The sequence below is a fragment of the Juglans microcarpa x Juglans regia genome, chromosome 3D (genome assembly GCF_004785595.1).
Source record: "Juglans microcarpa x Juglans regia isolate MS1-56 chromosome 3D, Jm3101_v1.0, whole genome shotgun sequence".
Lineage (NCBI taxonomy): Eukaryota > Viridiplantae > Streptophyta > Magnoliopsida > Fagales > Juglandaceae > Juglans > Juglans microcarpa x Juglans regia.
In genome coordinates, this window is record NC_054598.1 from 12,097,417 (window position 1) to 12,159,413 (window position 61,997).

The 61,997-nt window shown below is 34.8% G+C and overlaps 6 protein-coding genes across 6 annotated transcripts; 3 read left to right on the forward strand and 3 right to left on the reverse strand.

The window, feature by feature from the left end:
• Window positions 1-4,438: 4,438 nt before the first annotated feature.
• LOC121255761 (HVA22-like protein c) lies at window positions 4,439-7,474 on the forward strand. Its single transcript, XM_041156256.1, has 5 exons — window positions 4,439-4,661; window positions 4,775-4,801; window positions 4,918-5,040; window positions 5,134-5,377; window positions 7,296-7,474. The coding sequence occupies exons 1-5, from the start codon at window positions 4,606-4,608 to the stop codon at window positions 7,365-7,367; spliced, it is 522 nt and encodes a 173-aa protein (XP_041012190.1). The 5' UTR covers window positions 4,439-4,605; the 3' UTR covers window positions 7,368-7,474.
• Window positions 7,475-9,031: 1,557 nt separating this feature from the next.
• On the forward strand, window positions 9,032-21,998 carry LOC121256613 (PH, RCC1 and FYVE domains-containing protein 1-like). Its single transcript, XM_041157454.1, has 9 exons — window positions 9,032-9,827; window positions 10,453-10,539; window positions 11,453-11,542; window positions 11,989-12,069; window positions 12,255-12,419; window positions 12,565-14,643; window positions 17,850-17,996; window positions 19,430-19,722; window positions 21,555-21,998. Exons 1-9 carry the CDS (start codon window positions 9,780-9,782, stop codon window positions 21,709-21,711), a joined length of 3,147 nt encoding a protein of 1,048 aa, XP_041013388.1. The 5' UTR covers window positions 9,032-9,779; the 3' UTR covers window positions 21,712-21,998.
• Window positions 21,999-23,707: 1,709 nt separating this feature from the next.
• LOC121254029 (pentatricopeptide repeat-containing protein At1g26900, mitochondrial) lies at window positions 23,708-26,288 on the reverse strand. Its single transcript, XM_041153992.1, has one exon. The coding sequence runs from the start codon at window positions 25,746-25,748 to the stop codon at window positions 23,919-23,921; it is 1,830 nt and encodes a 609-aa protein (XP_041009926.1). The 5' UTR covers window positions 25,749-26,288; the 3' UTR covers window positions 23,708-23,918.
• A 153-nt stretch (window positions 26,289-26,441) lies between these two features.
• On the reverse strand, window positions 26,442-29,578 carry LOC121254030 (protein GAMETE CELL DEFECTIVE 1, mitochondrial). Its single transcript, XM_041153993.1, has 3 exons — window positions 28,858-29,578; window positions 27,932-28,121; window positions 26,442-26,862 (listed from the first exon to the last, which is right to left on the reverse strand). The coding sequence occupies exons 1-3, from the start codon at window positions 29,403-29,405 to the stop codon at window positions 26,656-26,658; spliced, it is 945 nt and encodes a 314-aa protein (XP_041009927.1). The 5' UTR covers window positions 29,406-29,578; the 3' UTR covers window positions 26,442-26,655.
• A 1,261-nt stretch (window positions 29,579-30,839) lies between these two features.
• Window positions 30,840-34,082, forward strand: LOC121254031 (40S ribosomal protein S9-2-like). The gene is made up of 3 exons (XM_041153994.1): window positions 30,840-30,999; window positions 31,265-31,646; window positions 33,660-34,082. The coding sequence occupies exons 1-3, from the start codon at window positions 30,972-30,974 to the stop codon at window positions 33,841-33,843; spliced, it is 594 nt and encodes a 197-aa protein (XP_041009928.1). The 5' UTR covers window positions 30,840-30,971; the 3' UTR covers window positions 33,844-34,082.
• Window positions 34,083-50,726: 16,644 nt separating this feature from the next.
• On the reverse strand, window positions 50,727-51,700 carry LOC121254032. The gene has a single exon (XM_041153995.1). It carries the CDS (start codon window positions 51,509-51,511, stop codon window positions 50,963-50,965), a length of 549 nt encoding a protein of 182 aa, XP_041009929.1. The 5' UTR covers window positions 51,512-51,700; the 3' UTR covers window positions 50,727-50,962.
• Window positions 51,701-61,997: the final 10,297 nt, after the last annotated feature.

Below are 61,997 nucleotides of genomic sequence, written 5' to 3' on the forward strand. Positions count from 1 at the left end.
TAGTCAAAGGAAGCCATGAAGATGAAAACATTGACTTATACAGAATTGTAAAAAATATCATAGCGTTAAAGTACGTGGGGGGATATATATGGTCTAGTTGTTTAAATGTAATTGGTGGGATGTCTCAAATCCTAGGTTGAGAATGCGAAACGATGATTATTTTGTGAGTGTCAATACATCTCGCACATGGTGTAAGGACGATCATTTCGTTCTCGCTTGCCAAGAGAATCAAGTTTTTTATTTAGATGATCCAAAATACAGAAACCCATGGTGGGTAATGGAGAAGTTTGCACTAAGAAATGTATATGATTACATTCCAAAGGCAGACGAACCACGTGAAGAAGTTGATAGTCCAGCAAATGAAGAAGCATATCAAGAAAATGAAGTAGACATCAATCTATTTGTTGATCTAAGTCAATATGATATGGTCCTGTTGCGCAGAGAAGATGTTTAACCTGAAGTAATTGAGGGTGAAATATCATAAGAAGATGAATCAATTGAAGTGTCCAGTGAGGATGAGGGCGACTGGTCCAGCAAAACGGATAGTGCATGAATTTCAAACATGAATTTTTGTAAGTAATATTAACATATAATATCTATAACGTTTGTTTGAATAATAATTTGTTATAATTTCAAATAGATATGTCTCCCAAATGCAAAGCAACACTTGCGTCATCTCCATTTATTACTGACTCCCCGTGTGGTTCCCCTGTCATGAATAGTGAGCCAACATCATCAGTCCCAGAACAAGGTATTTTATCAAATTAAAAATCATATTTTATGTTCAATTTAGGTAATATATCTATAAAATAAATAAATTAATTAAAAAGTTATGTTTTAATTACTGTATATATAGCTGTTGTAAGCAAGCGCCAAGGTAGATGCACTACGAGGGGTGTCTGCATAGAGAAAGTAAGAAAAGTTGGTAAAATCAAGGTTGATATTCCTGATGATCACATCGGTGGCTCCGGAGATTTGGCAGCATGGCTTGCTTCTTATGTTGGTACACTTACTCACACGTATGCACCGATTGCTACATTCTCTTAATCTAAAGTTTCTCAAGATGTGAAATATCACATAAAAAATCGTTATTTGATAATAAGTTACATCTCAAACAACTAAGTATATAATATATTACTTTTAAGTTATTTTGTATTTATACTAATTGTTTATAATTTTTTAAAGTATGAGTTTGAGCTTAATTTTGGTCGAAGAGAGGATTGATTAACGGTTGAGGAATTGATGTTGAATGCATTTCGGAGGTACAAAAGTTGATGCCATGCACATTATAAGAAGTTCAGTACTACAATAGAGCCGCGCCAAAATCCATTCCAAACAATTCCACCAAATGAATGAGAGAAAGTTTGTGATATGTTTGAAGATCCTGCTTATTAGGCAATATCGTTGCTATTTTTTTTTAATAGTATATCACAATTGTATTAAACATATAGACTAATATTCTTTTTAGCAACAGAGTACTATGAACAAAGCAAATAGATCAAATTTAAAGATAAATCATCATACAGGTTCTCGATCTTTTCAGCGTTTGTCTAACAAAATGGTAAGTTATTTTAGTGCTCGTTAAATATTAACATATAATACACATTTTCTGATTTAAATTTTAATATAGATTTTCGTTTTGCAGAAAAGGAAGTCCTATTGACTATGATTTGACCTAATTGTATGCTAAAACACATAAAAATCGTGATGGTGTTTGAGCTAGTCCCGAAACAGAGGTAAATTATGTAAGTTTAAGTTTTTTTAATTCCATTGTCACATAATATTTTTGTTATTTATACTAACTTTAATATTTTTGTTTTGTTAGGACAAGATGATATCTCTTAAGTAAACTGTTGTGGATCTATCTGATGCATCATCTGTCAACGATGCTTAGATCATTTCTCAAGTTCTTGGATCACGTTCTAGATATTTAAGGGGCTTAGGACGTTGCGTCAAACCATCATCATCATCATCATCATCCTATTCTCGAGTCAGATCGAATGACGACAAGACTAAGTAATTGGAGAAAGTAGCACTTGAGATAGAACGATTGAGGTCTAAAGAAAAAGAGTTGTTGACCCAATTAGATCAAGCAGCAGATTTGGAGGCGAGATTAGAAGAGATAATGCAGTTGAATAACCAAAAAATATTTGAACAATTCTAGTCAAAGATGTCTCAAAAATCTATCCCACCACCATAGTCTTCAAATTTATCTTTTCTTTCATTGCATTTATATTATGATGTTCCAAAACATTTGAACGATTAATGTTTGAATTACAAATTGTGTAATATTAGTAGGATATTTTTAATTAAATTCTGATCTGTATGATTAATACAGTTCGAACGGTAAATTACTATTTGTAATTACATTCAAACCAAAACAGACCCATTTGAACAAAAACTAACATATTCGAACGACAAAAGAGAAATACGGACGTTCGAACAATAAATTATTTGTTCGAACAACATTTATATGCAAAACCTCGTTCGAACAGATATAATTTTCAAAAATAAAATTTATGTTCAAACATACATAATTTATGTTCGAACACAAGTCGTTTGAAAAATTTATTAGTTCGAACGCATAAAATCTGTTCGAACACTCCGTTCGTTCAAACATGATCAAATATGACATTAGTTCGAATGAATACTTCATATTGTTCAAATGAACTTATAGGTTCGGATGGAGAAATATTCTATTCGAACAATATATTGAGATGAAATCGATTCGTCTATAACAAAATTATCTGTTCGAACGGTTTCGACTGGATCCACCCAATTTCGTCTCTAAAAATAATTTTTTGAGACGAAATTTGATTTCCATCTCTAAAAACTTTTTGAGACGGTCTTTTCGAGATAAATTTAAGACGAAATTTTTTCATCTCCAAATATAATTTGGGACGAAAATTATGTTTTTTGAGATAATTTTTTGTCTAAAAAAATACAATCTCTTGTAGTGATACAAGCTTTCTAAATCAACCGTTAATTTTGCAACTTTTATCGCAGAAAAACATGATGCATGGACAAGATCACTGAAAATTGAAAAATGGAAATGCATGAAGATCTGGATATATGCTGCTTGAAAAATGAATGGACATGATTGTTTTAAGCGAAAAAATAAGTTGACTTTTTCATTAATTATCTTCCAGTCTCTTATCTATTCATTTTTCATTATGACGTTTTTAATAAATTTTTAACAAGATATAAGCCAAACCATACACGTCTAATTCAATATATATAGTACTTACGATCTAATCAGTTACTCGTAAAGAAATTGGCATAACTTATCTTTTTAAAATGATGGTTTGGAGTTTGAAAATCCCCTTTCCAGATGTATAAAAAAAAATATACCGGCCTTCCTCTGATTTACATCCATACGATCGATTTCACTTTACTCCACGAAAATAGTAACTTGATCATTAGTATGTTGTAAAGAATGTCAGAACATGATGGACCTAAGCATTAATTTAGCTTTCACAATCACGTCTTTTGCGAAGCACTACCATGCAATAGTTAAGTACTTTGATCTATTTCTAGATTTACACTACTGTTAAACTAAAGATCAATGTGATGGACCCTACAGCTTGTTCTTTCTCACGAGTCTAAAAAAGCAAAAGGAAAATGGACCTTTTGCAGAGTTGCTCTATTTCTACGTACAGTCGCATGCATAATTAATTGGGGTTCTGGCTTCTGGTTCTCAAGCACTAATGCGTACCCTACTCTGCGCTCATAATATTATAATCTAGAAAGGGTGACACTAGAAAACGATGTTTATCTCATAAACTCGAGAGGATGGTTGAGCAAGATCTTCTTAAAAAAAAAAAAAAAAAAATCAATTACTTTTGAATTTGCTACCTCATGGCCTGGCCTGTCTCATAAGGAAAATGATAAGAATCCTATTGAAAATTCCGTTCATTTGTCCCGTTTCAAAAATATTTTTTATTTCTTTGTTTTCTTTTACATAATGATTAAAAAAATATTGTTTAATAATATTATGAACTTTTTTAAATATTTAAAAATGTTAAAAAATGTTGTAAATAAATAATATTTTTTTATCATTATGTAAAAAAAATTAAAATAAATAAATAAATAAAAATTGGAACGGGATGATTGAACGGCATTGCCTGTCTCATAAAGAGCACAGCACCGTACGTTTGATTGATCTGTCAACATAATGTACTCACAACCCGACAAAATAAATTAGATCGACTTAATCCAAATATCAACCATGCATGGGCCTGGCTCAGTTGTGCTGTCTTCAGCTTATTACACCTTATTTGGGCCACTCATTTGGGAGAAAATAACTTCAGAGAAAAGAATAAGAAAGACACCGAAAAAACCAAAAAAGTCGAGACTGCATTTGCCAAAAAGTCAAAGGACAGGGGACGCTTGCACTGTCTTCTTTTTTTCAAAATTCGGTGCCTCTGTCCTCGTGCACCATTGGATTCCCCCGGAAAATCAGTTCCCATCAATGACCCTTTACCAATTTCTTTCTATCAGTACCCTTTCGAGCTGCTGCTTTTTTTTTTTTAATCTTTCTATGCTGTCTCTCTGTAAAGACTAAACAACAGAGGTCGGGAAACAGAAATAGCAGTGGCAAGAAAGATGAGTTCCGGGAATTTTCTTCAAGTGGTGGTCAAGAACTTTGATGTTCTAGCATTGTATGTCTCTTCAGTATCTAAATCAGTACTTGTACACAAGTGCTTTCTACTTTTCTTTTTGTTTCCTCTTCTTAATTTCCTCACTTGGGGTTCATTTTTATTTTGCGTTGCAGGCCTCTGGTCACTCTTGTTTATCCACTGTAAGTATGGACAGCATATATATATATATATATATATTATATGTAAAACTTAGGAGTGAGTACTCCATCATCTCCATTAATTTGTTCTTTTCTTTGGTGTTGTACGCTCTGGATAGGTATGCTTCCATCAAGGCTATAGAGACCAAGTCTCCAACCGATGATCAGCAATGGCTTACATATTGGGTTCTCTACTCTATGCTCACAATCTTTGAGCTTACATTCGCCAAAGTCCTTGAATTGTAAGCAGCTTCGATCCCAGATCCGGCTTAATTAATGTAAACATATTAATTTTAAAATTCAGTAAGTAAAAGTATTTCATGTTAAAATTTCAGGCTCCCCATTTGGCCTTATGCTAAGCTTATTGTGTCATGCTGGTTGGTCCTGCCGCACTTCAATGGGGCAGCATATGTTTATCGGAACTTCATTAGACCATTCTATATGAATCCACAAACTCATGTTCAAATGTGGTATGTCCCACGTAACAACATCTTCAAAAAGCAAGATGATGTTCTTACTGCTGCTGAGCGATATATTGAAGAGCATGGACCTGAAGCCTTTGAAAGGCTTATAAGCAAGGTACATATTATATATATGTCGTCGATCACAAATTAATTAATTATTGATCAGTACTATGCATGCATGGCTTCTTGTTATTTAATTTAGGCTACATCTTTTTAATTAATGTATTAAGGGCTAACCTAATTTGAGAAATTAAGGTGGGTTTAAGGCTACCTAGAACATTTGCAATTACCATATTATATATTTATATTATATAGCTACTTGCATAGAGTAAATTGAAGACTCAAATCTCACATGTTGGATGAATAGAAAATCTTAATCTCAACTGAAATTATCTAAATACACCTGTACAGGTAAAACTTCCAAAGATCTACCAAAATAAGCATTGAGAAGTGCTCTCCAAAATCTCCAGAATTGAATCTCTACTGTTCCTAATTAGTAGGATAGTTTAAATATATTTTTGGAAGCAGTTTTCAAATCCTAGTAAAATTCTGCTCATGGATTGAATTTGTCGCGACGGTTTTGCTCATAGTTTGTTGACAACAAGAAACTTTCTCCACAGACTTGTAACCATTTCAAATTCAAAGTCTTCAATGAATAAGATAAGAACCTTAAGGGCCTGTTTGGGGTTGTGTTAAGATTTTTAAAAAGTACCTAAATAACCTTAAAAGCTCTTTAATGTAAAAATTAGATTGTTTAGGTGTTACATATTAAAATATTTTTTAATCTCAAATAAGTTAAAAAATACGTTTGAAGAAAAACATCATTTTCTTTTCTGGATAATCCCAAATGTAGTTCAAATTTTAAAAAGACTATCAATATGTGAAAATACCCATACAACTTTCAGATAAATGCAACTTTCAAATTTTTAAAGATATGATCATAATTTTTTTAAAAAAAAATAGATGATCGCCATTCTATCTCAAAAAGTACTTTTTAATTTGTTTCGAAAGTGTTTTAAACATATAGTTACCAAATAATAAATAATTTTTTAATAATAGAACTATGTTTTCCACCGCAATTCCAAACACGCACTAAGGCTCATAATTACTTGTTTTGACTTATCTAAAACACGACTGCGTTTGAATGTTGAGAGTTTAGTTTTTTATAAATAGTAGTGAGTTGAGTAGTATAGAGAGTTATGTATGGCTATCTAAACTGAATTTAAAATGTGTTTGGATGTTAAGATGAGTTTAATACTTTTTATAAAAAATTGAAAAAGGTTGTAGATCCCACGTGTAAGGAGGTTTTGAGTCGAGATGAGTTTAATAATTTAAGAGTTGGGTGTTTGAATGTTAGACTCAGTTTAAAATTAGACTGAGCTTAGTTGAGTCTTGCAATCAGATGTAGCCTTACAAACTCCAAACAGACTCAAACTATTTTACATTCAATAACTCACAAAATTTAAACTCAAGATGATGTCTATCATCTTAATTAGTCACCTAGCCAAACTCTTTAAATTTACATTTTCATCAACTATTTGGATTTTAGATTTCTCGCCAGAGTGCTTACGTTGGTTATAAACCGCTACGTAAGCACACTATTTGTTGTAAAATTTATTACTGTTATAAAAAAAGTCAAAAGTATAATTAATACTTTTGCAATGGAGGGTGCAAAGTATCAATTTTTGTAATTTGAGAGAAAGGTTTATCAATTTTGATGGTTTCGGATACAAATTAAGCGAAAAACGTTGATAATTTGAGGGTACGAAGAGTATATATTTACTCTTGTACATGCAAATTATAGTTAAGTGAATTTTGAGCTAATTAGCTTGTCTTGCTATAATTTGTAATCCACTCAAATGAACATGATGCTATTGATCAGCCAAAAACATTAATTTATATCCTTTTTTTTTATTTGTTTGCTTCTGATCTGCAATATTATTATTATTATTTTTTCTTGTATTATTAATTATGCGTTTCTTTGTGAACATTTGGACGTCCATGATTAATACATCGTACGTACGTAATTGCAGGCTGATAGAGAAGGTAGATCAGCAAAGAGGAGCAGCAATTTCATGGCCTTCGATGATGATTATATTTATTGAAGTGCGCGCGGTCTTTCTGTCCTATCTAGCTCTACTTTAAAACTTCGAAACTTAAAGATCATGCTAAGTATCTCAATATCATGGTCTGTTGCAATATTAGTCATTAAGAGAGTTCATTTAATCTCTATTCTCTCTATCCTCGATCAGTTCAGGATTTGCATTTTCCGCTTTTGATCTTGTTGCCACTACTGCAACTAAACAAACAATTAAAGAAAACCATAGAGATTCCTTTTTTTTTTTTTTTTTCTTTCTTTTTATTTTAATCATAAATAAATTAAAAGTTAATTAGGAATACAATTAGAAGATGATGAAGTACTACTCCAAACAAAATGTCAAAAACACCACCATATAAGTTAACATGACAATGTGAGGAAAAAGAAGCTAGAAGCCCCATGCAGCATGCCTAATATTCCTTGATGATCTAGCCAATTAGGAGATGATTGCCATAAATTAAGGACAATTTATTGTGGTCCATAATATCAACCGGGCATTTCGAATGTTATTTTTATTTCAACTATCTCCAAAGCCATATTATTCAAAAAAGATAAGAATATCATTAAATATCATATAATTTACCAGCACGTGGGACTCACATGTACATGGGCAGGGATGGTCGCCGATTTGAAAGATTTGAGGGAAGGGAGCTAGAGGTCATGTTGTGTTCATGGTGTTTCGAAAGGATTCACAATGCACAGGATACAAACGTTGGCATATTGGCGGCCACACCCTTAATTTGAGTACATCCTAAAGATTGACTGCCGATGAGATCGATGGTATATATATATTGTGCTAATGATCTTTTGGTGTCTAAAAAAGAAAAGCTCGACCTCTTGCAAGTTAGCTAGAGACAATGATTGGAAAGGATTGGGAGAGAAGGGGAAGAGAAAATGGAGGGAGGAGCTCCTCTTTAATCAGCACAAAAGGATAACGTTAATGGATTTAGAGATAAACTGATCTCAACTTCGTAGAAAGATTCCTAACTAATTTAGACATATGATGCGTGTACTTACTATATATTTCTAAAGTGTTGTATAAAAATATCCTCGTAATTTTCCAACAATTAGTGCAGCTTAAAATTAGCTACTTACCTCATCTATATTTACTACTGATCTCAACACTTCTCTTATATCATAATGGTAGTGCATGCAGCATTGCAAGGGTATTTTTGTACTACTGAATTTAGATTTCTATATTTACTATCCAACTGACCTTGTCTTCGGTCAACTACGGACTTACCAAATTTAGACATGAATGTCTGTCTTTCCGCTATATATGCCTTTAATTCATGAAAATTGATTGAATTTTCGTCTAATCGAGTCATTTTCCCACCATTAAATTATCGAATATACTCATTTATTTATTTTTGGTTTGGGAAACATTAATTTTGTTATGTGTTTCTGTTTTCTTTCTAATCTTAGATATATATTATTATTTGATAATTACATGTTAAAATAAGTTAAAATTGAACTGATTTGACACCCAAGCCCAGTTACGGACAAAACCAACCGTCTACATCCCCAAGATTTTAATTGCTGACGTGGCATCAACCAGTACAATACAAACTTGGGATTGGGGGAGAGAGAGAGAGAGAGAGAGAGCGCTAAATCATCTGGGGATATTAAATTTAAATAAACAAAATTGAAAGAATCAGACAACTTTGTTTGCGAGAGAGAGAGAGAGAGAGAGAGAGAGAGGGAGCGCGCGCGCGCGCCAGAGAAAGACGGAGCGAGAGGCGCACGTTAACAATCCTCGGAGCTCTGCGAATTCGCTTTGAAGATCACGTATAATTTTTCAAAATCGTGGACATTGGATGACCTTCGCGACACCGTAATCTCTCCGAATCAAGGCGCTGAGTTCTACATTTTCTTTAAGGAACTCGGCGACCCGATATTCTTAGCAAATTGTTAACGTTTTCGCAAATTTATCCGAATTTCTCGCGCTCTAGCTAACCTCAATCGCCATTGCTCTAATTCGAGCTCCTCTGCGTTTAATTTAGCGTTTTCATATCGCAAACGTGCAAAAATCTAGTAGTTTAAAAAATTCGAAGGTGTCTCTGAGTCTGTAGGGTTTCTTTGGCGTTCTGGAAAGCGTCTTGGGCCGTTTCAGAGCTTAGATTGATCATAGAGGCTCTGAATTGAGGTTTGATTTCGTGGCTATTGTGGATTTTTAAGTCTTTAGGCAGACTTCGCGAGCTGCGATTTCTGTTTTTAAGGCCAACTTTTGGTTGTGGGATAAATGAGGGAGTTGTTCTCTCTTCCACAATCTTGGCACAGAACGTTAGTATCCTCTTCAGGGCAATACTTGTACATGGGCGGAAGTTGCGAGGCGACATATCGTGTTCGATATATTTGGGGCTGTTGTTGAAATGGGCGTTGGGTCTGTAACTCGACTGCAGCTGGTATTGCAACTTGAATGGCTGATACACAGAGAGGTGGTCTCGCCGAAAAGGACGTCGAGCAGGTTTAATTCTTGGTTTTCGACTTAGGCTTTAGTTTAATAAGGATTCATGAAAATTGGCTGCTTTGGAAAATTGTTGTTGTTTTAGAAGGAATCTGTCAAAAGCTTAATAGTAATTCATTTGCTGTCAGTAGTTTGATATCATATATCTTGTGCTCTGTACATTTCAAACATGAGTCCTCTCGATGTTGTTTATACACTCTTATTCTTGACATATCAAATAATCAAATGTAGAATGTCAAACTGTCATATTTGATCATTCAATTGTAGCCTCTGTTTGTTTTTCTAATTTTTTTTTTTTTAATCACAGATCAATCAGTAGGGCAGTGAGAACTTTTTGTGTCCTTCATTTGCGATATTTTGATTTATTAATAATCCTTTTGATAGTATGTTTGTTTAAGGTGCTGTGCTGAGGAAACTGAAGTAGATGATGAGAAACATTCCTGTCTAAATAGGTGTTCAGTAATGAAGTGATTATTTTCCACTTGCAGTTTGTTTTAGTCGTCACAGAATTATAAAAACAATTTATTACAAACTTATCAAACAAAATTGTCCCAGAATTATGTTCCATTATAAAAGCAGCTATAGCTCCTGTAGTGTGACTTTTATTTTATTTTTTTAAATCCAGGCCATTGCAGCACTTAAAAAAGGTGCACATCTACTAAAGTATGGACGCAGAGGGAAGCCAAAGTTCTGCCCATTCCGGCTTTCTAATGTAAGTTACTTGGCATTGTTTGTTTTCTGAATTCATCTCCTGCGTTTGAAACTATCCCATCCAACAAACGTGTTTACCAAAACCTCAATAAGGGCTTAGTACGGAAATCAAGTTATGAAAAACCTTATAATGCTAACACTTGGCACAAAATGATATCGAGGAAAATTCTATGAAATAGAGTAAATGTCACGGTTTAGTTTTTGTTCCCAAAGAAATTTAGAGGTTCAGTTACCCAAGAAAGTAGGAAACTTTGAGCACAAAGGGATTTGCTTTGGTAACCAATAATACTTTGCATCTTGTCATGTGTATATAAATCCACTGATATATAGCTTAAACTGTGTGAAAAAATCTATGTCTAACAAATCTAAACCAGATAACCAATGTAGCAAGAAACTGATACTCATTTCATGTTCTATCCTGTCCCTTTTATTTGTGAAGTTGAAAATGAAATTTCATACATTAAAGGCACTGCATTCTTGGTTCTCAGCCAATACCTAGTCTTGCTGACACCTAGCAAAAGTTGTGACCACGTCGCTCAGTGTAGGCCATTAGCACTCTAAGTGAAATGGTCAGTCCTATAGAATGGAGAACTCTAACTGAGACCTCACTTTAATAATCAAAATTACTAGTTAAGGTTTCATCATGACTAAAGGTTTCCTGAACTTTTGGTGCTAGATGTCCAAAGTATGACCCGTCTCTTCTTTTTGGTTTGAGCTAGTTATAGATCTCAGGCATTTCAAACATCTGATTTTTAGGTTCTTAATGTACTAGATTTTCCTATATGAACATAGATAATGAATGGAACACCTGTGTACTTGGGCTGTGCCTACTTTTCCACTAATAAAAAAAATAATGAATGGGAAAACATTCTTTCATCTCTCTGTATTACTCAGGTGATTGTGGTTTGTTTCAGGATGAGTCTATACTGATATGGTACTCTGGAAAAGAAGAGAAACAACTTAAACTAAGTCATGTTTCAAGGATTATTCCTGGACAACGCACCGTAAGTTTGTATCATTGTTCTTTCTTTCCTAGAAAATGACTAGGATGTAATTAGGTGTTTTCTTTTGTATACTTCCTATATGCGTGGGCTGCGCCCATTTCATTCGATGAATAAAATTCTTTCTTACTTGTAAAAAAAAAAAAAAAAATGACTAGGATATAGCCTCTCAAGGTTATTCAAGTGATTTTTGTCAGATCTGTGATAAAGTGTTCACGTCAACTATGCATGAGTTCAAATGAATGTTTTACTGAGTATATATATTGACAGTTAAAATTTCTAAAGGCTTGGTTAGAATCCTTGTATATATTGCTTTTGTTTCTAGTTTTCTTTTCTTATACTATATAGTCATACCTATTAAAAAATAATAATATGGTCATTCCATTCTATCATTTTCTCATCCTCAAGTCTCAAAACTTAGATAAATATGATAATGGATTTATTTTCAGGCAATATTTCGGCGGTATCCTCGTCCTGAGAAGGAATACCAATCATTTTCACTTATATGTAATGACAGGTCCTTGGATTTGGTGAGTGTGTCTCCATGGTCTATTTTTTCTTTTGTGGGATTTTGATTAGCTGAACAATGACAAGGAAACATGGAAATCACTAAACAAAGTTTGTTTCATTACAGTTTCATTACAGTTGTTTTGTAATGAATTTAGTTTCTCAAGTTCATTTGTCTATTTGTTTCACCCATTCAACTGATGGACAGATTTGTAAAGACAAGGAAGAAGCTGAAGTTTGGTTTGTTGGTCTCAAGGCATTGATTACCCGAGGTAACTACCAGAAATGGAGAGGCGAATCAAGATGTGACAGTGCATCATCAGATAGTCATCATTCTCGTATACGAAGAAATTCTCCATCTATCGCACCATTTGTCAGTAGCACTTTTTGTTTTTGTTTTTTAGTATTTTGTTTTTGCTTTTTGCTTTTTGCTGTTTTCTTCAGTTTAATAAAAGTTCTGGTAACCAATTTAGCATTCACGGTTTATTTTTTCCATGGATATTTTTAAATTATGACAGGATCCAGGGGATAATGAAGGGATTCCTTTAGAGAATCTTCCACTGACTAGATTGGGAAAGGCATTCTGTGACATAATATCCTATACTGCAGCCACAAAGGAATCAGTTTCAAATTCCACGTTATCATCTGCAGCTGTAGAGAACTCAAATGCTCAAAGTTTAGTAGCAGTAGAGGCATCTCGAGTTAGTTTATCTAGTGCCGTGAGCTCATCGAGCCATGGGTCTGGTCATGATGATTTTGGTGCCTTGGGTGATGTTTTCATTTGGGGGGAAGGTATTGGTAACGGAATGCTGGGTGGTGGTATGCATAGGGTTCAGAGTTCACATAGTTTCATGATAGATGCCCTTGTCCCCAAGGCATTGGATTCAAAAGTACCTCTAGATGTTCATAATATTGCTTGTGGTGGCAGACATGCTATCCTAGTCACAAGACAAGGGGAGATCTTTAGTTGGGGGGAGGAGTCGGGGGGCAGGCTGGGGCATGGTGTAGAAGCAGATTTTTCCCACCCAAAGCTCATTGACACTCTTAGTGGCATGAACGTTGAATCAGTGGCATGTGGAGAATATCACACTTGTGCTGTTACATTTTCTGGGGATCTTTATACGTGGGGTGATGGTACTCACAACTCTGGTCTGCTTGGGCATGGAAGTGAAGCTAGTCATTGGATTCCTAAAAAAGTAGGTGGTTTCATGGAGGGTATACATGTATCAAACGTCTCTTGTGGACCTTGGCACACAGCTATTGTGACATCAGCTGGCCAGCTGTTTACATTTGGGGATGGATCTTTTGGTGCCCTTGGCCATGGAGATCATAGTAGTACAAGTATTCCTCGGGAAGTGGAATCCTTGAAAGGACAGCGGACAATGAGGGTTGCTTGTGGTGTTTGGCACACTGCTGCTGTTGTTGATGTGAAGAATGAGTCATCCGTTTCTGGACCTTCTGGTCACTCTTCATGGGGAATGCTGTTCACCTGGGGGGATGGAGATAAAGGTCGACTTGGACATGGTGATATAGAACCTAGACTACTTCCTGAGTGTGTAGCCACATTAGTTAACGAAAATATTCATCAAGTAGCCTGTGGTCATAATCTCACAGTTGTTCTGACAACCTCAGGACAAGTATACACAATGGGTAGTACTGCATATGGACAGCTGGGTCGTCCTGTATCTGATGGAAAAGTTCCCGGTCGTGTAGGAGGTAAAATTGCTGACAGTTCCATAGATGAGATTGCCTGTGGTTCATATCATGTTGCAGTTCTGACTTCCAAAACAGAGGTTTATAGTTGGGGAAAGGGTTCAAATGGGCAATTAGGCCATGGTGACTATGATCACAGAAATACACCTACCCTTGTCAGTTTTTTAAAAGATAAGCAAGTAAAGAATGTAGTGTGTGGTTCAAACTTTACAGCTGTTGTTTGCCTTCATGAATGGGTATCTAGTGCCGACCATTCTGTGTGCTCCGGTTGCCATAATCCTTTTGGTTTCAGAAGAAAACGTCACAATTGTTACAATTGTGGGTTAGTCTTTTGCAAAGCTTGCAGTAGCAGGAAATCTCTTAAAGCTTCTTTAGCTCCAAATATGAACAAGCCATATCGGGTGTGTGATGTTTGTTATGCAAAACTGAAGAAGGCCATGGAATTTGGACCTATTCTGCGAATTCCTAAAGCCAAAAGTGCAAATATTCATCATAAATTGAATGACACGGCAGACAAAGAGAGTCGTGGTCTTAACCTACGGACAACTCTATCCAGAATGTCATCTTTTGGCTCAGGTACTCAATCAGAAAGCAAGCATTCAAAGCCTGACATGAAAGTGGAACTGCATAATAGGCGTGTCTTTCCCTCTCTGAGCGAAAATTTTCAGTTTGGTGGCTTTTTCTCTTCAAAAGTATCACATTCTCTTTTCAGAAACCCAAAGAAAGTGTCATCGGTTTCCCTTCCTGGTTCTAGAATGCCTTCTCAATCAACATCTCCTGTTTCAGAAAAGTCAAGCCCAGCACGGTTTTCTGAAGAAATCTTTGACTATACAAAGAATAGAAATGATGGTTTAAGTCAAGAAATCATAAATTTAAGGGTCCAGGTAAGCCCATTCAAAATGCTTTAGCAACTATGATTTATTTTTCTAGTCCCATGCATGCAGAGATCTGAAATCCTTGTTTGTTACTTGAAACGTTAGGTACTGGCTTTAAATGTGCTCCATGCCCAAAGAAGTTTTTCTCTTTATTATCATGAATTATAATGTTGTGACCTCATTTCCTTATCCTTACCATTCTGGGAGCATTTCTTTCTTCTTTGGGGCTAAAAGCAGTTGAAAAGTATACTAACTTAATGGCAGATTTGTGCCTGAAAGTGGGACTGGTAGATGAAGAATGAATTTTTCTCATGAAATGGTTCTTGTCAGACCATCCATTTAAGTTAGATTCAAACCGAGAATATTATGTATGGGGCAATTTTTAAGCCATTTCAATAACACCGAGGTACCTAGATCTTACTGCTGCCTACAGGTCTTCTTGTCATGTACTCATAGGCTTTGAAAATTGCCTCTGAGTCTTTAAAATTATACGATCTAAAGAATTTCCCACTGGCCTACAAGCTCATTTATTTCTGAGTAACCATAAATATTTTAATTAACCAAGCTGTATAATTTACTCCTAGGTCTCAGTTACTTGGACTGGAACCTTATCAAAACAATCTTCTGTTCTGGGTACAAATATTTTTAGTACAAGTCTTTCCCCAGTATATTCTCTGTAATATTAGGCTCCATCTGATAGCTGAGAAATCAAAACATGCAAGATAAGAGAGAGCTTTGCTGCTGTTTCTTTGACCTTAACCGAGTATAAAATTCCAAGTTTTCATTTCTTTCTTCTATGTTTTCTATATCGAATAGAACCTTCAAAGAGTCATTTGGATTAAGCAAGAGGAAGCTTTGTTAAATATTTGTGGTCATTACTATTTATTTGGGGAAGGACTATGGTATTTAATAAAAAGTTGCATCCTCAAAATTCAATGTTACAAACGTGTCATCGCATGCAATTATTACAGCAACTTGTTTGTGAATTAAGTTTTTTAGTGATTAGTTAAGAACAAATTATGAATTTTTTTTTATGATATTTGATATTTCTAACCTTGATGGGCTACATTTAACAAAGTTCAGTTAGGGCTCTTAACTTGCCTTATTTTTGAAAATCATGGGGTACAAGTAACATGAATTGTTTGGGTTCTTTGTATATATGGAAATTTCTATATTATAAGTGTGTGTTTTGGTTTAATGGTTGTGAGATCAGGCCATCTCATGTTAGAAGCTCCCCCATTTCTATGGAAGTTATTGAGGAATAACCACACCCACTAACAACGATAACGAGAAAGACGGTGAAACAATATTGTGGAAACATAGGAATCAATCACACACGACACAAAATTTACGTGGTTTGGCAACGTGCCAATGTCCACGGAGCTGCAGGGGATTTTATTCAGAGGGGATTTACAACACACATTGAGTTACAAGAGTTTCCCTATATTTAGAATCTCAACTCTCTCTCTCTCTCTCTCTCTCTCTCTCTCTCAAGAAAGCTCAAATGCTGTTCCTCTCCTTTTTTGGCTTCAATCTGCTGCTTTTCAACAAATAAAACATTACATATATATAGCACGGTGCCAAAATGGCAATTTTCTGGATTATTTGCTCGAGCGGGGTGTCGAGCGCGTCTCAAGCGAACTCTCTATCCAGTATTCGCTCGAGTGGCCTATCGAGCGAACACTCTATTCAACTTTCGCTCAAGCCAACCATCGAGTGCACCTCGAGCAAACTCTCTGTCTGAACTTTGCTCGAGCGCCATGTTGAGCAAAGACTTGAGCGAACTCTCGGCTTGATGTCTTCTCAGCTCACAACCAGGCTCCACATAACCCAACAAAAATTACGGCATTACATTGTGTATTTGTAAGGACAAGAACCTGGAAAAAGAAACATATATATCTTAAAATGTGAAGTTACAAATTGATAGGACCATTTACTTCACTAACGACATACATACAAAGTTCCCTACATGTGTGCACACACAATGGTAAAGATGAAGCGTGTGAAACTTTCTAAAGTTGCACAAGTTGAAGATGAAGCATGCTAAAGTTGGTGTAGGGAGTTATGGAGGTTCCTGTAACCTATGAGGTTTGTTTTCTTCAATAATAACAGACTAACTTGAGCTGAAGGGTACTCCAATTACCATATAAGTATAAAATGGCTATAGTTGCATTGACCAAAATTCAGTAGTTAGTTGAAATGCCTGGTTTTGGTTTTCGTGAAAATCTATTTTTTGCAAAAGTACTCTAATAGACATTTTACGCATTTTACACTTTGTACCTTAAACTACCAAAATTGACATATTGCACCACCACCTATCAAAACTAATAAATAGTACCATCGTCCAATTCTAACTACTAAGATGAATGAAAGATAGGTGAAAACGGATGACATGACATAATCTTGAAATTTAGATCTCAAGGGAGGTGCATATTACAACTTTTTAGTAGTTTGAGGGTGCAACATGTCAATTTTAGTGGTTGGGGTGTCAAGTATAAAACATATGTTAGTTGAAGGATGGAAAGTGCATTTTCCCCTTTATTTTTCTATGAAAAAGTTAGAATGATAGAAATTGGTGCTGAAGCAAAAGAAAATCCCCACGCCCCAGCAAGCTGAGAGATGGTTTAGTTCTTATGCTCCATGAATAAAAGTAATATATGCATTGTCGCATAAAGAGGGCAGCAAATGCTTTGTAAGAAGGCAATGCACACACGCTTTTGGAGTAAGATGACTATATTTTCTGGATAGCATAACAACTTGTGAACTAAGTGCAGTAGGTGGTCGGAAGTAGAAGTAGAGTGGTAAGCAAAACTACCCACAAGTTGAGCGATGGTTCAAGGTTAAGCTTTCAAACTTCAAATGAAAGAAATAAAGTGGCATTTAATGGATAAGAGTAGTTGGATCTCCTAATGCTTTTATATCTTTGGGGAAAAGCTTGGAACTACTCCTGTCATTGTCTTCTCACTTAGAAATATATGGAAGCCTATATATCATCAACAGTATAAATGACCTAGATATCATCAACATTAATTTGAGATGTATCTGAGTTCTATCTGCATCTTTTATGCAGTGCCTCTAATGACCTGTATTCCCAGAGTTTTGTTGCATCAAACTTTTGAATGACTATTTAATTGGTACAGTTTATGTACTTTACTTCATAATTATTGAAGTGATGGGATAATACTAAATGGTAATTGAATGAATATATTTACTAGGTGGAAGATCTTACTAGCAAAACCCAACACCTTGAAGCTGAACTTGAAAAAACAACACAGCAATTGAAGGAGGTCACTGCCATTGCAATAGATGAAGCTGAAAAACACAAATCTGCAAAAGAAGCTATCAAGTCTCTTACTGCTCAGGTAAAAATTTTGTGTGTCGATTCTGTTCATGATTTGTTGTTTGTTTCTTTTTTCAGTATCACACAGTTTGATTTTCACTTGCTCTGTTATTGATTTAAAACAGTCTCTAGTTTTTTGAATCTGAATCCAAAAATAGTTTAAGCTTGTTCAATTTTTCAAACGTTCAATTTAGGAGTGGAGAAACTCTGATTGGCTTGGGGAGGCAGCCTATTTCTGTAGCTCACCTTCATGGCATATAGCTCATATTATGAATGTATTATGTTCCTCCATAACTAATTGAAGCAATCGTGGTTATCATAATACCAACACAAAACAAAGATGAGGTGCATGGTCTGGATGACTATATTTCTTGCATGTGTTGGTATTAAGTTAAATTCTACCAGTGCCATATATTGTGAATATCTTAGTTTGTGTGACCATTGCCACCATATGATGACATGTTAGCAGGATTACCTTATGAAGTACAAACATTTGTAGTACATCTTTCCATTGTAACTCTTTCAAGCTTTAAACAAAAATCAGATCAGGTTTAGAAGCAATATGTAGAACAGATTGTTACGTCATTAATTTATTGTACTAGTTTTGAATCAAGATAGAACATATTATGTAGTGGGCAAGCATGGAGAAGATGATTAAAATGGTTGAGTTGTTCAAATGGTAGATTAGCAGATGTATTGATGTGGAGAAGAACCAACATAAATTTGCATGCAATTGACAGGGCCAATTCCCCAGTTCATGCACAACTCTTCATCGTATCCTATGCCATATCTTATATTTGTTTTGTCACTATTTAAGCATGTGCAGTCAAATTTCTATGATATATATTCTTGATTGCATTTATGATAAGGGTGTTTGAATACCAGAGTAACATGAAATCATAAAGTGATTGTGAGAATAAAATTAATATCAATTAGTGAATTCTCTTAGTGACATCATGCTTAAGAAGATAGACATCATGCCAAATGTCATAAAAGGAATATATTGATAAATATGAGATCCAATAGTTATTGCAAGAGAGCACTTGAAGTATAATATGTCATACGTAGTGTTATTAAAGTTCGAAGATTAAATCATACTCCATGTTTGATTTTTCTAGGCTGTATGACCAGTGGTTTACAGTATAAGTCGATCTGTCAGCTGATGAATTTCAACATTCTGACACTAGGCACTAAAATGAAGTGCACAACATTAAGGAAAAAAACCTTTACGGTCACTAATTGATAGATTGGAAATATATCCTTGGTGAGGCATGGAATATATATTAATAATGCAATATTCAGCTTAATTTTACTTAAAATTTTATACCTATCATTCTCTATCTTGTTCTTGTTTGATTTTTTTTTTTTTTTTTTTGGGGGGGGGGGGTTAAGTTATGCAACTATAACGTTAACTAGTAATCCTCTGATGTTATGGATGGTTTAATTGTCGAACAGTTGAAGGAAACGGCAGAAAGACCACTCGAAGAATTTATGACCAAATTTAGTGCTGGCTCTATTGCTGGAAACACCTCCAATGTTCTAAACCAACTCTCCAACATGAACCATCCACCTAACAGAATCACTTCAGAGGCTGGGTCAAATGAAAATCTGACAAACCGAACTTTACATAATGGAACCAAGCCACCTTCTGGAAAAGGAGAGTGGGTAGTGCCTGGTGACCCAGGCGTGTACATAACTTTGTCCTCCTTGCCAGGCGGTGGTACTGAACTGAAACGTGTTCGCTTCAGGTATCTATATTTCCTTCTTTACTCAATGTTAATAGAATCATATATGACCTACTTAACAAAAAAATTAATGCATATCTTCCCTGAGATTATAGGACTCCAAAGTGGCATATTTCAATTCAACGAGATATATCAGCCTTGCCATTGGTCCGCACCGGTTCCAACTCAAATCATTTAATAATTGGGGATTCAATCGACGAACTTTAACTATTGCAACCATTTTTTTTGTTGCAGCTGAAAGTTATCAGCCAACAGAAAACAATTTTCCAATCAACAAAATAATAAATGGGTGAAAAGTGACTTACACATTAGAAGCATAAACCATTTTTCAAATTTACATGCACTATTCGGGTGGGGAAGAAAAGGGAAGGAGCAGATTTCATAAAGCTTCTCTCTCTCTCTCTCTTCCCCTGCCCCCAACAAGTTTCTGGCCATTACTGACCTACACTCAACAACGATTGTCTTGGATCTACCACCAATCATCCATGTATGCTTTCTGCAATGTTTTTTTTTTATAAGTCATGAAAAATTTTACCGATGAATAATGAATAGGCATAGCCCATGTTAGGTCTTTGGTTTCCCTTGATTTTGTTTAGATTGCTGCTGAGCAGATTGGACTTGTTTTTCAGTGTGTGGATAGCTTGCAGTACTGTGAAGGTGCTTGTGCTGATTTGATGTTAGTTATGGGATGAGATTCAGGGGTAGGGTCAACAGTGTATAAAGCTCCTCCCCCTCAATTCTTATTTTTTAAGAAATCGCATGTAGAGCCCTCCCTCCCTCTCCTAGTTGTCAACGAGTTATTTGGTCATCATAACCACAAGCCATACCATTGAAGCCTATCTCTCTCTCTCAATTTCTTGCCTACCATGCCATTTGAAACCCCCCCAACAGCTTTGCCATCACATTCATGTTGTGCTTTACATCCTTAATCCACGGTGAAAGACAATAGTTGGTCTTACTATAATCAAATGGGTTGGTGGTGAGTCTAAACTTGAATGTCTTGATTTGAAACTGGAGCATGCGAGTGTCTTAGTGAAAGTGGATTTAGACTTTCAAGAGCTTGAACATATTGCATCCTTTTTCTCTCATTTGGGTAACCAGATAACTTGTATTCGTGTCCTTAGATAGAGCTGTTTGTGTGGACAACTTGTTTCCCGCTAGTCTGTCAAGGTGATTTTTTTTTTTTTTTTTGATAGCTACTGTCAAGAGAATTTAATATTTGAGATTATTATTTTGGAAAATTAATTAATAACATTTGGTGGTGTTACATTTACATAATTTTTTTTTTAACTTTTTGAATACTAATAATTCTCGTTGTGAACCAAACATTGAACAGAACTTTTAAAATCATTTTTGGGGTTCCAATTCAATAGGGGACGTTAGCATTTTTCCCAGAAAATGTATTGTTCTTGGTCGTTATCCTGCTTATCCTCAATTAGGCCACATCTTGCTCTAAAATTTACAATTGATGTTTAGGATGAAGCTTCTGATACAACATTCTCAGTTATGGTGGTTTTTGTACACAGTCACACAATGCTGAAGAATACCAAGTCTCTAATCCCACTGCATTAAGTAGTCTAATAGTGCCCAGTATCTTCATTTTAGTTCTAATTGACCTCTTTCATCAATATTTTCATTTTATTTTTTGTTTGGGGGTGGGGTTGAACAGGAAGGAGACCAACAGTTTGTTTTTTAAGGTAGCAGTAGAAAACACTACTTGTAAGCTAGTTGAAAAATAGTGTGTTTAGCACAGCAAATCATGCAACGTTTTCGATTACTTCTTTTTAACTGGTACTGGATTTCTGTTTGCTGAAAGTCAATTATCTTTTCTACAGCCGGAAACATTTTACACAGGAACAAGCAGCGAAGTGGTGGTCTGAAAAAGGGGCCAAAGTATGTGAAGAGCTCAATGCTCGTAGTTCAGAGGAAAATGTAGTTGGCAGTCGAGCATTCCCTGGGAAAAAACATGCATCATACCACGGTTTTCCATGACCCTCTTCCTTTCTTATGGAAGCTGTAAATCCTTTTTTTTTTTTTTTTTTGGTCCGTCATTCAGGAGTCTCATCAATGATCCAGGGTCAGAAGCAGGTAGACATTAGAAAAATCCATAATGTAGGAAAGTTTCTAAAGAGAGAACATCTGAGAAAAAAATGAAAAAAAAAAAAAATGCATTTCCAGTAACCTGGAATCTGGAGTTCTCAATTAATTTTTTGTTTTCTTGGGGCCCTTAATACTGGTTTAGGAAGTTCCATGCTGCGGTACGTGGCTCTTGCATCTTTCGTCAGGCCTTTTGTTGTCCTTTCCCCTTCTCCCTTGCTCCTTCGTCCTAATATTAGTCCCTCCAACCTTTTGTACAAATACTTATCTTGACAGAAGGCCAAGGCAAAATCCTTGGTGATGCATTATTTAAAGATGATCAAACTATAGTACTACTCGTGCTTGTAATTCACTATGAACCTAGTCTCTGGTCTACCCCCAGACACAGAAGAACAAAGTTCAGCTGTCTGACTTACGAGCTGCCATCATCAGCTTATGCTTTTTTCTAGTTAAAATTTAACCAGAAAGGGCATCTCGACTATTTTACATAATCAAGTTCCCATGCATTCTACATTAGATTATCTATCAGTTTTGCTAAACCGTTAAGATTTTTTGTTTTTTGTTTTTTTAACAATTTCTATATCTCACCATTAAAATGACGATTCAAGAACTCACAATGCATGCAAAACAATGTGATAGAAACACTTACCCACAAGCACGGTTTTATTGCTCCCATGTTAGAGTTAATTCAAGAACCCAGCAATGCATGCAAAACAATAAGGTTTGAAGAACATATACAAAAAGCTTTTTTAATTCAAGATTATGATTTGGTGGGATGGTTCTTCCAAGAAAAGACATTGTTAAATCAATTTGGAGGAACCACTCTTGCCGGATATTATTTTATTTTATTTTTTTGAACTCACAGGCTAGTCCCAACTCTGTAGTCTATCTAATATCTCACTCAAAATACAACTGAAAAAGAACTTTAAAAACACCCAAGACCAACAATGTTAGTAAGAAAACAGCCACCAAGAGCTATTGGTATTATTAGACACTGTAGCCAAAAATTAATTTACCTAGCTTTTTTATTAATTCAATGTAAGGCTGTTTTAGCCATCTTCAGTTAAATTATGCATTCCTATTTGTTTTAGAAAATCTAATTCCTCTGCTCTAATAGAGATCTACTGACTGAACATAGGTAGCCCTTTGCCCTAAGTGGGGATGGGGTGAGGGGAGGTGTGGTTTCACCTTCACCCCCATTTCCCCACACCCCATATTCTGCCCGCCTCTTGCTCAACATATAGCGGGTGCTGTTCATACTATACATAATTTTTTATTATTAACATTTCATTTACTTCCTCATCTCCTTTTATTTTGATTTTCACCTTCTAAGCAAATTCTTTTTATTTTTCATCATCTAAAACATTTCTATTTCTTTCATTCTCTTCCACAAAACATCTTGGAAATATTTTCCTAATATGATCCCATTTTTTCATATTTTTAATTTTTATTTGACCTATATATTTTTATTTTGTGTGTATAAGACAGAATTATATCATATTGTATATAAAATATATTGCAAATATCAAAAGATATAAATATATTGCAAATTTATTGGTACATAGAGGAAATATTTAAAAAGAATAAAAAAGATTATTTAAATGATATGAAGAAAAAATAGATAAATCGATGTATGATATATTACAAAATTCATTAGTTAAAATTAAAAAAAAAAAAAAAAAGGTGAGTTTTGATGATGTATAATAAGAAAACAAGATAGAGAAACAAGTTGATCACAAATTTCGATCTCATCAAGAGTTTCGCTCGCAGGACATGTTTTATGTACACTTTTGCATATTTGCACTTCATTAATATGATTGGTTGTGTCACTTTTTTTAATATAAAATAATTATTTTTGCCAATCATATCAGTAGAGTTTCATAATAAATATGTAAAAATGACTGTATGTATCAGAACTGGACAATCAGCTGGATTTAGAAAGCTTACTTTATCGACACTCCACGCGTCCTTACAAGTTACAAGGTCAATATGTCAAAAAGTCTCGTCACAAGGAACTGGAATACTTGTGTGCTCATGAGTCATGGCGAGGGAATGAATTATCGGTTAGTCAGTAGCTCTCGTTTCCCCAACTATCTATCTGTCTACCACCGAGAATCCATCTCAATTATGCTACATCCAGCTTCCTTCATCGTCACCTTTTCTTCCTCAGTTCCTAGTGACTTATATTTCACTTTCATTTCCAGCATTCTTCTTTCTTCCGGCAACCTTCCAGCAATGGCATAAGTGTTCGAGAGAAGGATCGAATCAGTGGGGTGTTGTTCATCATATATTTCAACTAACACCCTCTTCACACATTCCCCCAATTTAACATCCCCATAGACTCTACAAGCTGCAAGTAGCGATCGCCATGCCGTAGAATCACTCCTTATGGGCAAGCTCTTGATTAACTTGTATGCTTCCTCCAGTAACCCGGCACGACCTAAAAGATCAATCATACATCCGTAGTGTTCAACTTTTGGTGACAGGCCATACTCGCATACCATCCTCTCCAAACAACTCATGCCCTCTGTCACCAGCCCTCCATGGCTACAAGCACTTAAAACCGCCAAGAAAGTGACTTCATTAGGTCTAAAACCCTCACCCTCCATCCTGTAGAACAGCATGATTGCATTTCTCGCTTGCCCATGAATGCCATAACCTGAAATCATAGCTGTCCAAGATTTCACATCTTTGCTCTCCATCCTTTGGAAAATGTCAATGGCCTCTTCTAAGAACCCACATTTAGCATACATATCAACTAAAGCTGTTCCTAGAACTGCGTCCAACACCATTTCCTCCTCTTCCACATAATCATTGATACATCGGCCTAGATTAATGGTTCCAGAGGCAGCACAAGCTGAAAGCAATCCTGCCAATGTAGATGAGTTGGGCCTCACTCTTCGAAGTTTCATATCGAGTAGTAGAGCTACCGCTTTTTCTTCCATGCCGCTTCTTGCATACTTATCTATCACACAATTCCATAAAACAACATCCTTTTCGGTAACTTCATCAAAAGTCCTGCGCCCTAATTCAACATTCCCAGTTTTTGCATACATATAAATTAAAGCAGTAACAACATTTAAATCAGAACAAAAGCCAACTTTAACGCAATGCCCATGAAGAGATTCCCCTCGGCGCAAATTTCCAAAATCACCGACAGCTGACAAAACACTCAAAACTGTGGTGACGCTGGCTCTCAAACCACTGCTACACATTTGCCAGAACAAACCCAATACCACAGTTGGTTGTGACGAATGAAGATAGCCACCCATCAAAGTGTTCCATGAAACCAAGTCATTTTCTTGAGGAAACTCATCAAACAACTTATGAGCATCCCCAATCCTACCACAAACACAATATAAATGCAAAAGCGTATTCTTTACGTTGATAAATAGCCCATGTCCAGATCTCACAACCACCCCATGAATCCCTTGCCCAGTCCCAATGGCGAATACACGGGCGCAGGCTTTAAGTTTGGTAATAAAAGAGAATTGGTCTAGCATAATTCCTTGAGCTCTCACATGATTAAAAACATCAAAAGCTTTGTTTGGGTCATCACCAGTGGAATAGCCCCGAAGCATCGTATTGAACATGTACAAGTTTGGGTTTTTTATATGATTGAAAATGGAGGCTGCATATTCCATATCTTGAATGGAGTACGCAAGAAGCTTGCTCAGGGTGAAAGGGACATGGTCAAGGCCAGTCTTGACCATAAAGCTATGGATTTGCGAGGTTTCTGATATTTGCTTACAAGATTTCAAAAGAGAAATGAGCTTCTGGTCCTGTAACAACGTAGAGTAGTGTTTTGGGTTAAGAAGTCTGAATGTTTGCAGCCTCGGACATGAGGCATTGGCTAAGGTCATGAGCCGGTGTCCGGACTCTTCAGTGGCAAATGTTAAATTTGTTTGGCGAGAAATTAGGTATCGACACATATCAGAACTGGGGATACATACGAACTCTTTGATTGAGAAACAAAAGGTCAGAGATAAAGAATCAGTGGCATGCGCACTGCAATTCGGAGGGTGTGCAATTCGTAGGTACTAGTTTTATTAATAAGGATAGATATAGCTTTAAAAAAGAATTTGAGTCTATTATTAATTCACATGAGTCAGCCATCTCAAACGATGGTTGCTGTTGTAAGTGATTCCTTGTCTATTACAGCAACTATCATTCACAACCACAAAGGAGAACTCCTAAAGTCATATAGAAAATTAAAACTGCTATTGTTGAACCATCAATGACACAAGCAGAATATGCTATCCAGGCTTTAACAGATGCAAACAATTCTGCTTTGATTTTATTTGATGGAGAGAATTTGACAGAGGGGATGCTTCCATCATCTGAGTGTGAATCACTATCAACATCTGTAGTTCCAAACTCTACACTGATCAAACAAGTAGTCTCAGATATAAGAATAGACTTCAAGAGAACTACCTCGATCTTCTGATATTCAAGCGTTCTCTTTATTGGTTTTTTTTTTTTTCTTTTTTTTTTTTTTTTTTGGGGGGGGGGGGGGGGGGGGGGTTACTAAAGAAAATGAATAGATGGAATTTTGGCTTACTTTCAATTTCTTGTGTTAATAACACAAAGCCATCATTAAGTTATACAAATAAGAAAACAGAAACTTAGAAATGTTCTCTTATAAGGGCTCAAATTACAATGTTTTCAAAGGGTCCTATTTTAACACGCATTCTTGTAGCTTGCTGGATTTAGAATTTCAGTTCTCTACATGATAGGAAACCCCATACACAGAGGGAGCCAAAATCACTAGAGTTGCTGCAGTAGCGGTTGACAGTTTCAAAATCTTGATGCAAATACTTGAGAGAAGTCCCATCCAAGCTACCTTCCCTTTAACGGGGTTAGCCTGCTGTCAAATGGATTCCTCTCCTCCTTAAAGGGTTGGGTTGATGCATCGGATAGACTGGGTAACCTTGAAACACTACCCTTTCCTTTCTTTGCATTTGGTCCCAGCTCCTCTATCATGTATTTCCACCCATCAATTGGCCTCCTCCGGCTAAATATATGAGTCTTGATAAAACTAGCTATCTGCATACCAATTTCAGTTTTTGATAAGTAAACGAAATGGTAACATACCAATTTCATAAGCTACTAATAAGATAGGGAACGGGCAAAAAAGAAAAAGGGGAAGAACTTGAAGAAAATTAAAAACGCTTGATATCGTACTCAATTAGAGTAATAATCTTAAAAAGTAACTAAAAATAAATTCTAAAATATCAATACCCAGTCCAAAAATCTGCAGATGTTACAATTTACAAATAAATTAAACATTCGTCTCCAAACAACCACCCTACCCTAGAACACAACAAAATGGGAAATCACTGTAACTCACACCCTAGTTCAAAAGTCTCAATTCCATGCAAATCAGTGGTTAAGTTGAACAGGAGAAACATGTGAGAAAACCTTATTACTCTTGATCAAAAAATAACAATAAAAAATCATGCCCCAGTGGAATTTTTCCTCCACCTCATTCTAAAATGGCAAAACGGCAAACTTTACATTATCAAGAGAGAAAGAAATATATCCGTACTAAATACTTTTGCCTTCTTTCATTTCAATTGGCAACTTAATGAGTGTTTTTTCTCATATAATACAATAAGTTAGTTGATCATTTGAATGAAAAGAGCAAAGTAAATCCAAGACCTCAAATTAGGCGTCTAGTAGCAACGATTTACAATTCAACAAGTGTTTGAGAGTGAGGTGCCAGTTTAGTAAGTATAATTTACCCCAATATATATTTAGCCAACATGAAGGTGACCGCACAGCCTGGAATTTAGAGAAAAGAATGGTCATGTTCCATGTGGATTGTATCAGTGTCTACAACATTTGTGACCTGATTACTGCTCCAATATCTCTTTCTAATTACACCATCAAATGGAAAGAGATCATTCTAAGGCCAAACAAGACAACTATGACCTCAATCTGCCTATAATTACAATTATCTATTGAGTACCATGGACCGACAAGTAAATTAAAATCTGGGACTTCTTCCCTTCTTCAGGTTGCATCCATCATTCACATAACGCTAAACAACCAGAAAGATAATGTACTAGAACGAGAAAGAAAAAAGTATGCGCAAGAGACAATATGTGCACACCCGAAATTTACTATATGCAATTCGACGATCAAATTCTTGGAGGAGAATATCTTCTTCCCTCTGTGACATTTCCCAAACATTTCCATCTTGAGCCTTGGCTGTGGTTTCCCAGCCATCAGGCTTGTTTTTCAACTCATTAGAGCTCGGAATTTTTGAGTTGTTCAATTCATTGTTGGAAGTGTCAAAAATCCTGCAGTTATTCAAGTATTAATGCAGTTATAAAAAAAAAAAAAAACAGTTTAATTAATAAAAAGCCTGCACTAGGGCCACTATAATCTTCATACATATAAACAAGAAAATTAAAAGACATTATAACTGTAGTAGTGTACAAAACTGCATCCAACAACAGAGGTGCATATATTATAGTAAGAAAGTCCAAAAACACTAATAGAAGGCCCCCCAAAAAAAACAACATTACTTTATGGGTTTATTCTTATTAATCATTCCCAGAAGGCCATGATAAAGATAGCACACAAAATGAACTAGCAAAAAGTGTTCAATTTTATCTTAATGCATTGAAAATAATCAAAATAACTTGATCATAATAAAATAATGCCAAGTCTTGATGAGAGGTCGCCAGATTTCAACAATATGTTTATTCTGTGTATAATTCCTGTGCTTGGGCTATGCCTTTTACTATCAACAAAATCTTAATTTTACTTATATATAGATATATATATATATATATATATATATATACACACACATATATTTTCAAAATCTATATAGCCCTTATATATGTACACCACCCCAAATTACAGCATTTCATACCAGATACCAGAACATGTAGATGACCAAGATATCAAACAGGTCATAATAAATTGACGAAGGGCCAAAGTGACAGTGTCCCCTGCCAATTATCCCATGCATCCGAAAATGCAAAATTAAAATCTAGAAGATAAACGAAAGTGTTAGAAAAGGCATACTCGGAGCAGCTATCGAGCAATTTCTCAATATCGTCCCCTCCTCCGGCGACGGGATCCCCCAACTTGGCCTCCTCCTGCTTCTCAATCTCCTTCACCCACAATCCGGCGTGGATCCTCTGCTTCATCAACCTGTAATCCTTCTTCACGTTGTCCAAGCTATAAAGCATACCATTACTGCTATTACCTTCAATTTGTTGCTTTTCTTGCTGTTTGGTCTTGGACCCTTTTCTCTGATTCCAATTCTCGTTCATGTCCTCCACAAACGCCTTGGTCTCCGCGTCCACCTCGGAGGATAGGACAATCCCAGAGGCAGGCGACGGGAAGTTCACGTCGGTCTCCCAGGGAGACCGGTGCTTGGCCGAAAGGTCCTCCGGTAGCCAAGCCGTCTCCCACGATTCGTTCCATTCTTCTTGGGCCTTTCTCGAGTTGCTGCTGGCGGACGAAGACGGCTTGGAAGATAAACCTCTGAGTTCTGGGATTGCAGAAGAGAGTTTATGAAATTTGTTCGTAATTAAAGGGGATGCCGTTATTCGTTTAAGGCAGTGCATTTTTTTTTTTTTTTTTGGCGGGGGGGGGGGGGGTGGTTGAGGGGTTTTGAAGAAAAAAATATATGATTTCAGACAGATCAGGATGAAGAGATTACTGCATCCAAGCTGAGAGTTCGTCTCCAGAAACAATGGAACCAGAGTAGGGCTTAAACCCTCTACCGAGAGAGAGAGAGTGTAATTGAGAGGGTGTGTTAAAATGTTAAATTAAGTTGACTTGAGGTAAGTTATACGTTAATATGTTATATTTTAATATTATTATTATTTTAAAATTTGAAAAAATTGAATTATTTATTATATTTTTTATTAAAATTTAAAAAAATTATAATGATGAGTTGAGATAAGTTTACATTTAATTATATTTTGTTGGTTTAGTTTTTTTTGAATAATTATAAATTTGTTTATTTAATTTTTGAACGAATTTTAGTTTATTAATGAGTTATCTAATTCTAAAAATAAATTAAGTTTTATATTTATATTTATAAAAATTGACAGATAGATTAAGTTCTATAATCTTATTTGTAAATTTTGACAGATAAATTCCTATTTTTTATAAGTATTTTTCATATGGCCTATATATTCGTATACCATCATTGACTATACAACACGGTGTCGTTTTAAGTACATAACTTCATCTTGTAATTTTTAAGTCCTTAAAAATACTTTTATTGTAAGATTTAAAAATATTATAAAAAAATATAAATATAAATTATTTATATTATTATTTAATATATGAGTAGAGTCGAATTATATTATTTAATAATAAATCATAATTTTATATTGATCACAAATCAAATCAAAATCGAATATCATCGCCCTAATCCCGATTCAATTGTCAAATGTCTTCTTTATCCATGATCTACAATTCAAGAGGATGACTAATATTTACAATTTTATAATGTGCAAATATGTGACTCATATTATTTAAAAAAAAAAAAGTATGTGACTTACATAAAAAATAATAATTTTTTTTAATAATGAAGTAAATTATTTTTTAAAAAGAATGCACAAGACTTGTATACTCTAAAACTGTATCTAGCATTACTCATAGATATGAAATTAATGTAAATTGAGTTAAAATAACTCCATTTAAATATAATTTGAGATGGTTCCAAATTAACATAAAATCATCATCAATGAGTTAAGAAACGATATTTGTAATTATAGAATACGTAAGTATTGTACACTCTTTTTAAAAGATTTACACAAAAAATAATAATAATAATTTTTTAATAATAAAACTTACTTTTTAAAATAAAAAAATATATATAATTGCCTCCATTGTTGCTAATGAGTTAGTACCTTCAATTCAACGTTGGGTTCGGCCTGGTATCACACCGTTTTGGTTTTCAAGTCCACAACTAGAAATTGGATGTACCCTCTCCAAATGGGCCGAAGTAGATTTCGGCCGACTAGGGTTAGGGTTTAGTCCTTTGGGTAGGAAATATATAAAGCCCCTATTACGCACCCTGCTTTCTGCTTCTTCAAGCTCCTCATCACACCGTCCTTCCTCCTCATTCTCTTCGGATCGCGGACTGAGGGCGGGAGCGCCGGCATAGGCAAAACAGCATGGTGCATGTCTCGTTTTACAGAAACTGTATGTCTTCTGGGTCTCATGATATTGGATGGCATGTTTTATCTTCGTACCTCGGATCTATTTCATATTTCCTTGCTTCTCGTAATCTGTTTGAAACTTGAAGTTTGTTTATAAAGATTATTTAAAATATGTGAATACAAATCAGTCCCCGTCCGTCGCAAGTAAGTGTGAGACTGAGTTTAAATCAGTACTGTCGGTCTATTAACATTCTCGAGGTTCTAATGAGAGCTCAATTTTCGTTTATTTCGATTGATATATAATTCAGATGGGAAAACCTTTAAGAAGCCCAGACGTCCTTATGAGAAGGAGCGTCTGGACGCGGAGCTGAAGCTTGTGGGAGAGTATGGGCTGAGATGCAAGAGGGAGCTGTGGAGGGTGCAGTATGCTTTGAGTCGCATTCGTAACAATGCGAGAATGCTTCTGACACTGGACGAAAAGAACCCACGTCGGATTTTTGAGGGTGAAGCCCTTTTGAGGAGGATGAACAGGTACGGGCTACTGGACGAGAGCCAGAACAAGCTCGATTACGTGTTGGCCCTCACTGTGGAAAACTTTCTTGAGCGCCGTCTTCAAACGCTGGTCTTCAAGTCCGGAATGGCCAAGTCCATTCACCATGCCAGAGTGCTTATCAGGCAGAGGCATATTAGGTAAATAATTAATATCCCTTAGGTTACGTTGAAATGATTATGCTACTAATGCTTCATTTCTTCCCACAAGGTCTAATATGTTTGTGATCGTGTCTTCTAGCTTTTGTATTTTGCATATGTATGTATTCATTCTCTTTTCTTTTTTCCGTTTAATCGCTTATAGGTGGATGTGATTTGGTATTTCAGTTCTTGGCTTACTGTCTTTGCAATCAATTTGGATTTTTTATGTATCAAAATCAAAGAGTCTGGAGTTTTCAATGACTGTTAATCATCTACTCCATCCCACTAGTTTTGGGTTCGAGTTCAAGCAACCCATTAGAATTATGATATCTAAGTCACATTTTTTTACACGACATGAAACCTCACCAAGGCTGGGCAGCCATTCAGACCTTCCCTACCACACTAGAACTGTGTCAAGTGATCCAGGGGAAATCTTAGTGCAGAATCAAACTCAGGATGTCTTATTCTAAAGCTCGTCCTAAGCCCGTCTGTTGACCACTAGATTGCACCTTGACCAGTTAGAAACTGGTCACATTGAAAGAATTTACACTAATAACCAAACTTGGGAGCTAAAGTCTAAGGTAAACTTTAAAGCTCTTGGTTTTCCAGAAGAGAGTATTTGATCTCATGGGTTTGAGAGCCCAAAAAAATGAAGAAAGTAGAATTTGTGAATTTGATGGAAAAACATCCCCCTCTTGAAATGTTAAGTCGCTATGATGACATTAGGACCTCACTAGCCTTGTTTTATTTTTTCTTGCTTTGAATTGGTTTTTATGTACATCTACAATTGTTGACTCTTTATGTTTGTGACTTGTATGATCCGAATATTGGCAAGTGATTGGTCCTTGGATAGGGAATTCCACCCTTTTCCTTTCCAATAAAATGTGCCGAGGTGGGAAGGCAAATCATTAGTGTGGTCTAACTGCTAATTTTTGTTGGCTCTGGATTCTAAAGCAGAGTTTTGTTAAACTGGATTAGTGACAAGACTAGAATTTGTTGCAAGCAATGAAATGAATAAATGTTAAACCATTTGTAACGTCTTGTGGTGTGATTGTTTCCATTCACCACCTTTTTTTCATTCGTTTAATTGAGCACCCTTCCGAAACATGAAGTAAATAATTAATTTTGTAGGTTTAGAGTTTGCATTCACAAATAAAATTATTTTGGGAAGATATAAGAATTACTCCTTAGGCAGACTTTGAGATCATGGTGGTTCATTCTCAATTTGGACATTCAGAGGATCTCGAGTCTCCACTATGTTGTTGGGATAAGTAGTGATTGAGAGGACAATTATAAATGCCATGAAACCCTGGTGTAGATGTACTCTCATGGTTATTGTAGTGCAAGGTGGTTGTGTTTTGTGAGTGGCTGAAGGGATTAGTGGTTACTAGGTTGTGCTCGTAAGGTCATCCTTTAATGTGCTTCATGCTTCAATTGGCTGCACTTTTGTGAGGCGATCTTATTATTTTGTTGTAGGATTTTTGGTTTCCTGGGTCAGCTAGAACACAAATAGCAAAGTTTGAGTTTAGAGTCCCTGAGCTTTCATTTAACTTTGAGCTTTTGTATGGATTCTTTTTCCATAAATTCTTATCTGTTTCTATTGGCCTGGCTTAGTGGCTTGGTTGGCTCAATTAATATTTGATGTATTTAGTCACTTCGGTTTGTTCTGACTTTGAATGACAAATTCCTAGACTTGGCAGTTGGTCCCAGTGGGGACTTGAGTTAAACATGGTTATGTCCTATGACATTTGCTTGGCCACCAATGAACATTGACCCAATGCCCTAAATATATGAGTTGGTTTTCATAATTAGTAGATCTCTGATTAGTAACTGTTGCTCCTGAGGAGCATGGTGGCGTTCTTTCTCATTCAATCCAATTTGAGATATGTTGCGTTAACTGAACTTTGGACTCTAATTTGCCATTGATTCCGTCATGACCACTTTCTAGGGTGGACAAATGACAGTTTATTATCTTGTTGAAATGCTTTAAAATGTTTGTGCCTTTTTTGTCAGGGTTGGGAGACAGGTAGTTAATATTCCATCTTTCATGGTGAGAGTGGATTCACAGAAGCACATTGATTTTTCACTGACAAGTCCTTTCGGCGGTGGGCGCCCTGGGAGAGTGAAGCGCAAGAACCAAAAGGCAGCTGCCAAGAAAGCTACTGGTGGAGATGGAGATGAAGAGGAGGAAGAGTAAGCTCAAAACTTTAGATCTAAGAGGACAATGGTAATAATAGGATTTTCTATCGTAATTTATCATTTCTTTTTTGAATTATAAATGGTCTTTCTGAGAATGCTATAGGGAAGTTTTGCTTTTGTTTCATTGGATATTATCGAGCATGTGTTTTTTCTGGTAACTGTTGGATATTAGGTGCTTCATCATCATCATCGTGAGAATTGATCTTGAATTTCATGGTTAAGTTCCAATTTTGGCGATGGGGTCGAGTTGTTTGGGTGGGTTGCCAATTGTTACTGAATATTGTTTCTCAATGCCAGTAGCTCATGAGGAAATCGATAACCTTTTTAGTACATTTTGACAAAATATCTTTACTTAGTATTTTAGATTGATTGTTATCGGATAGTAAACAATTATGTCCTATACTGAAGGAATTATGACTATTTTTTTTTAAAAAAAGACGAAAATTACCAAAATATTATTTTTTTGTTTAATGTATAGTGAGTTCTCTTTTTGATTAGATGACAGGTAATTTCTATTTAAACAAGACAAAAACAAAACAAAACAAAGACGGCAAGAGAACAAGACCATTAAGTTATTTTTTGTATATAGTTATAACACTGGATATGGCATTGTATGTAAATTTTGTTTCTATGTTTATTCCCTCGCAATTATTTATCATTAATTTATCCAATGGTTCAACCCGCTTTAATATATAATAATAATAATAATAATAGGATGAGAAATGAAACAATGTAAACTCTCTCTATCATCTCTCTAAGATAGTAGTACGAGGGCTGAGTCTGACGATAATGGGCTGAGCTCTAGTCCACTTTAATAAGTAGCCAATAGGGTCATTGGTATTGATGAGCCTTGTGGGCTTCATTGGTAGGGGGCAACATGGCCTTTGAATGGTTTCCCAGTAAAAGATTGATTTTGTTTTTTACAAGTTCACGGAATTAATTCTAAGTAAGAAAAATGCCGATGTCTGTCCAAGGATGTCATTCGGGTTAATTCTAGTTGTTTCCACTTTCCAGCTCTTCTCCACTTCTAGGTCACACGTTCTGATCCTTGGGGTTTGCTTCCTATCTCTCGATCTTGTCCGTCCCTTTTCACATTATTGTAGCATAGCAGCAGCTTCTTCTTAACTTTTTTGGGCTGAGCTATTCATCCTTTTTAACGCTTATCCTCCTTTTCGGCCGCATGTCGGTTGTTCATCGTAGTGTGTGTATGTACATTTGTAACTTCTTTATGATTTGATTTTGACCTTAAAATTTTGATTAAGATGAAAAATTAAAATAAAAAATTAATACTTTTTATAAAGTTTCAAAATAGTTGTCCATATATATCCATCCCTGTTAAAAAATCTATTTACACACTTCTTTTCTAATACAACACCCAAATACACTACTCTATTTACAAACTTGAAGGAAAAGAATTTTGACATTTTTAAGGGTATACATACAGCAAACCCACTCACATTTGTTAACGAGGAAAAAATATCTGATGCTGCAAACCAATTCACATTTTAACATTCGTTCCGTTGCTTTCTTTAAAATCGTTTCCCCTCCATTGTCGTCCTACTACATCAACTTCCATACACCGTTGTCAGGCTGCTGTTCACAGGCCTCCGCTAGCGTCGGCTATCGTCCTTACCTTTGTCCCTAACACCTCTTTTCACAGCTGTTGTTTACCATTTCTAGTAAGCATTTTTTGTCATTAATATATATGTTTTGCTAGTTTTAGTAAATCCGTTTGCCTACATCGGTAAGGCTAATTTTGCTTTTTTTTTTTGGAAGATTTGGCTACAGGGTTTGTGCAACGTTCTCGATAACAAGAGCACTACTGCACTACTTGGACTGAACTTCAAACCCCAAGAATTGCAAGAACTAGTAAGAAAGAATGCATGAACTTGAACACAGAGTGATTAAACGCAAGATTCCATTGATGAACCTTGACAAGGGATTTTCAAGGAATTCTCAACTTCCTAATACTCAAACTTCAATGATTCAAAATGGAAGTCTACACAGGCCATGCAACCGCTTTTACAATCGCAGGACATGAAGTAATTTAAAACGCAAACTTACAAACATTAAATGTAGCTTATACATCTAACAACTCAAACGCACCGTTTAACTAAAACTCTTCAAAATAGAAATACACTAAACAGCAATAGCTATCAACTGAAACAACCTTTACTACAAGTCGCACACTATACCAAAACTCCCTATTTAATTAATGTGGCAGTTAAAACTGTTACTCATCTTCAATCACCTTTCTTCCTTTCTATTACGAACTCAACCTCATCACAACCTTGCTTTTCTCTTCAAGATTCTGCCCCAAGCACCCATGACAATCTCTACCTCTTCAAGGCTTTGCCCACAAGGCACCCGTGACAATTACAAAATAGTGCCCACCAAATGAGGATATAGAGACCTCAGTTTGTACAACAATTCCCATGAATTCTCTTCCATTTAAGCTCTTACCCATTTAACCAGCACCTTAGTAGCAACATGATTGCCTATTTTCTTCATTCTCATTTCAAGAACTCTTTCAGGCTCGGGTTGTATAGTTCCTTCATCATCGACTGAAGGGAGAGTAGGCAAAGGGGAAATCTGATCCCCTAACTTCTTCTTAAGACGCGACACTTAGAAAACTAGATAAGTTTTCGGTGTGGGTGGTAGACTCAACTTATAAGCAACTAAGCCAATCTTTTGAATGACTTGAAAAGGACCATAGTATCAAGGGGCCAACTTCATGTTATGTCTCATAGCCACTAATTAGGCCTAAAATGGAGAAACTCCTGTAGAAGAATGCATAGTTGTGTTATAATGCCACTCAGCCATTGGCAACCAATTAGTCCAACTCCTTGGTTTAGATCCAGTATATGCTCTCAGATAAGCTTCCACAGCTTTATTTAATGCCTCAACTTGACCATCAGATTGAGGATAGTAAGCTAGCTCATAGCCAGGATGGTACCTTGCATTTTGCAGAGCTCTTGCCAAAATAAGCTTGTAAAAATCACATCACGATCTAAGACAATGGTTCTAGGCAACCCATGAAGCTTGAACACCCCAGAAAATAGTACTTCTGCCACTTTAGATATTGTATATAGGTGAGACATAGGAAAGAAATGACCAAACCTTGTCAACCTGTACACTATAGTTAAAATCACTGCCATGCCATTAGAACTGGGAAGTCCCTCAATTAAGTCCATGGCAATATCGAGCCAAGGACTTTGAGGAGTATAGGTAAGGGTTGAAGTAACCCTGCTGATAGTATATTTTCAGACTTATTCACTTGACATGTTGACATGTTTTTACCACCTTTCTGATACCCTTCCTCATATCAGGCCAATAAAAATCAAGCTTAGCCTTTTGTAGGGTCTTATGATAACCCATATGACCTTTTTTGGACTATAATGTATGTGCTGCAAAACTCTTTTGAAACAAAGAACCAGGAACTATAACTAGCTTCCCTTTCCTTAGAAAATGACCTTGCTGTAGAGAAAATCTTTAGGAACATGCTCTCCTTTTTGCAATGCATCAATCAATTGAGTTATCTCAAAGGATTCTAAATAACTTTGCTTAAGATAATTTATTCATGCAAGAGTAGGAAATGAAATCAGAGCCAAAGTAGCATACTCCTCTTCCATCTTCCTAGAAAGTGCATCAGCCACTTTGTTATCTCTCCCTCTCTTGTACTCCACTTTAAAGTCAAAACCCATGAGTTTCGATATACATTTATGTTGAGCTTCTGAAGCCACTTTATGTTCCAACAAATTTTTCAAAACGTGCTGGTCGGTCTTAATTTTGAAGGGTTGACCCAATAAGTATGGTCTCCACTTCCCCACTACACTCACAAGTGCTAAAAATTTTTTTTCGTAAATTGATAAGAGTAAAGTTTTACCCTTAAGAGCCTTGCTAAAAAAGGCTATTGGCTAGTTGTTTTGCATCAACACAGCCCCCAAACCAACCCTTGAGGCATAACATTCAAATGAAAACTCTTGAGAAACATTTGGAAGCTTCAAAATTAGAGGGTGAGCTACAGCATTTTTGAGCTGTATAAAAGCTTCCTCAGCTTCATTAGACCAACTAAAACCATTCTTTTTCAACAACAAGGTCAATAGAGCAGCTATTTACCCATAGTTCTTAATGAACTTTCTGTAATACCCAGTTAGGTCTAGAAAACCTCTCAAAACCTTCACTGTTTTAGGAATAGGCCAGTCAATCATGGTTGATATCTCAATGGGGTCTGCTTTAACTCCCTCTCTAGAAATAATGTGGCCTAAATAATCTACTTCCATGACACCAAATCTACATTTAAATCTTTTAGCAAACAATGTATGTTGCTGTAAAACAGATAACACTGCCTTCAAATGCTCAAGAAGCTGAGTTAAATTTTGGCTATAAACTAAAATATCATCAAAGAATACTAAAACAAATTTTCTGAGAAAAGGTTTAAAGACGTGGTTCATTAAATCTTGAAAAGTGGCAGGTGCATTGGTAAGTCCAAAAAGACATTACCAAGAACTCATAATGACTTTCATGAGTTCTAAATGCTGTCTTAGAAATATCCTCATCTTTCACCCTTATTTGATGATAACTTGATCTTAAATCAAGTTTAGAAAAATACCTTGCCCCAAACAACTCATCAATAACAAGAATAGGAAATTTATTATTGACAGTTTCCTGATTGAGAGCTCTATAATTGATGCACATCATTCATGTGCCATCGACTTTCTTCACAAAGAGGACAAGTGAGAAAAATGGACTTTGGCTTGATCTAATTACGCCATTAGCCAATAAGTCTTAAACAATTTTCTCTATTTCTTTTTATTGGTAGTGAGGGTACCTATAAGGCCTCACAGAAATTTGGAGCAGTGCCTTCCCTCAACACAGTTTGATGATCAAAATCTCGAGTTAGAGACAACTCAACTGGTTCCTCAAAAGCAGACGTAAACTGTTGTAACAGCTCTTCAACTTCTGGTAACACTCTCATTTTCTCCTTTTTATCTTCTATTGCAACTAGCTGTAATAACCACCCTTGTTGGCCAATGAAAGACAACTTCAACATGTTGACCCCAGCTTCCACTTGCACTTTATCAAACATAAGACCCTGCAATAGCAGCTTGTTGCCATTCACCTCAAATTGCATGGACATGTTATTAAAATCCCACTAAATAAAACCCAGTGTTTTAAGCCATTGAACCCCAAGAACAATGTCACATCCACCGAGTGTCAAAACATGGAATGGAACCAAAAATTTGGAGTCTTGAATCTTCACTGTTTCCTCACATCTGCCTTGATTAAGAACTTTTGCTCCATTTGCTACCTTCACTTGCAACCCCACATCCTTTTTAACTTTTAAATTGGTTGCTTCGACTACTAATGAATCCAAGAAATTATGAGTGCTTTTTGAATCCACAAGTCTTTCCACACTAAAAGAGCCAATTTTTCCAAACAACTTCATTGCATTGTTGTTCACACAACCAGAAACAACATGAATGGAAACCTCAAGCACCACAGATTGTTGCACCACCCCTTGTTGAACAACTTCTAACAATTGCTCACTTTCCTCAAGAACTCCTTCAAAACTGTCTTTTTCCACTTACAAGAAACACATACCCTTCTTCCTCTTTTCATCCATTTGAATTGAAGTGACTTTCCTCACAAGAGGACCAAATCTCTAACCAACATTAGTCCATTATAAACAACTCCTCACTCTACAAAACTCAAATTTTGTCTCTAAGATTTTCTTGAGGACAACACATACTCCTCTTAAATCTTTGCAAGGCCAAAAGTAGCCTCAAGATTCACTGGACTCAACATTTTAATTGGCAACCTGATCTCATCTTTTAACCCACTAAAGAAGTAACTTGTGCCTCTCAGATAGCCCTTTCAACCTATTTCATAGGGCCTTAAACTGAGATTTATACAAGCAAACAAAAGTTGTCCGCTTGAGCCTAGTTAGAGCTTCCATTGGGTCATCATAAGATGATGGCCCAAATCTAACTTGAATGACTGACACTAAAGTGTCCCAAGAATTGAATTTCCCACTGTCAAGGGCATCTTGGTACCAAATTAAAGCTTCTCCCTCCATGTTATAAGAAGTTATCAACAACTTCTGATCAAAATGAGTCTGATTGTAATCGAAAAACTAATTGGCTTTGAAAACCCAACCAGCAGGATCATTCCCACTATAATGTGGCAAATCTAATCTAAACCCCCTATGCACAGTGTTCCTTTCCTCATAACCAACCACATTTCTTGGATCCACAAATCCATCACGATTAGAATTAACATGAGAAGACTCTACCAAAGAACGAAGCATATCACATACCTGGTCGAGCTTATCTGTAATTCCATTGATTGATTGTTGATGGTTGTCCAACTGCTTCTGCAACACATCTTGTTGCTTCTGTGAAACTTCTTGATGACCTTTTATTACTCCTCTCATGCTTTCTGCCATCAGAGGATCGTCGACTGCTAATACCACTTGTAACGTTCATGATAACAAAAACACTATTGCACTGCCTGGACTGAACTTCAAACCCCAAGAATTGCAAGAACTAGTAAGAAAGAATGTATGAACTTGAAGACAAAGAGATTAAACGCAATATTTCATTGATGAACCTTGACAAGGAATTTTCGAGAAATTCCCAACTTCCCAAGACTCAAACTTCAATGATCCAAGACGGAAGTCTATACAAACCATGCAACTGCTTTTATAATGGTAGAGCATGAAGGAATTCAAAACGCAAACTTACAAACATTAAACACAGCTTATACATGTAACAACTCAAACGCACCATTTAACTAAAACTCCTCAAAATAGAATTACACTAAACGACAACAACTATCAACTAAAACAACCCTCACTACAAGTTGCACACTACCCCAAAGCTCTCAATTTCATTAATGTGGCTGTTAAAGCTGTTACTCATCTTCAATCACCTTTCTTCATTTTTGTTACAAACTCAACCTCATCAAAGCATCATAGCCTTACTTCCCTCTTCAAGATCCTACCCCCAAGCACCCATGACAGTTTGGTAACACAATGTTCCAATAAAAGAAAGATGAGAGAAAAAAGTCTTTTAGTGTGGTAGTTCTTCATTCAAAAACATAGTTAATTGGTTAACCTTGCAATTTCTTGATTCAAGTAGCATTGGAGTCGCAAGCGGTTGTGTAGGGCAGTTGTAGAGAACTTTCGAACAATAACATAATCAAAGTTCTACTCCTCATTGTTTTTGGGATGATTTTTTTTTTAATAGCAACCTATCTCATTAAAAGACTTCCAGCCGCTCCTTTTGGCATCTCTCTTTTTGAAAAAATCTTTCACAAAACACTTGATTTCTCTATCATTAAAATTTTTGGTTGTGCTTGTTATCCTTATCTCCGACCCTTTAACAAACACAAGCTGGATTTTAGGTCTAAAACATGTATCTTCATTGGCATCAGCAACTTTCACAAAGGTTACAAATGCCTTGACCCCGACTCTAGTAGAATTTTTGTTTCTTGGCATGTTATGTCATCTTTGATGAGTCTTTGTTTCCTTTCTCATCACCCACGACATCTCAAGTCCATGCCAAATCAACTCCTACAGTGTTGTCATCCACACACTCCACCCTGCATTTTTGAGCTCCTCTAAATGACAATCTTGCTCCTGTAATTTTTGCTCGTCCATCACTTAATACTACGACATCACATGCGTCCAATCTTGAAACATCATCATCACGACCATCGTCTTCCCCTGCTGCATCAACTTTCTCCTCCCCTCTGGTTTCACCTATTCCATCATCGACGCCTACATCCTCCCCTGTTCCTGCTCCATTCATAACTACCTTGCCGCCTAAACCTCTTTCTTCTCGTTCTCATTCGATGGTCACTCGCTCACAAAATAATATTGTGAAACCCAAGCAATATTTGAATGGCACTATTAGGTATCCTCTGCCCACTGCCTTCCTCGCCATATCCACCACTCCAACTGATCCCACCTGCTACTCCTAGGCTCATAAGTTTCCAGAATAGCATGAGGCCATGGATACAAAATTTTCTGCCTTCATGAAGCAAGGTACGTGGTCCCTAGTACCATATGACGCTGGCATGAACTTGGTTGGCGACAAATTGGTGCACAAAACCAAAACCAACTCTGATGGCACTCTTAAATGACGGAAGACCGGCCTAGTTGCTAAAGGTTATCAACAACAACAAGGATTAGACTATGATGATTCTTTCAATACGGTCTTAAGCCAACAACTATTCGGCTTGTCCTCAGTCATGATGTGTCTAACAACTGGCCTATTCACTAGATTGACATCCTGAGTGCATTTCTCCATGGTTCTCTCTCTGAAATTGTATACATGCAGCAACCCGTGGGATATGTTCATCCTCAGTTTCCCACTCACGTTTGCAAGCTCAACAAGGCATTATAAGGTTTAAAACAAGCCCTACGGGCTTGGTTCTCCTACCTTAGTGACAAACTGGTTGATCTTGGATTTACTAATTCTCAGTCAGACAGCTCTTTATTTGTTTATATCTCGAAGTCTCTTACACTGTATATACTGGTGTATATTGATGACATCTTAATCACAGGTTCAAATGCAGGCACCATCTCTCATTTTCTTGCTCAACTGAACTGTGACTTTACAGTAAAAAACTTAGAGTCAATACATTCATTTTTAGGCGTGGAGGATATATCAGTTTTAACGGGTCTTCTACTTTCCTAGAAGCAGCACATTCTTAATCTTTTAAAACACACCAACATGATAGAAGTCAAACCTGTATCCTCTCACATGTGTTCTTCTTAGCAATTATCTCTTTTTTATGGCAACCCTTGTCTTGATGAGACTTTATTCTGCAGCGTTGTAGGAACTCTTTAGTATCTCTCCCTCACTCGCCCATATATCTCTTTTGCAGTGAACAAGGTGTGCTAATTCATCCACAAGCCAACAGACATCCATTGGACTGCTGTTATACGGATTCTGAGGTATCTTTATTTTTCTATTGATTTTGGTTTACTCATCAAGCCTAGCTCTTCCACACAGCTCTCAGTCTATTCCAATGCAGACTGGGCTGGTTCTCCTGAAGATCATAAGTCCACCTCTAGCTACTGCATCTACTATGGCCACAACCTTATTTCCTGCAGCTCCAAAAACCAACCCATCGTGGCTCGATCAAGCACCAAGACAGAATATCGTGTTATTGCTCGTGCTACTGCCGAGACCTTATGGCTAATGTCTTTACTTTGTGAGCTTCACTTTTTTATTCCTTCTCGACTAGTCTTATGGTGTGATAACATAGAAGCGACCTATTTGGCAGTTAATCCAGTATTTCATGCTTGTACAAAGCACGTAGAAATTGATTATCATTTCGTCCGCGAGAAGGTTGATAACAAATCTCTGGATGTTCAGTTCCTATCAAGTAAGGATCAAATTGCTGATGTTCTCACTAAACCACTAGTTTCTGTTCGTTTCTGACATCTTTGTGACAAGCTCAACACGAAATCTCCCCTGTTGAACTTGCAGGGGCGTAATAAGGATAAGGACAATTCAAATTCAAAAGAAAATAGCTTCAAGTTGAACTCCATCTCAAATGTTCGGATACATTCATCTCAATCACATGTTTATAGGATATGATAATTATTGTAACAGATTCTAGCTTGTAAACAGATTCTTATATGAATGCAATCTCGCGTAAGCCATTCTAGGCAAAGAATTAAAGCCCCGTAATTCACCTTTTGTTTTAATGACTAGAGAGAGAGAGAGAGACGGTGGATAGTGGCTTGACACGGTGGGTGGGGCAAGTTGAGGAACAACTGTTGTTGCTGTGCGAAATGTGATAAAGGCAGGGGCAAAAATAGGATTTGATGTGTGAGGGGTGGGGGGACTATCACAGTATATCACGTGTCAATATAAGTAATATGTGTTTTTTTTTTTTTTTTTTGTATGTGATTATATAAAAAATAATAACTATACGTCATAAAATTGAATACAAAAAATACATGTCTATAAATTATCTTATAAAATGATTTTCCTTTTTAAATGCAAAAAATTTCCTATTTTGCTAGCGACATTTATAAAAGGAAAAGAAACTGAAATATGAACTTTAGGATTTTTCCTTCAAATTAAACTCGGCAACAGTTTTTCATGGAATAAAATTCGTTCATTATCATCTCTGATGTGAATAACAAATAAATTGGAAATTCTGTTCCTAAAAATGTATATTTTGAAAGCTTGGGTTGATAGGGACTAGCTTTAAGATAAAATCGACAGGTTTCATCTTATAAGTAAATTGAAAATTCTCATATTTGTGAACGTAATTCTGGATCACGTTCCAAAAAGATGGTGTCCATTTCTTCAGTAGACTCTTGAGTATTTAGAGGAACACTCATCAGTTATTGAAGTATCGAGATATATTTTTAAAGATCTTTTTAAAATAATTTATTTGTTCAGACTATTTTGAAATGGCCTGCATTAGGTGAATGGAATAGTTGTACATGATTAATTGTGAAAAAAATAAATTAAAAAAGAAAAAAACTTACAATGGGACGAGACAAGATAATATAATTGATGGGTTAAAAGGAAGAAAAATGGTTTTTCTTCTTCAAATGAATAATAAAACGGAAAGGTAAATAAATCCGTAAAGCTACGAATATATATTATGAGAAAGGAAAATGTTAGTCTTTCCACTTTTTTTTTCTGCTAAAAGTTACCGCTGTGATTTTTTTATTATCATTATTTTTTATTTAATGATTAAGTAAATAATTTTTAATAATATTATGATTTTTTTTATTTTTTTAAAAATATTTAAAAGTATTAAAAAATACATGAAAAAAAAATTTTAAAAAAAATTATAAAAAATACTAGCGGGAGGCCAGCAGGAACTCCTAACCGTAAGAGTAATACCGTCTTATAAAAACTAATATTTGTTATTATGGAGTACATAAATATCATACAATTCTTTTAAAATTTGCCAAATGTGAGAACATAAACCTGGGAGTATTTTATCGGTTAGATGGATAGAAATGCTTGAATAAATCGTCACCCCATCCTATCCACATCCATCAACTTGCAACTACAATCCTTATGTTGTACTAACGTAGCGTGGGTTTCTTTCTTTTCCTTTTGACTTCTTTTTGGTGTACGGGAGTTGGGAAGGACTTAACCATCATTCCAGGCTGTGTCTGAACTGAGTTCGACCCATGTCTGAAACTGACAGAAGCTCCAGACCTCTTTTATTTAGTACTTTTGGGTTTTTTTGCGGTTCTGGAATCTGGATGATATAATACGCCCACCCTCCTCGCAACCACTCTCCCTTTCTATATGTATCCGTTTAAGCATGTGTTGGGCCCCTTACTCCTACTCCACTTCAATCAAAGGATGGCATGCTTCGTGCATCCCCCCTCACGCCCCCCGGCCCGTCTTTTTCATACATTATACAAGTTTGTCTTCGGCCGGTTCATTCAGTCCTGTTTGAAAGGAAACAAAACTCTGAAAATTAGTACTAGTATGTATTATTGATGTCTTTGATACGACTTCCTTTCACTAGCAATAAAATAGTTCGGTTAATAAGATTAAACCTATAAATTTGGATCCAGTCACGATATTATTATATAATCACTTGTAGCTTTCAGGAAAAGGACGGGGAATTATGATTTTAATTTCAATTTGGTCATTCATTGAGATATAAACGTGAACATAGATGAAAAATAGATAGAGTCATGACCCGATCGTAAATATTAGATCTTAAAAGGGGAGAACCAAAAAAATTATTACAATAAAAGCGCACCGTAGTTTTAAAGAACTTTTCTTCCATACTTGTTTTTTGAATGAGATATGCATAAGCATGGGCATCTATTTTTGGCATCTGAAACCAGTACAGATCATATGATCTGATGCCCACTTCCTGATCTCTCTAAACTATAAAGAAAAGGGGAAAAAAATACAAATGAGAACAGCTAAAACATCAACTTTGTTAAGTTAGTTGGACAGCCTTATCTCAATGAATGAGAAGTCAGCCTCGTATATGATGTGGAAACTCATAAACGGTCATTGGGCATTCAGTGTATATATATATATATATATATGTGTGTGTGTGTGTGTGTGTGTACTTGTCGGCCAATAGGTCCAAATATGCCCACTGTTTGAAGCATCTCTCTTGATCCTAGATTCTGCTTATCTTCAAAGATTAAAAAAAATACTCGTAATCGAAGAAATATGAAGGTGGAGAAATCCTCTTTATCATAGTCAAATGAACAATGGATCAGACATTCAATATAAGTGTTTAGATTTTAATGCAAAGGGTACCCACCGGAATCCCGGAAATAGGATATCGTGTCTTCTTTTGACAAAGTAATCATGCCTCAGTATAGAGCAAACGGTTCAGACAAACATATTTTAAGTAATTTTATTTTTCAATAGCTAACCTATACCTGTAAAATCATTATCGATCCCTCAAAGTTATTTCTGTTTAATTGAAAGGTTTTATTGAATTTCTCATATATATTCATTATCTTAAAATAATTGATTGGTATTATACAAATAATATACATCACTCTTGATGTGAGATATATATGTTGTGATCACTAGAAAAGCAGGCAACGAAGGAGAGAAGGAGATATCATATTCAACCTGTAAGCAGCCAGAGTGATCAAGCAATAGGAGCAAGCATGACGGGTACGGCACGGACCTTTTGCTTTCAACTTCCCCCAACTCTTGTTAAATTTCTCATCAACTTGTCAAATTCCAAGCACTAATCAATTGGTAATCCATGGAATTTGGGCATAAGATCATGTTCTAGACCTCTATCTAAGGTCGAAGAGTCTTTCTTCAAACGATCGAAACCGCAAATCAAAACCCAAGGAAGAACGTACATGACCTCAGGCCGACCACCACCACTTTGAGATTGAAAAAACACCCACTTAATTTGGGGGATAAACTCGATGATCTTGACCCACTAAATTCAGAAAGGTTGGCTAGTTTTTATTGGTTGAGAAACCACTCGAAAACCAGTGTCATATTCATGATCTTGGGTTTGTCTAATCACTTGTATATACAGCATATATGGTGCAGAATCTTCAAAAATCCAAGAGCACTTATCCTCATCAGATACGATCTATATTACCACTTTTGAATTAGCATTTATTTATATTAGCACGTATCAATCACTATATCCTCTTAATAACAATGCCACGTCTACCATTGAATACGTCTCTCTTCTCTATAAAAAATTGCAAACTTAAACATCAACGAAGAGAGATTGTTAAGGTAAGAGAAATGATTTTTGTTATGCAATTGTTGCGTACTAATTTTGAAAATTTGAGTAAATATAAAATTTATATAAAAAAAAAAAAAGAAATATTTTTTTCATAATAAAATTTACTATTTTTTCAAAATGAACACGTGATGCCTACCTAATCTATAATTATATTTATCATTACTAAGAATGTGATAAACAACCTCTCTCTGGCTTACATCTAGTCAACCATAAATCTCTACGCACACAATTATAGAATGAGTGGTTTAATTTTTCAGTTTTTAATGATATTTTTCTATTTTTAATTCATAAATAAAGGTATTTCCTTTCACTTTCTATGAAAAAAAAAAAAGAATAAAATAAAATTTTACTCTTTTATTTTAAGTCTTGGAAGAAGAATATGGATACATGATTGTATTACATAACGATTGGTTTACATTTTATTTCGACTTTCGTCTTTTGAGATGCACTCCAAGTTAGATTTGATATCGCTAAGTTAGAACTTTTGATATTTTTTTACTTTCTCCTTTTAATTATTGCTTCAACTAAATAAACATCTTGGGAAACAAAATAGTTTAATAGAAAAGAATATTTTTATTTTAAAGAGATTTACAGAAATAAAATTTTATAAAGTGATTTAAAATTTTTATATATTTAATATATCACATTAATTATATAAATTTATAAATTCTATTTTTATAAAATGAAGAAGGCGTTACCATTACATTAGTTAACAATTATTTTAATAGTGGTGATGGGTCTTGATAAGGCCATTTGGCCTATTTTTATTTATTTTATTTATTTATTTTTTATACCATTAAATCTTCTTTTTTAAATAATTCACAATATTATAAAAAAAATAGTTTTTTAATCACTAATTGAAAAACACTGCATCGAGACCCATCCTCGGGACAATAACCATTTCCCTTATTTTAAATGCTTGACGAGATTTTATACCATGGACTCGTCTGAATAATAAGAATATTTTAATATATTTATTTTATAAATAATAGTAAAATAATTTGAGATAAAATATTTTATTAAATTTTAATAAATAACAAAAATTAAATAACAAAATTATAAAATTTAAAAATTATTTAAATATATTTTTTTAATATTATTTTTATTTTGAAATGAGAAAATGTAGTATGATTTTTTATATTTTGTTTAAAAGTTTAAAAAATTTGTAATGATTAAGTAATAAATAGAAAAAAATTAAAATATTTAAAATTAAAAAATGTTTTAAATTTGAGTGACGTTTGGAAAATGTTTGAAAATTTCTTAGGAAAATTGTGTTCTCAAATAGGTCCTAAGTATATCCTTTTTTTTTTAAATAAAAGTTAAAATCATGAATTTTAGGAGAAGTTTGGATAGTAAGTTGAGACGGAATGAAATTTAAAAGTTAAATAAAATATTATTAAAATATAATTTTTAAAATTATTTTTATTTTTAAATTTAAAAAATATTAAATTATTTATTATATTTTATTTAAAATTTTGAAAACATTAAAATGATGAGACGAGATGAGTTAATATCAACTCTAAATCCAAACAATCCCTTAGTAATATAAAAAAGATAAGTAATAATATATGTATAACTCTTTATGTAATCCTATTTTAAAATAAAAAGTATTTATATAAGGTAATATTATTTTTATTTTTATAAAAATATATTCGTTTAAAACATAATTATATAAAATAATTTTAAAAAATTCTACGTCTATCGTTTTCCTTTTGGTTTAGCATCCAACGAAGTAATAAAGGTAAAGGTACGTACTAGGAAATAGCACGGAAACGAACAAACAAGAGGCCGGTTACAACGTACACCTTACATCGCATGGAAAAAGCATTCTCATTTTTATTGGTTATTATTTAAAGTGGGGCCCAAAACGTCCGAAAACAGACATGTAATTCAAATGGTATTCGTGGCATCATTTTTAAAGAAACAGCAGTCGACGAATCACCATAACATGCAAATGCAATTAACATTAGATCATGAGATGTGTCATCATGTGCCGCGGGACATGGCCGACAACCCATTGCCTCCTCATTATATCACCCTCAAGTGGACCCTACGCCAACACCTCTCCCCACAATGGCATTCCCTCGATGACGTTGTCCGTCCGTCCGGTCCCACGCTGCTGCTCACCCAGATCGTCTTGTCCCACTCTGATTATTTAACTCTTTTTTTTTTTTTTTTTTGGGGAAAAGCAGTGTGACAACAGGCTTCAATCAACGAGGAGAGAGAGGGACACATACCGTCTATGTCACTATAAGTGGGGACCACGGGGCATTTTCCTTTTGTATTTAATGTCGGCGAGTGTCGTTATCCACGCGCGGCCCATGATGAACCACCACAAAGGGTTAATTATGGCGAATTTCTTTAAATAAATAAATATAGTTGAACGTTGGCGTACTGCGCATCAGATATTAATTAGCGCATGTTAGCATCATCCAACTTCTAGCCTCCCCCGTGACCTAAAGCGTCGTTGATGGCAACGGGATCTTCCGCCAAAGCCATTTCGCGTGAGTTTCACGCCAACAAATGGACATGGACGGAGGCCAGCCATCGTTTTTTCAGCGGCAAGCTTACGGGTAGAGAGACCTGGTCTTATAATTTTATTAGAAAAATGATATGAGCGAAGAGACATGAATTATGAAGGGTTGGACCTCAAATGTTTTGTCGATAAGAGCTTCAAAGTATTACCCCCTCTCCACTACAACTGCATTCTATCTTTAAATGGAGGAAAATGTTTGGGAGTTCCATACAGGTAAAGTTGGCGTTTAAAAGGTCAAAGTAGAAATTTTAATTCGAAAAAATCTATTCATTATCTTAATTTTTATCATTTTATGATATGACATCAAATGATAAATTTATAAATAAAATATAATAAATAATATTTATCATCTATTGCCACATCATAAGATAATGGGATGATACAAATTGAAATAATGAATAGCATTACTCAATTATTCGTTTGATTATATAATTAAGATGAGATGTTTTATTAAAAATTGAATTAAATATTACTACAATATAATTTTTTAATAAATTTTTTTTAATATTTAAAAAAATTAAATTATTTATTATATTTTGTATAAAAATTTTAAAAAATAATAATGATAAGATGGAATAAATAATTTTGTGTATCAATACCGGTCTTAATAGACATAAGAGTTGGATTTTTTTGTCACTCTGAATTTGAGATGTATATATGGCTCGTATATGACGTTGTCTCAATTTCTTATTGACAACCTAAAATCCTATGAACAATTTTTATCTAAAAATATCGCCTTTAATGTAAAACAAAATGGCATCTCTGAAATGGGAAATGCTTTTCCCAGATAGGGTATTTTTTTTATTTTTTTAAAAAAATATTTCCTGAATTTAAAAAAAAAAAATGCTTGAAAAAAAAAGACAAGTTTTTGCCTATTCGGTGGACTCGCTCTGTGGAGTAGCAACGTCCATTTCAAATAGGCATGTCCCAACTCCCGAGGAGGCGTTTTCATCTAGTTTTGCAGTGCCCATGATTCCGAGCGTCGAAGGATTCGAGTTTTGTACCTCATGACTTCGAGAAATTTGGTAATGGACGATTACTGCTTTCACAGTTCATAATACATATATTGAAGAACCGCCCACGTTAATAAATTAACCAATAAAGAAACTTTTCTTCTACACTTTGATTTTCTAGAAAGACAGCTTACACTTTTCATCTTTTTACAAATTAGAGGGAACAAAAATGAACATAAAAAACTATTAGTATTTCCTATATCGACCCTTGATTTTTTTTTTCCCTCTTTTTTTCGCATTTTCATTTGAGCCCCAGAATTTCTCTGCATTCCTGTTTTGCAACTATAACAACTTGCCACTAAACAGCTATGTGCCTACATGAAAAGTTCAGACTGCAACAAGGTATAGTAGTTGGCAGCCTCATCTTCCAACTCCCACAGACCATCACACAATGAGAACCCATCTCCATTAAACCCTTCATTCCCACCATAAATTTCTCCAACCTCTCTGTTTGGAATCCCAAGCTCATCATCAGAAGCCTCGAGAAGGTGTCTAATCACCCTATCCTTGTCATCCTCCTCCTCGTCTTCCTTCAAAAGCAGTGTTGAAGATGAGTAAGAAGAAGAGGAAGACGAGGAGGAGGAGGAGGAGGTTTGGTCTTCAAGGGTGGTAGAGGCAGTCGTGGGGTTTTCCGGGTCGACAGCATCTGCGGTGGGGAATGAAAGAGGGTTGAAGATGGAGTCGGATGAGAGTTCTTGTTGGAGGGTGGTGATTAGAGAGGACAGATCCTGAGTGGGTTCCTCTTCCTCTGCTTCTGCCTCAAGCAGAGAGAGTATATGGTTGTATGACTTATGTCGCTTAGAATCTTCACAATCATCCATCTGGGTTTCTTCTCTGTGGCGTTTTAATGGAGTCTCCGCCATGAGAGAAAAGGCTTTTAATGCAAAAAAGAAAGAAATTGGAAGAGATGAGTAGAAGGGTGCAAAGGCAATGGAGAGAGAGAGAGAGTTTGAGAGTAAAAGGCAAAGGATGAGGAGAGAGATTGGGATGTGCAGGGATTATATAGAGGGCGGAGCAAAGGTGGGGTTTCAGTCAAAACGAGCTGCATAAAGAAATCCGAGGAGGATATTTTAACACGCATTGATTTTTTATAGATGAGAAAGATGCTTAAGCCCAAATAAACAAAACTAGTTTAAACATCATGAGTTGAGCTTTCCTTCGAGAAGATACCGTTGGATCAACGTGAACACTGAGAACTTGTGCTTCTCGAGGCATATCAACGGCTAGAAATTGAGGTGAAGCTTTACACATTCATAATGTGACAGAGTCGATAAAAAAAAAAAGTAGTGATAAATATATAACAACATATTATAAAATAAAAATATTTTTATAAAATAATGTTAGTTCTATGAAATATTTTATAAAGATATCATTCATTTTAAAATATTATTGTATAAAATATTATATAAAGTGTTATATATTTATCATTCTTCGTAAAAAAAAAAAAAAAAGTTGGGGGAGACGTACTCGTACGTGTTTGTGCGTAATAAAGCCAGAGGTTCGGTGTGTGTGGACTGTGCAGTAATGGCGGAGACAGGTGTACATGTGGCGGATCTCTTTATAAATTATTTCTTTGCTGGTCCCGATCCTTGAAGTTGTTTCGAAGTTGTTCTCGAAATTCTAATATCTTTTTCTTTTTAGGTAGAAGTTTTAAAACTTATATATATATATATATATATTGTACTTTAAAATTATAAAAATTTAATCTTTTTCAATGATTATTAATTTATTTTTATAAATTCTAATAAGATAATAATACAAAATATTGAACGTTTATAATTTTCTGGACGAAATATATCAGCTTTAGATATTTGCATCCAATAGATTAATGTTCCCTAGGATTCTGATCCTTTGGTGCTCATTGCTTTGGCTGAGATTGATATATTTGGTTTTAATTGAACGGTCCACATCGAGTAACATGAGACCCAGGGTGAGCAGAAAAAAGATTCTTTGTTAATTTGGAAATTATAGCTCTAAATCTGGGACGGGAAAGATTATTAATATTTTTATAAAAAATATAATGTTCATAAATATCCACATAGTAGAATCCTCTTTATTTTAAATGAAATGGAGAATATTTATTTAGTATAAAAATAATTTCTCTACCTTTTACAAGTAAAGTAATTAAAAATCCATATTTTATACTAAATAGATACTATTTATTAATTCAAATAAATGAAGAAGACTATTATCAATAAATTTTAAAAAGTGTTAGATCCATTAAAAAAATTATAAAATACTATCTTATAAATTTACAATCCAAGATAATTTTTTTGAAATTATTTTCATATAAGATGAATTACTTTGTAATACAATTATAAAAATATCCAGTATTAAATGAATAACGGAAACGTGGAAAATGACTATAAGTCACAATGTAAAAATTTAAATTATAAATCAAACTACGTATCAGTTTTTCTTTATATAAATTTTGTTATGATAGATTTGATCTTGACATCTTAACAAATTCTTTTTTAATAGAAAAGAAAGGCTCTTTAAAAAAAAATTTGGAGGACTTTCCTTTAAAGAGGAAGAGTAGAGGACACTACATAGGCGCTGCACGTTGAAGGTACCCTTTATGTCTTTGTGTCAGACTCAGAAAAGAAAGACATTATTGAACGGAGGGAACAAACTCCTGACACCGGATCACGAGTTCTCAACACTTGAGATCTTTTATTTTTAGCTTTTGGGCAGCCTTATCTCATTTTCCTTCTTATTTTTTATTTTTTTTATAAAAAAATATATATTTTCAGAGGTTCCTTATCATCTACCATAAAAGTGCAATTGGTACGTACGACTTTTTTTTTTTTTAATTTCAAGACAATGATGATTGCAAGCAATAAGTGGTAAAATATTACTTATTTCAAAAAGAAAATAATCGAATTAACATATGGACCAGATGAGTGAAATATTGAGGCAATGTTCAAACTTGGAATCATTTATTTGAAACTTCTTTTGGAATCGTAAAAAGTTTAATTAATTATGTGATATATCTGCATTTTAAGTGAAACATTATTCCATGATCTTTATGTACACCAAATAAGTCAATAATGACTTTAATTGAGGCCACCTTTATCAAAAAGTCTCCAAGAGGAATGTCAATAATTTTAATTGAATCTAATCAATAAATCTGTATTTTGAACGGCCCATCAATATATGAATTTAAATACTTTAATTGTATTGCGTACGTTTTTATTCTTTATACCTAAGGAAATATCCGATTTAAATTTAGTCAATTACATCCATTTATTTAAGTCCGTGAAAGAGGAGAAAATGAAAAAAAATTTATTCATTATTTATTTTTTTATTATAAATATTTTTTAATTATTAAATATCAAATTATAAGATGATGAGTAGGAGAAAATTAATTTGTTTCTCTTGAGCATCCAAAGTGCGTGTAAAGAGTAAAAAAAAAAAACAACTGGGAAAAGAAATTAGAACCAACCAAAATGCAGGTCTAATTTCTTCATAAAATCGAGTGGTGGGTCACTAAGAATCAAACTATTCAACTGTATAGAACAGTTGCAATCTACATCACTGGTTTTGAGAAGCTGACAAACTCAGAAATCGCATACAAACTGATAACATTTAAAGGTGTTTGTCATTTTTGGGGAATAAATGGTTCTTCCTGTATTAGCGGGCCCCACAAACAATTTACAAGGGAATCCCGCTGTTACAACTTACGATTGAAGGGCAACATTTGATTGATGCTAGCCAGGAAAGTATAATGGAATTTCTGAAGTTGCTTGTCGTGTCACTTGGTACGTAATTGTTAGAAATTGCTAGGAAGATGCATAAAGTATTAAATATGGATGAGGACGTCATTAGAAAGCTAAAGTCTCATGCATCATGCTTTATTCCTCTCTCCCAATTTCTCTAATATATATATATATATATATTAGAGATCAGAGAGAGAGAAAGAAAAAAAAAAAAAAAAAAGTCAATAAATTGTTTTTATTTTATTTTATTTTATCTTGATTGGTTGAAACTCATGATGCATATAAGGTTTTCAATGATTCATGCGTAAAAAAGCTGCAACTATATATGATAGAAAACTGAACCCACCATGCATGTAATTTCTTGTAAGAATGTTTTTTTTATTTCCTTACGACGGAGCAATGATTTTTTTTATTTATTTAATTTGTTTGAAACGGTGAAAAGGATTATTCTTGATTTGATCTCCTTTAATTTGCTATAGACGTTTCCCCGATATATATTCTGTTGGAACAAAATCAAACCACGATTTTGTTACCATTTAATTTTTGTGTTAGAAAGTCTAAAATGTGAGTCTTTTAGGTTGGAATATGTGTACGATATTTATGTGAAGCTTCTCTCGATCGAGTCTTTTAGGTGGAATATGATTTTATTGAGTTCACACGTTCTATGGTTTAGATTTTGATTACAAATTAAAGCATATAAGTTTTTACATTAATAGTTACTTATAATGTTTGCATAATTTTAAAAAATATATTAAAATAATGTACGATTCATTTCATTTCTTGATCTGATCTGATCTGTTATAATCCAAGCTTTAAAATCTGAACATATAATTTTAAAAGATCTTAGATCCATTCATCATTAATGAATATAACAATTAATTAATAGTATTTACTACAATAAAATTGCAATTAAAACTCGTCACAAGTTCTTGAAATCAGTTTCAAGAACTCGAACGGATGGTCTTACGTACCTAGAGAGATTGGATCACCATTGAGACTTCAAACAAATAAAACAAGAAGCTGAAAACCCAGTCAATCCAAAAAAGAAGAAGAAGAAGAAGAAGCATGAGGCTTGGAATATAGTGTCAATTATAAATGAATAATTAACAGATGAAAACGTACGTTTTCAAGTATTTAAATAAAGTTGACCGTATGGATCGATCAACAACTTCATGATCATAACGTACGTCCACTCCCAGAAGACAAATTTATAAACTCGATCCACGTCAATCGAATATTCGAACCCCCCCACCAAAAATGCATTTTTCGGTGATTTGCCCCCCTTAATTAATTAATTAATTAATTCGTATAGGTTGTGTTGTGTCTGGTATTGGTTCATTTTGTATAACGCACTAATGAAGTAAGGTTCATATGCATGCCAAGTAAAGGCATTTTATAAATTTAGTCAGACATAATATTATATATGGAGTTAGCTAGCTAGGCTGTAGATCACGTGTACTCATGCTGAGACACGACTGAAATTAAGTTAATTAACCTAATATTTATTTAGAATATAATATAACGTAAGTACTGCATGCATGCCCTGCCCTGCCCTGCCCTGCCCTGTCTGCAGGATGTTGCCGGATCATGCTTTGCCTCTTTATGTATTACATTAATATTATTGACAAACAATATAGCTAGGGCGGGAGATCTACGACATCGAGCTATTCAAAATAATTTAATAATTAAGACCCTCGATCTCCACTTATGATCTATTAGAATTAAGTTATTTAACCCGCAAAAAGAAAAACAGAGTATTAAATGTCGATATGAAATTTATATTATATTGTTCGAATTAATTGAAACTTCGTACCAATTAATTGCATGAATTAAATATTCTAAGATTTACTATTTTATTAATTGAATTAAATCATTAAATTTAGACAGAGAAATAATGAGAAGATACATTCATACATGAAAACCACAACAGAAAATTAAATAATTAGTCAACCGCTGTTTAATTATAATAACATATTGACTGTCTAGCTCGCTCGTAAAGTTAGGTTAACAGGAAAAAAATTTAACACGAGTACCATCCTCTCATGTACTGACGTCCTCGTTCATGATGAATCGTGCATGAACGTCCTCGATACTGATCATGAGTAGAAGAAACTAGTTTACAGAAAAATAATTAATATATAAAATCTTGACAAACAAAAAAGGTGAAATAAAAGCACATGAGAAAGATCGAGTCATGTGGTACGTAGATTTACCAATTGCAGGTGAAAGTGATGAAACCAGTTACCAGAAACAATCGATATATATTTTCTCTCCACTTTATTCGTAACTTGAAATTAAAATAGTGTGTAAATTGATACCACCATAATCGTATAATACGTACTACTGCTTTTTTAAAGAGAAATGATAATGGTAGGTTTAAGTGTATTAGTTTAGTATACTTGTATTTAATATATATTACTCATCATGTCCAAATTGTAGACAAACACAAACTTATAAACAAACTAGAGAGAGAGAGAGAGAGAGGGAACAAACAAAAGCAAAACCCTCTCTCACTAGGCTATATTTGGATGTTGAGATGAGTTGAATTAAGTTGTAAATAGTATTATTTTGTGAGTTTTATTAAGACGGGTTTAATTTTTTTAGGTTGAGATGAATTTAACTTTTTAGATTAAAATATATGGTCATAAGTTGAGATAAGTTTTATTTTTTTTTTATGAGAAATTAAAAAAATAGTAAGTTTCATCAATGATTGATTTGAGATGAGTTGAGTTTGTTTAAACAAACAAACACATCAACTTTATTCACGGGTCAAAATCATTTTGATATAATTTTGTTGTGATATAAACGGCAGTTTAATTTCATAATAATTGCTATATATATATGTATATATATATATGTATATATATGTATGTATCACTATGGGGGAATCTCTTACCCAATTCGCTTCAATGTGTGGAAGAAACTTAGATCAACCGCTAAAAAAACTTATTAAGCAAGCAGGTCGAACAAAGTAAAGCTTAATTATCATCAAGTTGAGGACCAATAATAGTACATGGGGGCCATGGATCCACGCACGTTCATTTTTTGGAATCTTTTTTCCGAAGTTTCAAGTCTGTCAAACATCAATAATGAGATGGTTTGAGAAGAAAAAAAAGGTGCTTACAAATGGTGGAAATTAATTAATATAAGCGTTACAACAGTTCAAAATCAGTGTGGTAAACGTCCAGATCACACGATCGATGAGTTGGGAGGCAGGCACATGTGGAAGACTGGCCTATCAGAAAGTGTCATGCACGTGGTGATAATTAAGTGGACCAAATGTCTCTTATTAAAAAAAAAAAAAAAAAAAAAAAAAAAGTGGACCTAATTTCAAGTTCCACCCTCATTAATTCAAAGAGGTCATTGTATGGAGGATCCATCGATTATTTAGCATAGAAAAGGAGGACCTCGATCGTTTGATCTCAACAACAACTAGTTATAAGTACTGTTTGCAGCACTGTCCCTCAAATATTTCTAGCAGCTGGCATGCACGATATAATAATAATTATCATTATCATTATGATTTGCCTAAAAGCTTTGTTTGATTTGATGAGAGATTTGAGATACAAGTTTCAATTATGTTTGTGCCTCAACCACTTGGCAGATGGACCACTCTTTTTGTTTTAGGTTCTGCATGCATGGCCCTTGGCCTTCGCTTTTGAGGACTAGTAGGGCTCAATTATTTTGGCTTGCTGCATGGGTTACTTAATTTATGTGTTCATCACCTGTATTATCAATCACCTCTTTAATTACTTCTTTAATTGAAAATTGCATAGATGGTGAAGGCCGCCAAATACATATCAAGTTAAAGAGGTGTTCTAATGCTTATTTGAGATAACTAGTTACTTCATTGCAAACATTATTTGTTTAACCTTTGCCTATATGAATGCCATAATCTTGCCTTTAATGCTAAAGACTAAAGAGTAGTGCTGTTTATTATTTAATTAATCATCAGCTAATGAAGGATATCTTTTTAAAAAAAGAAAAAAAAAATATCATAGATATAATAAACGATTACAAAATACAAGACTTAGTAGGGTGGGAGCCCCTAACAATCATTCCAAACCAATAATTACAACACAAGAAAAATAAAACAAAGAGGGATCTGGTGCCAATGACTTGGCTCCCACCCATTTCTAACAAAGGGGAGCCACATGAAGAGGTTTCGATACAGTCTGATAAACAGATTGTAAAACTATGACTCGAAGCCACAATGGATTGTTGTGTGCTGCAGTTTGCTAGTTTAGGTTGGCTGAAGGAGATTTTTACTATCACTTTATCTTGATCCTTGGTTAGGAAAAATAGAAACACAAGAAAATAACAACAGAAATATGGGTCGAATGCTAGTAGACGATATTCACTAGCTATGGAGGTGCGTGTGGGTCACATGCCGCTCTTGGAGAGAAGATAATGGTTGGATCTAAGAAAGAGGCCGCTGACCCCGTGCGTGGCGAAGATAGAAACCCCATGGCACGGTGGCGCATGAGTTTCACACAAGGTGTGAACCGCGCGTGAGACGTACATGCCACTCTTTTGGTCTATTTTCTTCTGCCATTAGAAGGAGTAGTAGCTGGAGAATCTAGTGGTGGGATGCATGGCGGTCATAGGAGGCTGGTAGGCAATAGATCGGCACATCTCGATTCTATGGAAGGGGAAAAAAAAGCAATGGAGAGAAAGTTCCACCCCCTATTGACAGAGATGGGAGGGTTATCCCGGTATAGGCTGGAGAGAAACTATCGCCGAGAAAGAGAGGGAGAAAAAAGTTCCGAAAGAGTTGAGTTGCTCTTGAAGGATGTCAAATAGTTAGAAAATTATTTTGTCTTTCCCATATCTATCAATTATTTGATATCAGGTCAGGAATGATGAAATGATGATAATTAAAAAGATGATAAATAGTACTTTATTATGCTAATTAGAGATCGTTCACGATGACAACTTAGCAAGTTTATTCCATCACATAATCCACTCCACCCCAACCAGCCAACGGAAAAGGGAAGAACCCCAATTTAATTGTGGTATCAGAGAATTCAACAAGTAGCTACTAGCATTATCGGGGGAAAAGGGTACAAAAATTAACATCAAAACCCCAAGGTTGAAAGTTAAGCTTGCCATATGATTTTCATATAATATTAATATTTTTCTTCCTGGCATTTTCCCCATCTCTAGTGTCAATATCATTCGACTATTTAATATCAACAAACCCTAGAAAAGGCTGGATCATAGTCACTTTATTCACAATTATTGCTTGAGGTATCAAGCACTAATGCAAATATCATATCTTCCAAGATCTTAAAAAAGGCCAATATCAACAAAAAGAAAAGCACAAAAGGTGCTACTCGTGTAAATCCATTACTTCTATTCCATGACAAGCTCTATTTAAGGAATACTCGCAGGAAGTAATGATGACCCAACTAGTTTCCATACATTTTCATATAAACATCACCATATTGTCTCCAATGTAGAGGGTTCACATTGAAAGTATAAAGAGAAGATGTGATGGATCAACCTTGGATAATATTGTCTAGTACGAATAGATCTATATATATATATATATATATATATATATAAATCAAAGTGGGGTTTAAAGAATTGAGCAAATTAAGTTTATTTTAACTCTTGGGTTCACAAGGAGAAACAAAGTATATTAGATTTCTTTATTAAAAAGAAAAACGTTCAGTAAGTGCAATTTGGCATCAAAAGGGATTTCAATCCCTTCTCCCCCACTAAGAGCAGAGTCAGCTGGCTTTGTACTTTATGCTGGTTATGGACCACCTGCTCTATGCATTAAAAGTCTTAAAAAAAAAAAACAACCTATATGCATTGGAGACATGGACCTAATAAGATCAACCTAGACAAACAACATAATTGTGTTGATACATCTGATGGATATTAAATTAATTAAAAAAAAAATTAAAGGCTAGTTTGATACATCTGATGGATGATGGATACCAAGAAATAGGGTTAGCTTTTCATGTTTTTATTGTGTAAGAGATTGTGGAGACCACGTAGAAATTAAACTTCTCCATGATGGGTTTGCTTGCTACCACTGCCATGGACTCTGAGCCTTGGTTTTTGCACGCATAAAGACTTGTTTAAGCAAAATGGTACAATATCTTATTTTATTAGAATATATTGTTTGAGTGATGCTGTTTTGAAAGGGTGATTGGTAGGAGAATAAATAAAGGGTTTGAAAAGTGGGGAAGGAGTCAGGCAGGAATAACCGAATAAGGAAGGACATTATCTATTTTTCGTAGGTACGTAAAGATGTCTATATACTCATTTGTATTAAATTTATTTTCAAACTCAGTGGGATAGAGGTAATAATTTTATTCTCAGTGGTATTGCTGCATTTGGGTCTAACATAACTTACACATTATTTAAGAGGAATTATAAATAGCAAATGGTTCTCATGACATTTTGATATAATTTTTTTAAACAAATGAATTCTCGAAAGATTATATTTTCATTGACTTATTTTCATTTTTTTTCTTGACTGCACTTAACTCAGGGTTCAGTTCAGATTTAGACATCTTTTATAATATCTAAACACTCAATTCTCAAATCACTAAACTCATCTCAACTCAAAACTTCTTTACATGTAAAACCCACAATCTTTTTCAACTCAATACCTCTTTACATGTAGAATCCACAACCTTTTTCAATTTCTTATAAATACATTTAAACTCATCTTAACATCCAAACACATATAAACTAATCTTAGGTGGGCCCTATAGAATTCACTCTACCATCTCAACTCACTACTATTCATAAAAAATTCAACTTAACTTAACTCAGCTCAACATTCAAATATAGTCGAAAGAGTAAAGGTAAACTCAATCTTGAATTGGCACCCCTTACTTTGTTAGATTTACTATTAGCGTGGATGCCACATGTCAATAAATTAGAATCTGAAAAGTTAAACAAAAATGCCACATCCTCTACCTCATTGTAAAATAATATAAATATAAGAACAATTTAAAAGCTCCACTCCCTCTTCTCCCTCTCTCTCTCTCTCTCTCTTAAATTTTTGTTGTATCTTTTTATTGATTTAGGTGATACTGTTTTTTTTTTTGTATCAGAAGTTTTGATTTTTTGATTTTTTTTTTTCTTTCCTAATTTTTGAATTTTTCTGGGTTTTTAATAACTTTTCAATTTTAAAAATTATATATATATATATATATATATATATTAATGAGGTTGGTAATGTAGGTATCTTGTTAATAGATCTGTCGAAAGTTTTTTTTTTTTTTTTTTTTATATATATACACAAAAGGTGGGTGGTTTCGAATTCACATTTTTATTTAGAAAACCGGGTCATATGCCAGGATCTTGGCATAGATATATCAAAAGTTGGATGTGAGAATTTAACTGCAAAAACTAGAAGATTCAAGGAGTAAAACGATTAAATTAGAAACCCGCAGAGATTTTTGATTTTTTTTTTTGGCAGATGCATGATTAATATCCAAAATCTTTAACCCAAAGAACAATGAGCTGGTGGTTTTGGTTTGTCACGTCCCCGGAAACCGATTGTTAAATGGCTTAGTAGGCGTTTGGGCCAATTCAAGCAAAATGAATCCAAGAGCTTATAGGCCTTAAGAGTTCCGAACAATTGGGCCATAGATATATAGAG

Bases quoted from the DNA above. Each gene is read 5' to 3' on its own strand.
- LOC121256613 (XM_041157454.1), top strand. From the start codon at position 9,780: ATGGCTGATACACAGAGAGGTGGTCTCGCCGAAAAGGACGTCGAGCAG. The intron at 11,543-11,988 runs GTAAGTTTGTAT...ATTTATTTTCAG, and splicing joins TTATTCCTGGACAACGCACC to GCAATATTTCGGCGGTATCC. The intron at 14,644-17,849 runs GTAAGCCCATTC...TATATTTACTAG, and splicing joins TCATAAATTTAAGGGTCCAG to GTGGAAGATCTTACTAGCAA.
- LOC121254032 (XM_041153995.1), bottom strand. From the start codon at position 51,511: ATGGCGGAGACTCCATTAAAACGCCACAGAGAAGAAACCCAGATGGAT.
- LOC121254031 (XM_041153994.1), top strand. From the start codon at position 30,972: ATGGTGCATGTCTCGTTTTACAGAAACT. The intron at 31,000-31,264 runs GTATGTCTTCTG...TATATAATTCAG, and splicing joins TGTCTCGTTTTACAGAAACT to ATGGGAAAACCTTTAAGAAG. The intron at 31,647-33,659 runs GTAAATAATTAA...CTTTTTTGTCAG, and splicing joins ATCAGGCAGAGGCATATTAG to GGTTGGGAGACAGGTAGTTA.
- LOC121254029 (XM_041153992.1), bottom strand. From the start codon at position 25,748: ATGTGTCGATACCTAATTTCTCGCCAAACAAATTTAACATTTGCCACT.
- LOC121254030 (XM_041153993.1), bottom strand. From the start codon at position 29,405: ATGCACTGCCTTAAACGAATAACGGCATCCCCTTTAATTACGAACAAA. The intron at 28,122-28,857 runs GTATGCCTTTTC...GAATAACTGCAG, and splicing joins TTGCTCGATAGCTGCTCCGA to GATTTTTGACACTTCCAACA. The intron at 26,863-27,931 runs GTGTGCACATAT...ATTGGTATGCAG, and splicing joins TTGCATATAGTAAATTTCGG to ATAGCTAGTTTTATCAAGAC.
- LOC121255761 (XM_041156256.1), top strand. From the start codon at position 4,606: ATGAGTTCCGGGAATTTTCTTCAAGTGGTGGTCAAGAACTTTGATGTT. The intron at 4,662-4,774 runs GTATGTCTCTTC...TTTGCGTTGCAG, and splicing joins AACTTTGATGTTCTAGCATT to GCCTCTGGTCACTCTTGTTT. The intron at 4,802-4,917 runs GTAAGTATGGAC...CGCTCTGGATAG, and splicing joins GTCACTCTTGTTTATCCACT to GTATGCTTCCATCAAGGCTA.